The sequence below is a fragment of the Heptranchias perlo genome, chromosome 2, assembly GCF_035084215.1.
Source record: "Heptranchias perlo isolate sHepPer1 chromosome 2, sHepPer1.hap1, whole genome shotgun sequence".
In the NCBI taxonomy this organism is placed as follows: Eukaryota; Metazoa; Chordata; class Chondrichthyes; order Hexanchiformes; family Hexanchidae; genus Heptranchias; species Heptranchias perlo.
Genome location: NC_090326.1, coordinates 3,683,012 through 3,754,597, shown reverse-complemented (window position 1 = coordinate 3,754,597; position 71,586 = coordinate 3,683,012). Strand labels below are relative to the sequence as shown.

Sequence of the window (71,586 nt, the reverse complement as noted above, 5' to 3'; positions counted from 1 at the left end):
AGCTAAGGCAAGTCATGGCAGCAGACCTCGCACCCGTGATATGCTCCTCCTGCAAGATGTGGGAAGTCATGGACACTACCAGTGTCCCTGCCGACCATGTGTGCGGGAAGTGTGTCCACCTGCAGCTACTGACCGATCGTATCTCGGAGCTGGAGCTGCGGGTGGACTCACTGTGGAGCATCCGCGATGCAGAGAAACTCGTGGATAGCACGTTTAGCGAGTTGGTCACACCGCAGGTAAAGGGTATACAGGCAGGAAGTGAATGGGTGACCACCAGGAAGAGTAAGAGATGCAGGCAGGTAGTGCAGGGGTCCCCTGTGGCCATCCCCCTCTCAAACAGATATGCCACTTTGGATGCTGTTGGGGGGGATTACTTATCAGGGGAAGGCAGCAGCAGCCAACTTCCTGGCACCACGGGTAGCTCTGCTGCACAGGCTGGGAGGAAAAAGAGTGGCAGAGCTATAGTGATAGGGGACTCAATTGTAAGGGGAATAGACAGGCGTTTCTGCGGCCGCAACCGAGACTCCAGGATGGTGTGTTGCCTCCCTGGTGCACGGATCAAGGATGTCTCGGAGCGGCTACAGAACATTTTGGAGGGGGAGGGCGAACAGCCAGCTGTCGTGGTGCACATAGGCACCAACGATATAGGTAAAAAAGGGGATGAGGTCCTAAAAGCAGAATATAGGGAGTTAGGAGGTAAATTAAAAAATAGGACCTCAAAGGTAATAATCTCAGGATTGCTGCCAGTGCCACGTGCTAGTCAGAGTAGAAATAGGAGGATATTTCAAATGAATACGTGGCTAGAGGAATGGTGCAAGGGGGAGGGATTCAAATTCCTGGGACACTGGAAACGGTTCTGGGGGAGGTGGGACCAGTACAAACCGGATGGTCTGCACCTGGGCAGGGCCGGGACCGCTGTCCTAGGAGGAGTGTTTGCTAGTGCTGTTGGGGAGGGTTTAAACTAAAGTGGCAGGGGGTTGGGAACCTGAGCAGGGAGAGAGAGGAAAGCGTAACAGGAAGGGACAGAAGGTATGGAGTAATAGGTAAAGTGTTAAAAAAGGAAAAAGCAGGAACTAAGCGTCACAAAACAGATTTGAAAGTTCTTTATCTGAATGCACGTAGCATTCGTAATAAAATGGACGAGTTAACGGCACAAATAACTACGTATGGGTATGATCTTGTGACCATTACAGAAACATGGCTGCAGGGTGACAACGACTGGGAATTAAATATGCCAGGGTATTTAACAATCAGGAAGGACAGGCAGGAAGGAAGGGGAGGTGGGGTGGCTATGTTAATAAAGGAAGGAATCACTGTAATACAGAGAAATGATATTGGGACAAAGCATCAAGATAATGAAACAGTTTGGGTGGAGATAAGGAATAATAAGGGGAAAAAAACATTAGTGGGCGTAGTATATAGGCCTCCTAATCGTTGCAACTCTGCTGGAAGAAGTATAAATCAGGAGATAGTCGGGGCATGTAATAAGGGAACAGCCATAATTATGGGGGATTTTAATTATCATATTAACTGGACAAATCAAATTGGGCAGAGCAGCCTTGACGACGAGTTCATTGAGTGCATCAGGGATGGATTTCTTGAGCAGTATGTAACTGATCCTACAAGGGGGCAGGCAACCTTGGACCTGGTCCTGTGTAATGAGTCAGGATTAATTAATAATGTCCTAGTTAAGGATCCCCTTGGAACGAGCGACCACAACATGGTTGAATTCCATATCCAATTAGAGGGTGAGAAGGTTGATTCTCAAACAAGCGTACTGAGCTTGAATAAAGGAGACTATGATGGTATGAGAGCGGAATTGATTAAAGTGGACTGGGAAAATAGATTAAAGGGTAAGACGGTACATGAGCAGTGGTGTTCATTTAGGGAGTTATTTTACAACTTTCAAAATAAATATATTCCACTGAGGAAAAAAGGGTGTAAAAGAAATGACAGCCATCCGTGGCTAAGTAAAGAAATCAAGGATAGTATCCGACTAAAAACAAGGACATATAAGGTAGCCAAACTTAGTGGGAGGATAGAAGATTGGGAATTCTTCAAAAGACAGCAAAAGGTAACTAAAGGATTGATTAAGAAAGGGAAGTTAGATTATGAAAAGAAATTAGCAAAAAATATAAAAACAGATAGCAAGAGTTTCTATAGTTATATAAAAAGAAAAAGGGTGGCTAAGGCAAACATAGGTCCCTTAGAGGATGAGACCGGGAAATTAATGGTGGGAAACATGGAGATGGCAAAAATGCTGAACAAATATTTTGTTTCAGTCTTTACAGTAGAGGACACTAAGAATATCCCAACACTGGACAAACAGGGGACTCTCGGGGGGGAGGAGCTAAATACGATTAAAATCACTCAGGAGATGGTACTCAGTAAAATAATGGGACTCAAGGCGGATAAATCCCCTGGACCTGATGGCTTCCCTCCTAGGGTCTTGAGGGAAGTGGCAGTAGGGATTGTGGATGCTTTGGTGATAGTTTTCCAAAATTCCCTGGACTCAGGAGAGGTCCCGGCAGATTGGAAAACTGCTAATGTAACACCGTTATTTAAAAAGGGTCGTAGGCAGAAGGCTGGAAATTATAGGCCAGTTAGCTTAACATCTGTGGTGGGTAAAATTTTGGAGTCTATTATTAAGGAGACAGTAACGGAACATTTAGATAAGCATAATTTAATAGGACAAAGTCAGCATGGCTTTATGAAGGGGAAGTCATGTCTGACAAATTTGCTTGAGTTCTTCGAGGATATAACATATAGGGTGAATAAAGGGGAACCAGTGGACATAGTGTATTTAGACTTCCAGAAGGCATTCGACAAGGTGCCACATAAAAGATTATTACTTAAGATAAAAAATCACGGGATTGGGGTAATATTCTGGCATGGGTGGAGGATTGGTTATCGAACAGGAAGCAGAGAGTTGGGATAAATGGTTCATTTTCGGACTGGCAACCAGTAACCAGTGGTGTTCCACAGGGGTCGGTGCTGGGTCCCCAACTCTTTACAATCTATATTAACGATTTGGAGGAGGGGACCGAGTGCAACATATCAAAATTTGCAGATGATACAAAGATGGGAGGGAAAGTAGAGAGTGAGGAGGACATAAAAAACCTGCAAGGGGATATAGACAGGCTGGGTGAGTGGGCGGAGATTTGGCAGATGCAATATAATATTGGAAAATGTGAGGTTATGCACTTTGGCAGGAAAAATCAGAGAGCAAGTTATTTTCTTAATGGCGAGAGACTGGAAAGTACTGCAGTACAAAGGGATCTGGGGGTCCTAGTGCAAGAAAATCAAAAAGTTGGTATGCAGGTGCAGCAGGTGATCAAGAAAGCCAACGGAATGTTGGCTTTTATTGCTAGGGGGATAGAATATAAAAACAAGGAGGTATTGCTGCAGTTATATAAGGTATTGGTGAGACCGCACCTGGAATACTGCATACAGTTTTGGTCTCCATACTTAAGAAAAGACATACTTGCTCTCGAGGCAGTACAAAGAAGGTTCACTCGGTTAATCCCGGGGATGAGGGGGCGGACATATGAGGAGAGGTTGAGTAGATTGGGACTCTACTCATTGGAGTTCAGAAGAATGAGAGACGATCTTATTGAAACATATAAGATTGTGAAGGGGCTTGATCGGGTGGATGCAGTAAGGATGTTCCCAAAGATGGGTGAAACTAGAACTAGGGGACATAATCTTAGAATAAGGGGCTGCTCTTTCAAAACTGAGATGAGGAGAAACTTCTTCACTCAGAGGGTGGTAGGTCTGTGGAATTTGCTGCCCCAGGAAGCTGTGGAAGCTACATCATTAGATAAATTTAAAACAGAAATAGACAGTTTCCTAGAAGTAAAGGGAATTAGGGGTTATGGGGAGCGGGCAGGAAATTGGACATGAAGCTGAGTTCGGATCGGTCAATGCCCTGTGGGTGGCGGAGAGGGCCCAGGGGCTATGTGGCCGGGTCCTGCTCCGACTTCTTGTGTTCTTTAGATTTGTGGTTGGGATCAGATCAGCCATGATCTTATTGAATGGCGGAGCAGGCTCGAGGGGCCGATTGGCCTACTCCTGCTCCAATTTCTTATGTTCTTATGTTTATTAAATAACATACACACATCTTCAGACTCCACACATAGGTTAACTGTACTTTCTTTAGTTATCTTTTTACTCTTTATGTATTTTCAAACATTTTTGGGTATTCCTTAATTTTAGTTGCCAGTATTTCTTTATGCCCCCCCCCCAAATTTGCTTTCCTAATTTCCTTTTTAATATCACCCCTGCACGTTCTATACTTGTCTTGGCTTTCTGCAGTATTGAGATCTCGCTGTCTGACATAAGATTCACTTTTTGACTTATCTTATCCTGTATGCTTCTTGTCATTCACGGGGCTTTAGATTTGGCAGTCCCGCCCTTTTTCTTTGTGGGAACATGTTTCCTCTGAACCCCTTGAATCTCCCTCTTGAATGCCTCCCACTGCTCTGACACTGATTTACCTTCAAGTAGCTGTTTCTGTCCACTTTTGCTAAATCACTTCTCAGCTTAGTAAAATTGGCCTTTCCCCAATTTAGAACAGTAATCCTGTTCTATTTCTGTCCTTTTCCATAACTATACTAAATCTAACTGAATTATGATCACTACCAGCAAAATGCTCTCCCACTGATACTCCTTCCACGTGCCCAGCTTCATTCCCCAAAACTAAGTCCAGAACTGCCCCTACTTGTTGCGCTTGCTTCGTACTGGCTAAAAAAGTTTTCCTGAATGCACTTTAAGAATTCTGTGCTCTCTATACCTTTTGCACCGATTTGATCCCAGTTAATATTAGGGTAGTTGACATCCCCTACTCTTATTGCTCTATTGTTTTAGCACTTCTCAGAAATTTGCTTACATATTTGCTCTGCTATCTCCCTCTGAATGTTTGGTGGTCTATAGTACACTTCCAGCAGTGTGGCTGCCCCTTTTTTGTTCTCCAGCTCAACCCATGTGGCCTAATTTGATGATCCTTTTAACATATAATTCCTCCTCACAGCCATAATTGTTTTTTTGTAACCAATATTGCAACTCCCCCTATTTCTTTATCTCCCTCTCCATCTCGTCTGAAAACTCTGTAACCAGGAAGGTTGAGCTGCTATTCCTGCCCCTGTTTAAGCCATGCTTCTGTACTAGCTAAGATATCGTACTTCCACGTATCTATCTGTGCCTTTAGCTCATCTGCCTTATATTCACTATAATCCTTGCATTGAGGTATATACCATTAAGCATGGCCAAATACTTTTGTTGTCTAGTTTCTAACCTTTGTTTCCTCTGCCTTTAAAACTAATTTTCTGCCTTCCATTTCCAGCTCTGCTTCTCGCCCTTCTGAATCTATGCTCAGGTTCCCATCCCCCTGCCAAGCTCATTTGAACCCTCCCCAACATCACTAGCAAACCACACCACAAGGATATTGGTCCCGGCCCTGTTGAGGTGCAACCTGTCCGACTTGTACAGGTCTCACCTCCCCCTGAAGTGAACCCAATGCCCCAGGAATCTAAAGCCCCCCCTCCTTCCCCATCTCTCCAGCCACGCGTTCATCTGCTTTATCCTCCTATTTCTACAACCGATAGTGCATGGCACTGGGAGTAATCAAAAGATTACTTCCTTTGAGGTCCTGCTTATTAATCTCTTTCCTAACTCCTTAAAATCTGTCTACAGGACCTCATCCCCCTTTCTATCTATGTCATTGGTACCAATATGGGCCATGACCTCTGGCTGTTCACCCTCCCCCTTCAGAATGTACTGCATCTGCTCGATAACATCTTTGACCCTGGCACAAGGGAGGCAATATACCATCCCGGAATCATGTCTGCAGCCGCAGAAATGCCTATCTGTCCCCCTAACTATAGAATCCCCTATCACTATCGCTCTCCTGACCATGCTCTTCCTCCCCTTACAGCTGAGCCACCCACGGTGCTGTGGACTTGGATCTGGCTGCACTCCCCAGAGGAACCCTCTCCCCCACCAGTATTTATATTTTAATACTGGCTAGAGAGTGAGATGCCCTCAGTGGAGACCTGCTCTACCTGCCTCGTCCTCCTTCTCTGTCAGGCGGTCACCGAGACCCTCTCTGCCTGCACTCTCTTAAACTGTGGGGTAACCACCTTCTGAAACGTGCTATCCATGAAACTTTCAGCCTCGCGGCTGCACTGCAGTGACACCAGCCGCTGCTCAAGCTCCGAAAACCGGAGCTCAAGCTCCTGCAGTTGATGACACTTCCTGCACTCCAGGAGAGGGAAAGTTTCCTGGAGTTCCCACATGGCACAGGCCGTGCATTCAACTGGTCTGAGGTGCCCTGTATGACTCGATTTATTATATTATTAACTAAACTTAAAAAAACGAAAAAACTTTTTAAAAAACTCACCAGAAAAAATACTCACCAGCTACTCACCAATCAGCTCCTTCCCTTGTGCTGAATTCACTTCAGGTGTTTTTTTTTACCTCTCTTCCCGCCGGTGCTCCGCTCTCCGTCCCTTCTCTTGTATTATCCATGATCCGGCGCTCCGCTCTCTCGCTCCTCCTTTTATCGCTGATCCCGCGTTCCGCTCTCTCTCTCCTCTCTCGCTCCTCCTTTTATCGCTGAACACGCGCTCATCTCCCTCTCCTCTCTCGCTCCTCTTATCGCTGATCCCGCCTTCCGCTTTCTCTCTCCTCTCTCGCTCCTCCTTTTATCTCTGATCCCGTGCTCCGTTCTCTCTGCCTGCAGAGAAGGCAGAGAGAGAAGACAGGCAGCGACATAGAAACAGAGAGAGAGAAATGAGTAGAAAAGAAGCCAAGAGTAACAGATAGAAAAGGTTGAGACATAAACAGCGGCAGAGAGATGGAAATTAAATAGAAGTAGAAATAACAAGATAGAAAAACAAACAGAAAATAAAAAAAGGATCAACGATATTACACAGAGAACAAACACAATAAAAGATGGACAACCATATATATTGACAGAAGGGTAGAAACAGGAATGAGAATAGAACACAGAAAGCATGCAATAACCAAACAAACTGTGTAATCAGCCTGGAGTGTGTGAGAGTGCTGACTAGCAGAACAGCAGCAGATGAAGCAGGCCAGACAGTTCATGTTTGTTCCGGGGTAATGCTCTTGTTTATATAATGTTGAGAGTTCTAAAGGTGATGCCTCGAGGCTGCAAAATAAAGTCACCCAGTCTTGTTCAACTGACCCTGACCATTACTTATTGCAGGAGTTTCCCCAGAGCATTTTTGTAGTAAAAATTCACCTGATAAACGAAAGCCTGATATTAAATCGGCTCCAGTATGTCTGAACAAAAAGGATTCTTAAAAAGTGAAAGGACTGTTAAAAGGAGTGTTAAGGACACATTGTAAAAGATCACACAACAGAGGATGGATCGCCAGAGCATCAAGAACGATTCCAGAAGGGCTAGAGGTCGTTTGAACACCTGCCTGCTTAATGTGGTTACGTTGTGGCCGCTAAGACAAAACAAGTGAAGTGTCAATCAATCGTGGGTTGTATTTGTAGCAACCTGTTGTGGAAAAGCCACCGCCCCAGAGGTGTGGTTCTGTGTTAAAAAGGTCTTTGAAAGCTGGCAGAAGTTGAGTGGGAAGAGACACAGTTCCACCAGGACTGCTCCAATCTCGCCCTTCGCTTCCTGGCAGCGCCACCACACTTCAATCTTCAAGGCTGCTCCCTGCCTCCCAGTTTGATGCCTCCATGCAGGTTTAGAGACTGCCTGTGAATCAGATGAACTGGTTGCAAGAGAAAGCCATGCGACCCTACAACGGTATCCATCAAAATACCTGGAATCTTTCCGGCAATCTTGAGCCAACTATAAGGATATGACTTTCCTTATGGGGTTAGTCTAAGATAAACATTTGATTTCCAAACTGTTATGCATTTTGAGAATTCAGAATGTGTTGTTTTGCTGTTGTTAAAGCAATTCTAAATCGGGCACCAACCCAATATTTTGTTTAAAATCTAATGTCAATTTTCTAGTGTATTAATAATAAATGATTGTTTTTTTTTATAAAACCCTGGTTTGTGCCTGAAGTTTCTTTAGAAAAAAGACTCCATAAAATTAAATCTTGTGGAGATAAAAAGACATTGCCCCAAATTAAAAGGTAAAATCACTTTGCACCTTTTTGCTCCAACATCTGTACCATGTGTAACTTTCCCAGAGACCTGTTGGATTCTATAATAAATCACAATGTACTCTTACCCCTTCTGCAGTGTTACTAAAGTGGACAGGGTCCCGCAGCTCTCTTCTGCAATGCTACTGTTACAAATACTGTTATTGCATCAGATTAAATTGAAATATCAATAATGGAGAACGCAAACCTAGATCCGAACTACTTTAACGTTGAGTTCAATTTTACTTTGATTTATTTACTAGAAGCTGGAATTGCATTCTCTACACAAAATGGCTAATTTGACCTTCCCTCCGAATGTCTGGTCTCTCCATCTCTGTAAGCATTATGTCGAAATAACCAAATGTTAATCGATTTTATTTGCAGAAGTTCACGTTTTAGTGTTTAATTCACTCACTGCACCACTGTCTTTGTCTTAAACACCAGATAGTGCCATTCTCACTCAGTTTGTATCTTTAATTATAGTGCAACAGTGATTTGACAGGAACAGCAAATGACCCCTCTCCGTGGCTCTCACCATAACAAGTTTTGACTGGAATGTGTGTTTTGTTCATGACGAAGATGAAACAATTTTGCACGGTTATAATCACCACACTTTAATAGAATAGTAACGGTTGAAACATAAGATATGTTGTCTCCAAACCAGCTATGATTTTTACACAAAGCCTTTGATTCTTCATTAAATTTCATTAAACTGACACCTTCATCCTTACTTTGCCTACCCCGGCAGAATCCTAACGACCTAATCTAAAACAAGTGTAGCCTCTATTAAAATAATACATTCTCATAATACATTAATACTGACTTTTGTATTCTTATTCTTTTTTTTACTATATTATACACATAGATATAGAGATTTAAATATAAACTAAATCTGCTCAGGAAGGAGAGAGTGTAAACATGGAGAAACGGTCTGAAATTTGGGAACGACATAAAATTAAAGACATAAATCACCAAAGGAAGGAAAAAATTGAAATTACAAACAGAGAATGGCCTGTAACTGTTCACGAACCCTTCAGCAGTGAGACTGGGAATAAGCTGCGAAGAGGGCCTTAAACTGATCACAGGCACGTCAGGAGAGAGACTGGGAATAACCTGCAGAGAGGGAATGAAATTAGGAATGAACAGAGATTAAACATGGAAATCACCTCAGGAAGAATAAATTAGTGGAAGGATCTGATGCCAAGAATCAGCAAAGATTTCAATCTAAAAATGACTTCTGGCAGAGACACAAGGAAAAACACAGAGATAGGATCCGGAAGTAGGAATACAGATTTAGCAGCAAAATCACGATAGCAGGTAGAGAGGGAAAACATGAAGATAGGGGCAAATATTGGGAAGAAACAAGGACCTAAATATAAAAATCACCTCAGGGAGCAGATGTGGAATAAAAATGTGTAGGGGACTTGCGAAAAATAGAGAATTAACCGTAAATATCACCCCGGAAGGGGGGAATTAAACACATAATAATCGCTGGACAAAAGATGAGCAAGGTCCAGCTAGTCCGATACAAAGATAATGAAGTTGGTGATTAATCATAGCACTCGATCACCATCAATGGGCTAGATTGTGACACATTGTGATCGTGTAAAAGGGGTGAGAATGAATTGACAGTCCCTTTTACATCTCTCCAATTTTTATTTCATTCAGATGTAAAACCTGCTGCGGATTCCCTGTCACCCGTTTTACACGACCGCACAAAGTCCCAATCTACCCCAATGAGTCGACAACAGACCCAGATATGAGCTATGGAAAGCTTTGTGAACCATAGGGCATAAATTGATTTCCGGCCGTAGTGTAAAACGTTCGGTAACGAATCAGCAGCCCCTTCTACAATCCGCCCGATTTCCTTTAACATTGAAATCAATTGTTTGGAAAATCGGACCAACAATAAAACGGGCTGCTGGTGCTCTATCGCTCATTTTACACTGTCGCTCATTTTGCGCTTTCGCTCATTTTGCACTACTGCCGGAGACCAATTTCAACCCCAGTTTTTTTTCAGAGAGCATTGAATTTTGTAAGTCATCTGGGGAAGTAGTGTGCGATGGGATACTCTGCGATTGTGTGTACAGTCTGCCAGAGAACAGTTTGTGATGGAAAGATTTCATTCTGCAAGTGCTGTTGATGTCAGGGCTGATTCCACGAATGGGCGCTCCCAGCGATGAGCGCCACTCTCGGGGAGAGCCGAGCTCTCAAACACAAGGCCGCAGCGCTTTATTTTCTACCCACTAATTTAAACCGACTGGAGTCAGACGCAACCCGTCTGTGGGCCCGAGATTTCCCCATCCCGCCACTCCACCAGTTGTGTCAGACCTTTAGTTTCTAAAGAAGCAGATTCTAAACGTGCAAAGACAGAAAACCCTGGTGAAAGCAACTCAGAAACAAGGAGGGTAAAATTCAACTTCGACCAGGGCACAACACAGACGGTAATGGATGGGCCGCCCATTATACATCCCACTCAATTCTCCTTTCCATTGAAGTCATGGGGTGCAAAACGAGCGGCCGATGCACTGCGGCCTATAATTCCGCCCCGCCGAAGTTACATTTCATCCCTGATAATCCACAGGGTGCAGCCACCAGCCTCCGACCTGATCCGGGGCACTCAGCCGATTGACTCCAGACTGAAATCATTGAACACCTGTCAAGCAGCCCATATCTTTCCACATCTCGGATAGTCGAACACTTAATTCCTGCACCAAAACATTGTTTAAGCCTGGTCAACTTGAGTATAAGGAATATAACATTTTAATTTATGACTGTTATCAATCTAACGCAAACTATCTTCCCGTCAGCCATTCTGTGTCAGGTTCAATACCGTAACAGCAATGAGACTTGGACATGAGATAAAGAATCAGCCAACGAGGGTAAAATTCAACTTCGACCAGGGCACAACACAGACGGTAATGGATGGGCCGCCCATTATACACCCATTATTGAATGGCGGAGCAGGCTCGAAGGGACGAATGTCCTACTCCTGCTCCTATTTTCTATGTTTTCTATGTTTATGTTTTCTAAGGAATTCAGGAGAAACTTCTTTATCGAGAGAGTGGTTAGAATGTGCAATGTGCTCCCACAAGGAGTAGTTGAGGCGACTAGCATAGATGCATTCAAGAGGAAGTTAGATAAGCACACGAGGGAGAAAGGAATAGGAGGATATTCTGATACGGTGAGGTGAAGTAGGGAGGGAGGAGCGTAAAAACTGGCTGGACCTGTTGGGCCGAATGGCCTGCTTCTGTGCCGCAGCTTCTACGAGATAGAATGTTGATGTGCTCGCAGGGCCTGCTTCTGCTCTCATCTCACTTGTACTTGCCATGCCTACTGGGTTCAGTCCATAACCACAAACTGGAATGAAACAACCTCATTAACCACGTCATCAGAAACACTGAAATCAGCAACCATTTCTTGCATGTCATTGGTACTGGGAATGGGCTCGGTTGCGCTGAAGGTCAGCGTGAGACAGACCAAATTGTTACAATGAAGTTGTGAAAGCCCTGAGATATGATGTTGTTAAAGGCATCACACAATTAATCTATGGAAGCCGTAATAGCTGCCATTCAGAAGTAACGAACTCCCTTAGAATCTCCACCAGATTCCTTGCTGCTGCTGGAATCACCTGGACTGTCACATTGTCCAGAGTGATCTGCCTGGCCTCACATACCTCATGCGTTGTCTTACAAATGCGGCTCTTGAACTTCTCCAACTAATCGGCCATCTCCAGAATGTGGGAGATGAATGTCTCCACGGCCTGCACATTAGGTCTGTGCGACCAAGTCTTAATTCTCTTGAAGACTGGGACCCTCAGCCAAGGACAGTTGTTTCTCGGCCTCCCCAGGGGAGAAATATAGAACTATTTCCAGCTCCTCCTGCTCGCTGGTGCTTGGTGCTTCACCCCGTGATATATCCTTAGCCGCACTTTATACATCCTCTCGAAAGGGTTCATCTGGGTTGGTGATGGACACGGTGCAGCAATAGATGCTTTGCAGTTATCAAGCTCACTACCATATCCTTACTTCTTTAAATGGTGGGAGACCTTACAATTAACAACAACTTGCATACATAGCGCCTTTAACTAAAGAAAACACCCCAAGGTGCTTCACAGGAGCGTTATCAGATAAAATTTGGTACCGATCCACAAAATGAGATATTAGGGCAGGTGACCTAAAACTTGGTCAAAAAAAGTTACGTTTTAAGGGGCGTCTTAACGGATGAGTGAGAGGTAGAGAGGCTGAGAGATTTAGAGAGTGAATTCCAGAGCTTCGGGCCTAGGTATTTGAAGGAACTGCCGCGATTGGTGGAGCGATTAAAATCGGGGATGCGCAAAAGGCAGTAATTGAAGGTATGCAGAGAGGGTTATCGGGCTGGAGGAGGTTACAGAGATAGAGGGGGATTTGAACGAAAGAATGTTAATTTTAAATCGAGCCGTTGTCGGAACGGGAGCTAATGTATGTCAACAAGCATAGGGGTGAAGGGTGAACGGGCCTTGGTGTGAGTTTGGATATGGACAGCAGGGTTTTGGATGAGCTCAAGTTTATGGAGGGTGGGATACCGGAGGTCGGCCAGGAGAGCATTGGAATAGTCAAGTCTAGAGGTAACAAAAGCATCGATGAGGGTTTCAACGGGAGATGGGCAGGGTGTAGACGGGCGATGTTACAGAGGTGGAAATAGACCGACTTGGTGAGGAGAGACTATATGGTCAAAAGCTCAGCACAGAGTCAAATAGGACTCCGACGTTGTGAAAAGTTTGGTTCAGCTTGAGACAGTGGCTCAGCAGGTGGATCGAGTCGGTGGCTATGGAATGGAGTTTGTGGTGGGGCCAAAGACAATGGTTTCGGTCTTCCCAATATTTAATTGGAGGAAAATTCATTACTGAATTTCGGACAAGCAGCGTGACAAATCGAAGGCAGTGGAAGGATCGAGAGAGGTAGGTAGGTGAGGTAGAGCTGGGTATGGTTAGAGTACATGTGTGTATCTGATGCTGCATGTAGCGGAGAAATCGGAGGGTGTCAAGGATAGATCCTTGCGGGCTGTTGACCTTCTTCCTCCTAAGTTTCACCACCACATGCTTCGAGTAAGTACAAGACACTTGATGGTGGAATATACAGAACAGACTGTAATCCTTTACAGTGCAGGTGGTCAATTTATACCGTATACAGGAATAGCTCCGGATCCCTCTCTCTTTCGAGCTCTCCCAACTAACTCTGGAACTATCCACCCTTCTTATACACTTCAGTTTTCTGACTTCAAAGGTATACCTCACAGATAAGACTTCATGACTGATCTGTTCTTGGATTCTTTCAAGAACAACTTATTAAATAAACAGTCTTAGTTGAGTACATTCCATAAACAAGACTTCCTGACAATCTGTCCTCGGAACCTTTCAAGAACAGTTTATTGACAGCTTATTTACCTAAACCACCACTCTATACCATGGTTAATTGATCCCTCTACCTATGTTTATTACACTAATCACTAAGTTGTACAATAATCACTCATGGTCGATGCAATCCCAAACACTATCTCTTTGCAACACCCCTTTGTAGATTGTTATCAGACACTTGAAGAAGTCCATCGCCTCTTCTCCCAATTCCCTTCTAGTTTCCTGTTTATCTTATAAAGCCTGTTGCTTTCATAACCATTTGTAGTTATACAGGTTATTTCGATTATTAACCATTAACTCTCCAACATTTCCAACATATTCACCACTTTTTATTTCTTCTTATGCATCATATAGTGATGATGTGGAGATGCCGGTGATGGACTGGGGTTGACAATTGTAAACAATTTTACAACACCAAGTTATAGTCCAGCAATTTTATTTTAAATTCACAAGCTTTCGGAGACTTCCTCCTTCCTCAGGTAAATGTTACAGGAGCTCCTTGAAGCCTACGCATTTATACATATAGAACAATACATGGTGTTTACAGACTGCCCCTGCAACTGCCCGTTGCCAAGGCAATCACCGTGTTCAGACAGAGAGGTGTCACCTGCAGAACCCCCGAATACACATTCAACAAAAAAACAAACAGGGAAAAAAAACAGAGAGAGGCAGAAACATCCGGAAGGCAGAGAGAGCCAGCAAATGACCCATTATATTAAAAACAGATAACATTTGTTCGCTGGTGGGGTAACGTGTAGCGTGACATGAACCCAAGATCCCGGTTGAGGCCGTCCTCATGGGTGCGGAACTTGGCTATCAATTTCTGCTCGACGATTTTGCGTTGTCGTGTGTCTCAAAGACCGCCTTGGAGTACGCTTACCCGAAGGTCGGTGGATGAATGTCCATGACTGCTGAAGTGTTCCCCGACTGGGAGGGAACCCTCCTGTTTGGCGATTGTTGCGCGGTGTCCGTTCATCCGTTGTCGCAGCGTCTGCATGGTCTCGCCAATGTACCATGCTCTGGGGCATCCTTTCCTGCAACGTATGAGGTAGACAACGTTGGCCGAGTCACAGGAGTATGAACCATGCACCTGGTGGGTGGTGTCCTCTCGTGTGATGGTGGTATCTGTGTCGATGATCTGGCATGTCTTGCAGAGGTTACCGTGGCAGGGTTGTGTGGCGTCGTGGACGCTGTTCTCTTGAAAGCTAGGTAATTTGCTGCGAACGATGGTCTGTTTGAGGTTGGGTGGCTGTTTAAAGGCGAGTAGTGGAGGTGTGGGGATGGCCACAGCGAGGTGTTTGTCCTCATTGATGACATGTTGAAGGCTGCGGAGAACATGGCGTAGTTTCTCCTATAGTGAGGTGGACTGTGTATGATGAGATGGACTGTGTATGGTGAGGTGGACTGTGTGTACATTACAGGCTTCAGTTGCTCTTCTGACAGTTGGGTCAATGACATTATCTTCTTCGCCCAACTGCAAAGTGTTAACATGATGATCAGTAACAGAATCTGAGAGGTCACAATGCAAACTATGGGGTGCAATGCAATATTCGAAATTTCCAGTGGCTGATGGTGACCACGCTAGTTACTGCTCCCACTTAGAAACGACTCCCACCCTTGTAATATCTCCCACCCTAGTAACAGCTCCCACCCTAGCAAAGACTCCCAGCCTAGTAACAATGCGACCCAGTAAAGGCTCCCACCCTCTTAACGGCTCCCACCCTAGTAACGACTCCCACCATGAGTGCTTAAACTCACGCTCTGTTCTCGTTTGGATCACCTTTATCTGATCCATATCGTCTTCAGTTCCCAAATCTAACCTCCAATCACTATATTTCAACTTGTTCAGTTCCATCTTCACATGCTCATTACCTATTAATTGTCTACTTTTCTTGATATTTAGTCCCACCTCCATATTACTAATCGAATAGTTAAACTGTCCCACAGTCTTACAATATACCATTGTGGAGCATTCAACAAGGAACCGTCACACATTGATATCGATCGAGTACCGTGTACACAATACAATACATATATATAGTCTGACAATCGATCATATCAATAGTCACAATATTACATTTAGTTCTAAAACATAACAGTCCACGTCTAGCACTATATAACATAGGCTCACAAGTTTCCACACATGGGTTACAATCACCCGAGTTACGTTCTCTCTAATCGGCTGAGTGGGTGGAAAGCTTATCCATCCAAACTTATTATCCAGGCAACTTGTTACATGATAGTGCAGATAGCTGCCTGTTGCGGTATCAAAGGTGGATCCCCAGTCTTCTCGGTCTTTACAAACGTATCGGAGCCCCCCTATAATTAGTCTCACGTCAACATAAGAGTATAGCATTAACATCCTGTGGGATTCACCAGAACTATTGGCAAACCATTTCAGTACACAGTCCGGACAGTAGGGCCCAGGAGCGCAGGTTACCATTAGCAAACTGGCTAAGATGACTAGAAAGTTGACTCCAGCCCAGTAGGGTAATTAAGTGCCTATGGTCTGTTGTAGTGACATTTTCTAGCCATCCATGACAGCTTGAATATCGAGACAGACCACAGCCCAAGATATCTTTAAAGGATCCGAAGTAATTGCTCTTAATTTTATCCCATAAATCTTATGATTCAGTAATTACCATATTTACAAGCTCCTGAGCCATGGCTGATTCAGCCCCGAGCTCACCTTTCATGGGGTGGACCACTGCTTGTACATCTTACAACGCTTTGTAATTTGTTCACGAGGACCTCATTACTCAGCATTAAGGGACGCCGCTCCCAGTGTTACTCAGGCCGCTTGGGTATCTAGACGGTCATGTTTTACTCTAATTTGGACACTGGACAAGGACCGTGAACATTTATTATACTTCTGCGACAAATCACATTAGGATAGGATAAATGTTTCACCCTTATAGGAAACAATATCATATTGCCTGCTCTCCCACACAAAAATGTCAGGAGAGTGGAAGTGTTACGTGCAACCTCCCAATATTGCCTGTGTACGTATGTGAAGTATTTACACAGATGTTCATGGCAATATTCCATTGTTGGTTGAAAAGTTTTACGTGTAAGAGGTTTCATTACCATGCCACCATGCAGTGAGAAAGTGACTGAGGATGGTTCCATCATTACCCCAGACCATTGATATCACTCCACACGGAGGCCGAGCCCCTTTTGTGAACAATCTGATAACGGACTTTTTATTGTAAACAATCATAGTGTCCCATACATTCGTCACTGCATCACATAAAAGGATTGCAGCTGCGACGCGCAATCCTCTTTCTTAATACACGTACAAAGTTGTTATTTAATTTACACCGTAAGCACCCTGGCGCAAACATAACAGAAATATAATATTGTCCCCGCATTCCATTGTTGTAAGGACCTTAACTCTGCCGTCCAAAACTGATTCATTGATTCTCAAAGCATTTCACCGAGCAATTATACCAACACAAAGACTCATCTCGGGTCACATCGGTAAAAGCAGTCCCAGAGATACGACAGTGATCATTTACTTCTTCCACCCATTCAGCCCGATGGATAACAAGGCTCGGTTGGACAAAGGCAAACGTTTCATAGGTGAGAGTTTTATTCAGTACCATTGTAAACCAACCATGAGCAAAAACATACCACAGACAAGAGAGTATAACCACAATGCCATTTCTCTCAATCGCATTGGATCGTGGCTCGATTCACGACCAGGGATTCTTTATTAGCGCTCATCTGTAAGAGTAACAACGTTTTCATCGTTCACTTCAACATTTTCTCCTTCTTCTGATTGTTGACAAGGTTCAAGCAGAGTCAAGCACATACTAGAAACCAAAAACAAAAGATACACAATTTTTTGTGGAAGCCGTCAACTTCTTAGCAGGAAGAAGACGGACACAGGCATCACCAACCTGTGCCACACAGCCGTTCACAGCTTTCAAGTTAACTTTTAAAAAAAACTTTGCCGAATGAAGAAGAGCAACATTCCATTCTTCTCTTATAAAGATTTCGTGTCTGCTAAACATGCTCAAAGTTCCGAATACAACTAAACCCAGATTTTTTTTTCGAAGTCGTCTACTCTGACTTTAACACTGTGCAACAATGCTATAGTCCATTCCACTAGATTTCATCAGATTGTTATCACAGAGACAGCAGTAGATCCTTTAAACTTGAGGGAAGGAAACGGAGCCACAGCCAACAGCATCGAAATATTGACAAAGGCTTTTAAAGAGACAATACCATTCAGACAGTCTTTTTACAGAGGCAGTGAAAACAAAATAATTTGTACGATGGAATAATGTGTCTCACTCCTGATTTTTTCTCATTTCCCCCTTTTGTGTTCCAAGTGGTTTAATTTGCGTTACACGCGACCATGAGACTCCCAATTACCCAATGTTGACAGCATCTTCAGACAGAAAATCTTCCCACAAACTTTGATCAGCGTCAACACTTTTTAAAGAAATGTAGACATTTTACAGAAGGCATGAAAGTGCATTGTATGTCGCTCTGATGGCTTGTTAGATTAAAGAATGATCGGCTGCCCGCTGCTCGATTAGCATTTATGTTGGCGAAAAAGCTAATGTTGATCAGGAGCAAGCATTGGGCTCAGTGATGGGACATTCGTTGGCACCAGAACGACGAGCACCAAGAAAGCAATCTTCCCTGACCGGGAATTGAACCCGGGCCGCGGCGGTGAGAGCGCCGAATCCTAACCACTAGACCACCAGGGAAGCTACGGCTGATGCATGCGAGAGAGGAGTCCAACCTTTTCTTTCCTAATTGTCCCTTTGAAATTCAGGTCTCTTTCGATCCAAAAAAAGCTGCTCGCCCAAAATGGCATTTTCTTTTAGCACATTGGAACATAGAACATTCACGGCACAGTGGGAGGCCATTCGGCCCATCGTGTTTGTGACGGTCATCGAACAACATAAAACACTGGTTCAGACAATGACAGCACCAAGTTCGGGTAGGCATGCACACAAAATGGATGAAAGATGATGGACTTTGAGAGACGATGGGTTTTGCAGATGCCAGGATAAATAAACTGAAAGAGCTCATCAGCCTGCTTCTTTCAGATACTGAATGTCTTTATGCTCAAGAGATGTTCTCACTGCCTCAGGCCCATTATATCCAGTCGCACACTCCTTCCAATCTTGCACACCTCCCTTCGCTTTGAAACCGTGCATTTTTTTTTACACTGGGCCTCATTTTGAAGAAAGCGGTGCTGTGATCAGCTGGTGTTGTTAAGGAGATGTAGTGGCAGAAGAGACATAAAAGTCTAAAAAAACAGTGACTGTTCTGACACTGTGAGCTATAGTTAAAGGTTGGCGACAATTAGAGTGTCAGGCAGCAGATCTTTTCCAAATCTGCTGGAAATGGCAACAAAAACCTTCCCACAAACTTTGATCAGCGTCACGACTCTTTAAAAATAAATACTGGCATTTTACAGAAGGCAAGAAAGTACATTGTGTGTCACTCTAATGGGTTGTGAGATAAAGGAATGATGGGCAGCCCCTTGTTGCAACCACAGCAGTGTAAAACTGATAGCGATCAGGAGCAATCACTGGCATCAGAACGAACAGCACTTTGCAAATAACGTTCCCTGACCGGGAATCGAACCCGGGCCGCGGCGGTGAAAGCGCCGAATCCTAACCAGTAGACCACCAGGGAAGCACATGGCACGATCTTGCAGGCCATCAGTCCAAGCCTCTTTTTCCTATTTGTCTCTGCATTTCACGTCCCTTTCTCCCCAAACAAGCTGCTCGGCCAAAATGGCATTTTCTTTTCGTACATAGAAACACAGAACATTCAGGGCACAGAAGGAGGCCATTCGGCCCATCGTGTCTGCGATGGTCATCGAAGAACATGAAACACTTGTTCAGACAATGACAGCACCAAGTTCGGGTCGGCATGCACTCGAAATGGATGAAAGATGTTGGGCATTGAGGGACGATGGGTTTTGCTGATGCCAGGAGAAATAAACTCAAAGATCTCATCTCCCTCCTTTCAGGTACTGATAATGTTCAAGAGATGTTCTCACTGCCTCAGGCCCATTATCTCCAGTCGCACACTCCTTCCAATCTTGCACATCTTCCTTAGCTTTGAAAACGCTCATTTTTTACACTGGAATTCAATTTGAAGAAAGAGGTGCTGTGATTAGTTGGTCTTGTTAAGGAGATGTCGTGCCAGGAGAGACATAAATGGCTAATGAGAACAGTTACTGTTCTGACACTGTGAGCTACAGTTAAAGGTTGGCGACAATTAAAGTGACAAGCAACAGGTCTTTTCCGAATCTTGGGAGAAATGGCAACAAAAATCTTCCCACAAACTTTGATCAGCGTCAACACATTTTAAAGAAATGTAGGCATTTTACAGAAGGCATGAAAGTGCATTGTATGTCGCTCTAATGGCTTGTTAGATTAAAGAATGATCGGCTGCCCGCTGCTCGATTAGCATTTATGTTGGCGAAAAAGCTAATGTTGATCAGGAGCAAGCATTGGGCTCAGTGATGGGACATTCGTTGGCACCAGAACGACGAGCACCAAGAAAGCAATCTTCCCTGACCGGGAATCAAATCAGGGCCGCGGCGGTGAGATCGCCGAATCCTAACCACTAGACCACCAGGGAAGCTACGGCTGATGCATGCGAGAGAGGAGTCCAACCTTTTCTTTCCTAATTGTCCCTTTGAAATTCAGGTCTCTTTCGATCCAAAAAAAAGCTGCTCGCCCAAAATGGCATTTTCTTTAAGCACATTGGAACATAGAACATTCACGGCACAGTGGGAGGCCATTCGGCCCATCGTGTTTGTGACGGTCATCGAACAACATAAAACACTGGTTCAGACAATGACAGCACCAAGTTCGGGTAGGCATGCACACAAAATGGATGAAAGATGATGGACTTTGAGAGACGATGGGTTTTGCAGATGCCAGGATAAATAAACTGAAAGAGCTCATCAGCCTGCTTCTTTCAGATACTGAATGTCTTTATGCTCAAGAGATGTTCTCACTGCCTCAGGCCCATTATATCCAGTCGCACACTCCTTCCAATCTTGCACACCTCACTTCGCTTTGAAACCGTGCATTTTTTTTTACACTGGGCCTCATTTTGAAGAAAGCGGTGCTGTGATCAGCTGGTGTTGTTAAGGAGATGTAGTGGCAGAAGAGACATAAAAGTCGAAAAAAACAGTGACTGTGCTGACACTGTGAGCTATAGTTAAAGGTTGGCGACAATTAGAGTGTCAGGCAGCAGATCTTTTCCAAATCTGTTAGAAATGGCAACAAAAACCTTCCCACAAACTTTGATCAGCGTCACGACTCTTTAAAAATAAATACTGGCATTTTACAGAAGGCAAGAAAGTACATTGTGTGTCACTCTAATGGGTTGTGAGATAAAGGAATGATTGGCAGCCCCTTGTTGCAACCACAGCAGTGTAAAACTGATAGCGATCAGGAGCAATCACTGGCATCAGAACAAACAGCACTTTGCAAATAACGTTCCCTGACCGGGAATCGAACCCAGGCCGCGGAGGTGAAAGCGCCGAATCCTAACCACTAGACCACCAGGGAAGCACATGGCATGATCGTGCAGGCCATCAGTCCAAGCCTCTTTTTCCTATTTGTCTCTGCATTTCACGTCCCTTTCTCCCCAAACAAGCTGCTCGGCCAAAATGGCATTTTCTTTTCGTACATAGAAACACAGAACATTCAGGGCACAGAAGGAGGCCATTCGGCCCATCGTGTCTGCGACGGTCATCGAAGAACATGAAACACTTGTTCAGACAATGACAGCACCAAGTTCAGGTCGGCATGCACTCGAAATGGATGAAAGATGTTGGGCATTGAGGGACGATGGGTTTTGCTGATGCCAGGAGAAATAAACTCAAAGATCTCATCTCCCTCCTTTCAGGTACTGATAATGTTCAAGAGATGTTCTCACTGCCTCAGGCCCATTATCTCCAGTCGCACACTCCTTCCAATCTTGCACATCTTCCTTAGCTTTGAAAACGCTCATTTTTTACACTGGAATTCAATTTGAAGAAAGAGGTGCTGTGATTAGTTGGTCTTGTTAAGGAGATGTCGTGCCAGGAGAGACATAAATGGCTAATGAGAACAGTTACTGTTCTGACACTGTGAGCTACAGTTAAAGGTTGGCGACAATTAAAGTGACAAGCAACAGGTCTTTTCCGAATCTTGGGAGAAATGGCAAAAAAAATCTTCCCACAAACTTTGATCAGCGTCAACACATTTTAAAGAAATGTAGGCATTTTACAGAAGGCATGAAAGTGCATTGTATGTCGCTCCAATGGCTTGTTAGATTAAAGAATGATCGGCTGCCCGCTGCTCGATTAGCATTTATGTTGGCGAAAAAGCTAATGTTGATCAGGAGCAAGCATTGGGCTCAGTGATGGGACATTCGTTGGCACCAGAACGACGAGCACCAAGAAAGCAATCTTCCCTGACCGGGAATCGAACACGGGCCGCGGCGGTGAGAGCGCCGAATCCAAACCACTATACCACCAGGGAAGCTACAGCTGATGCATGCGAGAGAGGAGTCCAACCTTTTCTTTCCTAATTGTCCCTTTGAAATTCAGGTCTCTTTCGATCCAAAAAAAAGCTGCTCGCCCAAAATGGCATTTTCTTTTAGCACATTGGAACAGAGAACATTCACGGCACAGTGGGAGGCCATTCGGCCCATCGTGTTTGTGACGGTCATCGAAGAACATGAAACACTTGTTCAGACAATGACAGCACCAAGTTCGGGTCGGCATGCACTCGAAATGGATGAAAGATGTTGGGCATTGAGGGACGATGGGTTTTGCTGATGCCAGGAGAAATAAACTCAAAGATCTCATCTCCCTCCTTTCAGGTACTGATAATGTTCAAGAGATGTTCTCACTGCCTCAGGCCCATTATCTCCAGTCGCACACTCCTTCCAATCTTGCACATCTTCCTTAGCTTTGAAAACGCTCATTTTTTACACTGGAATTCAATTTGAAGAAAGAGGTGCTGTGATTAGTTGGTCTTGTTAAGGAGATGTCGTGCCAGGAGAGACATAAATGGCTAATGAGAACAGTTACTGTTCTGACACTGTGAGCTACAGTTAAAGGTTGGCGACAATTAAAGTGACAAGCAACAGGTCTTTTCCGAATCTTGGGAGAAATGGCAACAAAAATCTTCCCACAAACTTTGATCAGCGTCAACACATTTTAAAGAAATGTAGGCATTTTACAGAAGGCATGAAAGTGCATTGTATGTCGCTCCAATGGCTTGTTAGATTAAAGAATGATCGGCTGCCCGCTGCTCGATTCGCATTTATGTTGGCGAAAAAGCTAATGTTGATCAGGAGCAAGCATTGGGCTCAGTGATGGGACATTCGTTGGCACCAGAACGACGAGCACCAAGAAAGCAATCTTCCCTGACCGGGAATCGAACCCGGGCCGCGGCGGTGAGAGCGCCGAATCCTAACCACTAGACCACCAGGGAAGCTACGGCTGATGCATGCGAGAGAGGAGTCCAACCTTTTCTTTCCTAATTGTCCCTTTGAAATTCAGGTCTCTTTCGATCCAAAAAAAAGCTGCTCGCCCAAAATGGCATTTTCTTTTAGCACATTGGAACATAGAACATTCACGGCACAGTGGGAGGCCATTCGGCCCATCGTGTTTGTGACGGTCATCGAACAACATAAAACACTGGTTCAGACAATGACAGCACCAAGTTCGGGTAGGCATGCACACAAAATGGATGAAAGATGATGGACTTTGAGAGACGATGGGTTTTGCAGATGCCAGGATAAATAAACTGAAAGAGCTCATCAGCCTGCTTCTTTCAGATACTGAATGTCTTTATGCTCAAGAGATGTTCTCACTGCCTCAGGCCCATTATATCCAGTCGCACACTCCTTCCAATCTTGCACACCTCACTTCGCTTTGAAACCGTGCATTTTTTTTTACACTGGGCCTCATTTTGAAGAAAGCGGTGCTGTGATCAGCTGGTGTTGTTAAGGAGATGTAGTGGCAGAAGAGACATAAAAGTCTAAAAAACAGTGACTGTTCTGACACTGTGAGCTATAGTTAAAGGTTGGCGACAATTAGAGTGTCAGGCAGCAGATCTTTTCCAAATCTGCTGGAAATGGCAACAAAAACCTTCCCACAAACTTTGATCAGCGTCACGACTCTTTAAAAATAAATACTGGCATTTTACAGAAGGCAAGAAAGTACATTGTGTGTCACTCTAATGGGTTGTGAGATAAAGGAATGATGGGCAGCCCCTTGTTGCAACCACAGCAGTGTAAAACTGATAGCGATCAGGAGCAATCACTGGCATCAGAACAAACAGCACTTTGCAAATAACATTCCCTGACCGGGAATCGAACCCGGGCCGCGGCGGTGAAAGCGCCGAATCCTAACCACTAGACCACCAGGGAAGCACATGGCACGATCTTGCAGGCCATCAGTCCAAGCCTCTTTTTCCTATTTGTCTCTGCATTTCACGTCCCTTTCTCCCCAAACAAGCTGCTCGGCCAAAATGGCATTTTCTTTTCGTACATAGAAACACAGAACATTCAGGGCACAGAAGGAGGCCATTCGGCCCATCGTGTCTGCGACGGTCATCGAAGAACATGAAACACTTGTTCAGACAATGACAGCACCAAGTTCGGGTCGGCATGCACTCGAAATGGATGAAAGATGTTGGGCATTGAGGGACGATGGGTTTTGCTGATGCCAGGAGAAATAAACTCAAAGATCTCATCTCCCTCCTTTCAGGTACTGATAATGTTCAAGAGATGTTCTCACTGCCTCAGGCCCATTATCTCCAGTCGCACACTCCTTCCAATCTTGCACATCTTCCTTAGCTTTGAAAACGCTCATTTTTTACACTGGAATTCAATTTGAAGAAAGAGGTGCTGTGATTAGTTGGTCTTGTTAAGGAGATGTCGTGCCAGGAGAGACATAAATGGCTAATGAGAACAGTTACTGTTCTGACACTGTGAGCTACAGTTAAAGGTTGGCGACAATTAAAGTGACAAGCAACAGGTCTTTTCCGAATCTTGGGAGAAATGGCAACAAAAATCTTCCCACAAACTTTGATCAGCGTCAACACATTTTAAAGAAATGTAGGCATTTTACAGAAGGCATGAAAGTGCATTGTATGTCGCTCTAATGGCTTGTTAGATTAAAGAATGATCGGCTGCCCGCTGCTCGATTAGCATTTATGTTGGCGAAAAAGCTAATGTTGATCAGGAGCAAGCATTGGGCTCAGTGATGGGACATTCGTTGGCACCAGAACGACGAGCACCAAGAAAGCAATCTTCCCTGACCGGGAATCAAATCAGGGCCGCGGCGGTGAGAGCGCCGAATCCTAACCACTAGACCACCAGGGAAGCTACGGCTGATGCATGCGAGAGAGGAGTCCAACCTTTTCTTTCCTAATTGTCCCTTTGAAATTCAGGTCTCTTTCGATCCAAAAAAAAGCTGCTCGCCCAAAATGGCATTTTCTTTTAGCACATTGGAACATAGAACATTCACGGCACAGTGGGAGGCCATTCGGCCCATCGTGTTTGTGACGGTCATCGAACAACATAAAACACTGGTTCAGACAATGACAGCACCAAGTTCGGGTAGGCATGCACACAAAATGGATGAAAAATGATGGACTTTGAGAGACGATGGGTTTTGCAGATGCCAGGATAAATAAACTGAAAGAGCTCATCAGCCTGCTTCTTTCAGATACTGAATGTCTTTATGCTCAAGAGATGTTCTCACTGCCTCAGGCCCATTATATCCAGTCGCACACTCATTCCAATCTTGCACACCTCCCTTCGCTTTGAAACCGTGCATTTTTTTTTACACTGGGCCTCATTTTGAAGAAAGCGGTGCTGTGATCAGCTGGTGTTGTTAAGGAGATGTAGTGGCAGAAGAGACATAAAAGTCTAAAAAACAGTGACTGTTCTGACACTGTGAGCTATAGTTAAAGGTTGGCGACAATTAGAGTGTCAGGCAGCAGATCTTTTCCAAATCTGTTAGAAATGGCAACAAAAACCTTCCCACAAACTTTGATCAGCGTCACGACTCTTTAAAAATAAATACTGGCATTTTACAGAAGGCAAGAAAGTACATTGTGTGTCACTCTAATGGGTTGTGAGATAAAGGAATGATGGGCAGCCCCTTGTTGCAACCACAGCAGTGTAAAACTGATAGCGATCAGGAGCAATCACTGGCATCAGAACGAACAGCACTTTGCAAATAACGTTCCCTGACCGGGAATCGAACCCGGGCCGCGGCGGTGAAAGCGCCGAATCCTAACCACTAGACCACCAGGGAAGCACATGGCACGATCTTGCAGGCCATCAGTCCAAGCCTCTTTTTCCTATTTGTCTCTGCATTTCACGTCCCTTTCTCCCCAAACAAGCTGCTCGGCCAAAATGGCATTTTCTTTTCGTACATAGAAACACAGAACATTCAGGGCACAGAAGGAGGCCATTCGGCCCATCGTGTCTGCGACGGTCATCGAAGAACATGAAACACTTGTTCAGACAATGACAGCACCAAGTTCGGGTCGGCATGCACTCGAAATGGATGAAAGATGTTGGGCATTGAGGGACGATGGGTTTTGCTGATGCCAGGAGAAATAAACTCAAAGATCTCATCTCCCTCCTTTCAGGTACTGATAATGTTCAAGAGATGTTCTCACTGCCTCAGGCCCATTATCTCCAGTCGCACACTCCTTCCAATCTTGCACATCTTCCTTAGCTTTGAAAACGCTCATTTTTTACACTGGAATTCAATTTGAAGAAAGAGGTGCTGTGATTAGTTGGTGTTGTTAAGGAGATGTCGTGCCAGGAGAGACATAAATGGCTAATGAGAACAGTTACTGTTCTGACACTGTGAGCTACAGTTAAAGGTTGGCGACAATTAAAGTGACAAGCAACAGGTCTTTTCCGAATCTTGGGAGAAATGGCAACAAAAATCTTCCCACAAACTTTGATCAGCGTCAACACATTTTAAAGAAATGTAGGCATTTTACAGAAGGCATGAAAGTGCATTGTATGTCGCTCCAATGGCTTGTTAGATTAAAGAATGATCGGCTGCCCGCTGCTCGATTCGCATTTATGTTGGCGAAAAAGCTAATGTTGATCAGGAGCAAGCATTGGGCTCAGTGATGGGACATTCGTTGGCACCAGAACGACGAGCACCAAGAAAGCAATCTTCCCTGACCGGGAATCGAACCCGGGCCGCGGCGGTGAGAGCGCCGAATCCTAACCACTAGACCACCAGGGAAGCTACGGCTGATGCATGCGAGAGAGGAGTCCAACCTTTTCTTTCCTAATTGTCCCTTTGAAATTCAGGTCTCTTTCGATCCAAAAAAAAGCTGCTCGCCCAAAATGGCATTTTCTTTTAGCACATTGGAACATAGAACATTCACGGCACAGTGGGAGGCCATTCGGCCCATCGTGTTTGTGACGGTCATCGAACAACATAAAACACTGGTTCAGACAATGACAGCACCAAGTTCGGGTAGGCATGCACACAAAATGGATGAAAGATGATGGACTTTGAGAGACGATGGGTTTTGCAGATGCCAGGATAAATAAACTGAAAGAGCTCATCAGCCTGCTTCTTTCAGATACTGAATGTCTTTATGCTCAAGAGATGTTCTCACTGCCTCAGGCCCATTATATCCAGTCGCACACTCATTCCAATCTTGCACACCTCCCTTCGCTTTGAAACCGTGCATTTTTTTTTACACTGGGCCTCATTTTGAAGAAAGCGGTGCTGTGATCAGCTGGTGTTGTTAAGGAGATGTAGTGGCAGAAGAGACATAATAGTCGAAAAAACAGTGACTGTTCTGACACTGTGAGCTATAGTTAAAGGTTGGCGACAATTAGAGTGTCAGGCAGCAGATCTTTTCCAAATCTGTTAGAAATGGCAACAAAAACCTTCCCACAAACTTTGATCAGCGTCACGACTCTTTAAAAATAAATACTGGCATTTTACAGAAGGCAAGAAAGTACATTGTGTGTCACTCTAATGGGTTGTGAGATAAAGGAATGATGGGCAGCCCCTTGTTGCAACCACAGCAGTGTAAAACTGATCGCGCTCAGGAGCAATCACTGGCATCAGAACAAACAGCACTTTGCAAATAACGTTCCCTAACCGGGAATCGAACCCAGGCCGCGGCGGTGAAAGCGCCGAATCCTAACCACTAGACCACCAGGGAAGCACATGGCACGATCTTGCAGGCCATCAGTCCAAGCCACTTTTTCCTATTTGTCTCTGCATTTCACGTCCCTTTCTCCCCAAACAAGCTGCTCGGCCAAAATGGCATTTTCTTTTCGTACATAGAAACACAGAACATTCAGGGCACAGAAGGAGGCCATTCGGCCCATCGTGTCTGCGACGGTCATCGAAGAACATGAAACACTTGTTCAGACAATGACAGCACCAAGTTCGGGTCGGCATGCACTCGAAATGGATGAAAGATGTTGGGCATTGAGGGACGATGGGTTTTGCTGATGCCAGGAGAAATAAACTCAAAGATCTCATCTCCCTCCTTTCAGGTACTGATAATGTTCAAGAGATGTTCTCACTGCCTCAGGCCCATTATCTCCAGTCGCACACTCCTTCCAATCTTGCACATCTTCCTTAGCTTTGAAAACGCTCATTTTTTACACTGGAATTCAATTTGAAGAAAGAGGTGCTGTGATTAGTTGGTGTTGTTAAGGAGATGTCGTGCCAGGAGAGACATAAATGGCTAATGAGAACAGTTACTGTTCTGACACTGTGAGCTACAGTTAAAGGTTGGCGACAATTAAAGTGACAAGCAACAGGTCTTTTCCGAATCTTGGGAGAAATGGCAACAAAAATCTTCCCACAAACTTTGATCAGCGTCAACACATTTTAAAGAAATGTAGGCATTTTACAGAAGGCATGAAAGTGCATTGTATGTCGCTCCAATGGCTTGTTAGATTAAAGAATGATCGGCTGCCCGCTGCTCGATTCGCATTTATGTTGGCGAAAAAGCTAATGTTGATCAGGAGCAAGCATTGGGCTCAGTGATGGGACATTCGTTGGCACCAGAACGACGAGCACCAAGAAAGCAATCTTCCCTGACCGGGAATCGAACCCGGGCCGCGGCGGTGAGAGCGCCGAATCCTAACCACTAGACCACCAGGGAAGCTACGGCTGATGCATGCGAGAGAGGAGTCCAACCTTTTCTTTCCTAATTGTCCCTTTGAAATTCAGGTCTCTTTCGATCCAAAAAAAAGCTGCTCGCCCAAAATGGCATTTTCTTTTAGCACATTGGAACATAGAACATTCACGGCACAGTGGGAGGCCATTCGGCCCATCGTGTTTGTGACGGTCATCGAACAACATAAAACACTGGTTCAGACAATGACAGCACCAAGTTCGGGTAGGCATGCACACAAAATGGATGAAAGATGATGGACTTTGAGAGACGATGGGTTTTGCAGATGCCAGGATAAATAAACTGAAAGAGCTCATCAGCCTGCTTCTTTCAGATACTGAATGTCTTTATGCTCAAGAGATGTTCTCACTGCCTCAGGCCCATTATATCCAGTCGCACACTCCTTCCAATCTTGCACACCTCACTTCGCTTTGAAACCGTGCATTTTTTTTTACACTGGGCCTCATTTTGAAGAAAGCGGTGCTGTGATCAGCTGGTGTTGTTAAGGAGATGTAGTGGCAGAAGAGACATAAAAGTCTAAAAAACAGTGACTGTTCTGACACTGTGAGCTATAGTTAAAGGTTGGCGACAATTAAAGTGACAAGCAACAGGTCTTTTCCGAATCTTGGGAGAAATGGCAACAAAAATCTTCCCACAAACTTTGATCAGCGTCAACACATTTTAAAGAAATGTAGGCATTTTACAGAAGGCATGAAAGTGCATTGTATGTCGCTCCAATGGCTTGTTAGATTAAAGAATGATCGGCTGCCCGCTGCTCGATTCGCATTTATGTTGGCGAAAAAGCTAATGTTGATCAGGAGCAAGCATTGGGCTCAGTGATGGGACATTCGTTGGCACCAGAACGACGAGCACCAAGAAAGCAATCTTCCCTGACCGGGAATCGAACCCGGGCCGCGGCGGTGAGAGCGCCGAATCCTAACCACTAGACCACCAGGGAAGCTACGGCTGATGCATGCGAGAGAGGAGTCCAACCTTTTCTTTCCTAATTGTCCCTTTGAAATTCAGGTCTCTTTCGATCCAAAAAAAAGCTGCTCGCCCAAAATGGCATTTTCTTTTAGCACATTGGAACATAGAACATTCACGGCACAGTGGGAGGCCATTCGGCCCATCGTGTTTGTGACGGTCATCGAACAACATAAAACACTGGTTCAGACAATGACAGCACCAAGTTCGGGTAGGCATGCACACAAAATGGATGAAAGATGATGGACTTTGAGAGACGATGGGTTTTGCAGATGCCAGGATAAATAAACTGAAAGAGCTCATCAGCCTGCTTCTTTCAGATACTGAATGTCTTTATGCTCAAGAGATGTTCTCACTGCCTCAGGCCCATTATATCCAGTCGCACACTCATTCCAATCTTGCACACCTCCCTTCGCTTTGAAACCGTGCATTTTTTTTTACACTGGGCCTCATTTTGAAGAAAGCGGTGCTGTGATCAGCTGGTGTTGTTAAGGAGATGTAGTGGCAGAAGAGACATAATAGTCGAAAAAACAGTGACTGTTCTGACACTGTGAGCTATAGTTAAAGGTTGGCGACAATTAGAGTGTCAGGCAGCAGATCTTTTCCAAATCTGTTAGAAATGGCAACAAAAACCTTCCCACAAACTTTGATCAGCGTCACGACTCTTTAAAAATAAATACTGGCATTTTACAGAAGGCAAGAAAGTACATTGTGTGTCACTCTAATGGGTTGTGAGATAAAGGAATGATGGGCAGCCCCTTGTTGCAACCACAGCAGTGTAAAACTGATCGCGCTCAGGAGCAATCACTGGCATCAGAACAAACAGCACTTTGCAAATAACGTTCCCTAACCGGGAATCGAACCCAGGCCGCGGCGGTGAAAGCGCCGAATCCTAACCACTAGACCACCAGGGAAGCACATGGCACGATCTTGCAGGCCATCAGTCCAAGCCACTTTTTCCTATTTGTCTCTGCATTTCACGTCCCTTTCTCCCCAAACAAGCTGCTCGGCCAAAATGGCATTTTCTTTTCGTACATAGAAACACAGAACATTCAGGGCACAGAAGGAGGCCATTCGGCCCATCGTGTCTGCGACGGTCATCGAAGAACATGAAACACTTGTTCAGACAATGACAGCACCAAGTTCGGGTCGGCATGCACTCGAAATGGATGAAAGATGTTGGGCATTGAGGGACGATGGGTTTTGCTGATGCCAGGAGAAATAAACTCAAAGATCTCATCTCCCTCCTTTCAGGTACTGATAATGTTCAAGAGATGTTCTCACTGCCTCAGGCCCATTATCTCCAGTCGCACACTCCTTCCAATCTTGCACATCTTCCTTAGCTTTGAAAACGCTCATTTTTTACACTGGAATTCAATTTGAAGAAAGAGGTGCTGTGATTAGTTGGTGTTGTTAAGGAGATGTCGTGCCAGGAGAGACATAAATGGCTAATGAGAACAGTTACTGTTCTGACACTGTGAGCTACAGTTAAAGGTTGGCGACAATTAAAGTGACAAGCAACAGGTCTTTTCCGAATCTTGGGAGAAATGGCAACAAAAATCTTCCCACAAACTTTGATCAGCGTCAACACATTTTAAAGAAATGTAGGCATTTTACAGAAGGCATGAAAGTGCATTGTATGTCGCTCCAATGGCTTGTTAGATTAAAGAATGATCGGCTGCCCGCTGCTCGATTCGCATTTATGTTGGCGAAAAAGCTAATGTTGATCAGGAGCAAGCATTGGGCTCAGTGATGGGACATTCGTTGGCACCAGAACGACGAGCACCAAGAAAGCAATCTTCCCTGACCGGGAATCGAACCCGGGCCGCGGCGGTGAGAGCGCCGAATCCTAACCACTAGACCACCAGGGAAGCTACGGCTGATGCATGCGAGAGAGGAGTCCAACCTTTTCTTTCCTAATTGTCCCTTTGAAATTCAGGTCTCTTTCGATCCAAAAAAAAGCTGCTCGCCCAAAATGGCATTTTCTTTTAGCACATTGGAACATAGAACATTCACGGCACAGTGGGAGGCCATTCGGCCCATCGTGTTTGTGACGGTCATCGAACAACATAAAACACTGGTTCAGACAATGACAGCACCAAGTTCGGGTAGGCATGCACACAAAATGGATGAAAGATGATGGACTTTGAGAGACGATGGGTTTTGCAGATGCCAGGATAAATAAACTGAAAGAGCTCATCAGCCTGCTTCTTTCAGATACTGAATGTCTTTATGCTCAAGAGATGTTCTCACTGCCTCAGGCCCATTATATCCAGTCGCACACTCATTCCAATCTTGCACACCTCCCTTCGCTTTGAAACCGTGCATTTTTTTTTACACTGGGCCTCATTTTGAAGAAAGCGGTGCTGTGATCAGCTGGTGTTGTTAAGGAGATGTAGTGGCAGAAGAGACATAATAGTCGAAAAAACAGTGACTGTTCTGACACTGTGAGCTATAGTTAAAGGTTGGCGACAATTAGAGTGTCAGGCAGCAGATCTTTTCCAAATCTGTTAGAAATGGCAACAAAAACCTTCCCACAAACTTTGATCAGCGTCACGACTCTTTAAAAATAAATACTGGCATTTTACAGAAGGCAAGAAAGTACATTGTGTGTCACTCTAATGGGTTGTGAGATAAAGGAATGATGGGCAGCCCCTTGTTGCAACCACAGCAGTGTAAAACTGATCGCGCTCAGGAGCAATCACTGGCATCAGAACAAACAGCACTTTGCAAATAACGTTCCCTAACCGGGAATCGAACCCAGGCCGCGGCGGTGAAAGCGCCGAATCCTAACCACTAGACCACCAGGGAAGCACATGGCACGATCTTGCAGGCCATCAGTCCAAGCCACTTTTTCCTATTTGTCTCTGCATTTCACGTCCCTTTCTCCCCAAACAAGCTGCTCGGCCAAAATGGCATTTTCTTTTCGTACATAGAAACACAGAACATTCAGGGCACAGAAGGAGGCCATTCGGCCCATCGTGTCTGCGACGGTCATCGAAGAACATGAAACACTTGTTCAGACAATGACAGCACCAAGTTCGGGTCGGCATGCACTCGAAATGGATGAAAGATGTTGGACATTGAGGGACGATGGGTTTTGCTGATGCCAGGAGAAATAAACTCAAAGATCTCATCTCCCTCCTTTCAGGTACTGATAATGTTCAAGAGATGTTCTCACTGCCTCAGGCCCATTATCTCAAGTCGCACACTCCTTCCAATCTTGCACATCTTCCTTAGCTTTGAAAACGCTCATTTTTTACACTGGAATTCAATTTGAAGAAAGAGGTGCTGTGATTAGTTGGTGTTGTTAAGGAGATGTCGTGCCAGGAGAGACATAAATGGCTAATGAGAACAGTTACTGTTCTGACACTGTGAGCTACAGTTAAAGGTTGGCGACAATTAAAGTGACAAGCAACAGGTCTTTTCCGAATCTTGGGAGAAATGGCAACAAAAATCTTCCCACAAACTTTGATCAGCGTCAACACATTTTAAAGAAATGTAGGCATTTTACAGAAGGCATGAAAGTGCATTGTATGTCGCTCTGATGGCTTGTTAGATTAAAGAATGATCGGCTGCCCGCTGCTCGATTAGCATTTATGTTGGCGAAAAAGCTAATGTTGATCAGGAGCAAGCATTGGGCTCAGTGATGGGACATTCGTTGGCACCAGAACGACAAGCACCAAGAAAGCAATCTTCCCTGACCGGGAATCGAACCCGGGCCGCGGCGGTGAGAGCGCCGAATCCTAACCACTAGACCACCAGGGAAGCTACGGCTGATGCATGCGAGAGAGGAGTCCAACCTTTTCTTTCCTAATTGTCCCTTTGAAATTCAGGTCTCTTTCGATCCAAAAAAAAGCTGCTCGCCCAAAATGGCATTTTCTTTTAGCACATTGGAACATAGAACATTCACGGCACAGTGGGAGGCCATTCGGCCCATCGTGTTTGTGACGGTCATCGAACAACATAAAACACTGGTTCAGACAATGACAGCACCAAGTTCGGGTAGGCATGCACACAAAATGGATGAAAAATGATGGACTTTGAGAGACGATGGGTTTTGCAGATGCCAGGATAAATAAACTGAAAGAGCTCATCAGCCTGCTTCTTTCAGATACTGAATGTCTTTATGCTCAAGAGATGTTCTCACTGCCTCAGGCCCATTATATCCAGTCGCACACTCCTTCCAATCTTGCACACCTCCCTTCGCTTTGAAACCGTGCATTTTTTTTTACACTGGGCCTCATTTTGAAGAAAGCGGTGCTGTGATCAGCTGGTGTTGTTAAGGAGATGTAGTGGCAGAAGAGACATAAAAGTTTAAAAAACAGTGACTGTTCTGACACTGTGAGCTATAGTTAAAGGTTGGCGACAATTAGAGTGTCAGGCAGCAGATCTTTTCCAAATCTGTTGGAAATGGCAACAAAAACCTTCCCACAAACTTTGATCAGCGTCACGACTCTTTAAAAATAAATACTGGCATTTTACAGAAGGCAAGAAAGTACATTGTGTGTCACTCTAATGGGTTGTGAGATAAAGGAATGATGGGCAGCCCCTTGTTGCAACCACAGCAGTGTAAAACTGATAGCGATCAGGAGCAATCACTGGCATCAGAACGAACAGCACTTTGCAAATAACGTTCCCTGACCGGGAATCGAACCCGGGCCGCGGCGGTGAAAGCGCCGAATCCTAACCACTAGACCACCAGGGAAGCACATGGCACGATCTTGCAGGCCATCAGTCCAAGCCTCTTTTTCCTATTTGTCTCTGCATTTCACGTCCCTTTCTCCCCAAACAAGCTGCTCGGCCAAAATGGCATTTTCTTTTCGTACATAGAAACACAGAACATTCAGGGCACAGAAGGAGGCCATTCGGCCCATCGTGTCTGCGACGGTCATCGAAGAACATGAAACACTTGTTCAGACAATGACAGCACCAAGTTCGGGTCGGCATGCACTCGAAATGGATGAAAGATGTTGGGCATTGAGGGACGATGGGTTTTGCTGATGCCAGGAGAAATAAACTCAAAGATCTCATCTCCCTCCTTTCAGGTACTGATAATGTTCAAGAGATGTTCTCACTGCCTCAGGCCCATTATCTCCAGTCGCACACTCCTTCCAATCTTGCACATCTTCCTCAGCTTTGAAAACGCTCATTTTTTACACTGGAATTCAATTTGAAGAAAGAGGTGCTGTGATTAGTTGGTGTTGTTAAGGAGATGTCGTGCCAGGAGAGACATAAATGGCTAATGAGAACAGTTACTGTTCTGACACTGTGAGCTACAGTTAAAGGTTGGCGACAATTAAAGTGACAAGCAACAGGTCTTTTCTGAATCTTGGGAGAAATGGCAACAAAAATCTTCCCACAAACTTTGATCAGTGTCAACACATTTTAAAGAAATGTAAACAATTTTACAACACCAAGTTATAGTCCAACAATTTTATTTTAAATTCGCAAGCTTTCGGAGGCTTCCTCCTTCCTCAGGTGAACGAAATGAAATCCTCGAAATGAAATCGCATTTATAATTCACAGAACATTGCTTGATGATTACAGACAGTTTTTTCAACTGCCCGTTGCCAAGGCAATCAGTGTGCAGACAGACAGTTGTTACCTGCAAGGTCTCAGAATATACAAATCACCAAAAAAAAAACAAACAAAAATAAACAGAGATAGAGAGGTAGAAACATAGAAAAGACAGCAACTGACCCGTTATATTAAAAACAGATAACATTTGTTCGCTGGTGGGGTAACGTGTCGCGTGACATGAACCCAAGATCCCGGTTGAGGCCGTCCTCATGGGTGCGGAACTTGGCTATCAATTTCTGCTCGACGATTTTGCGTTGTCGTGTGTCTCGAAGGCCGCCTTGGAGTACGCTTGCCCGAAGGTCGGTGGATGAATGTCCATGACTGCTGAAGTGTTCCCCGACTGGGAGGGAACCCTCCTGTTTGGCGATTGTTGCGCGGTGTCCGTTCATCCGTTGTCGCAGCGTCTGCATGGTCTCGCCAATGTACCATGCTCTGGGTCATCCTTTCCTGAAACGTATGAGGTAGACAACGTTGGCCGAGTCACAGGAGTATGAACCATGCACCTGGTGGGTGGTGTCCTCTCGTGTGATGGTGGTATCTGTGTCGATGATCTGGCATGTCTTGCAGAGGTTACCGTGGCAGGGTTGTGTGGTGTCGTGGACGCTGTTCTCTTGAAAGCTAGGTAATTTGCTGCGAACGATGGTCTGTTTGAGGTTGGGTGGCTGTTTGAAGGCGAGTAGTGGAGGTGTGGGGATGGCCATAGCGAGGTGTTCGTCGTCATTGATGACATGTTGAAGGCTGCGGAGAACATGGCGTAGTTTCTCCGCTCCGGGGAAGTACTGGACGACAAAGAGTACTCTGTTGGTTGCATCCCGTTATGAACCTTCTCTGTCGGTTCAGCCCACAGAAGCTGCTTGGCGGCTTCCCACCTTCGGAAGTCCAGTTGGGAGCCTGAGTCCGACCACAACCTCCAGTCACTGAGGCTTATTCATGTATTCAACACATGTGTGACGCAGAGTCTGAAACTGGAGGTTCTGGAAGTCCCTGCACCTGGAGAATTGAGTCTTTATTGGGGTCTTGCAAAGGTCTCAGCCATCGACCTTTGCTGGATGCGATCTACCAAACTCCAGGGCCGTTTGGTCTGTCTTGATCAGCACCCTCCGGTTGTGGCCAATGTAGACAGCGTCTATAGTGCCTCCGCCAACCTGCTTCACACTTTTCAGTTCACTGATCCAACTGCTGAACTTCAGTCGTGAAAGCATCAGAGGGAAAGTCATCGCTCAGGAAACTAGTCCTGTTCCACCCACCACAATCCAAATAGTGGGACATGTGGGTTTGGCGGAGCTTCCTTCAGTGTTTGACGCATATTCGTGTTCTCCACCACCAAATCCATAGTGGCCAGCTTTACTTATTGCAGGATAATGCCTCACAGGTGAATTGAGGGAGCAATCCCTGCCACAGAGTGAGGACCACTTTCAGAGAGCATCACTGCAGCAGCAGGTTGTGTGGCTGCCATTAATAAAGGAGCAGGGTCTATCGTCCAGTGGATCTTGTATCACCACTTAGCTTGGCTGCGCATCTTGGAGTTCCTTCAGTAACTGCAGCAACAACCACTGCAGATGTCCTTAGATGCTGAGGGCTTCTGTGGCGAGCGAGTGGAGGAGCTGCTTCAGGGTACAAGCATCTCCAGCAGAACTTTCAGGCATTCCCGGATTGGCATGCAAGGAGACACTGTCTCACTTTGCAGCTGAGCCCACCCCATCTACAGGCCCTTTCAGGGACAGCAGTCTTTTCAAAGCTTTCGCCGGACTGCAATGTCTTTGTGTCATGTTAGCCCGTCTTTCCAGATTAGGACCTGGAAAGCAGGGAGCACGCAACAAGTAACCTTCAAGGCCCTCTCCAGCTCTCCCTCTCCAAGCAGTGATTCCTGCCTTTGATAGCCCACCACAGATGTGGATGGATGAGCCATTTCTACTACTTCCATGTGGAAATGGATCACTCGGGACACTTGGGCCTCGGAGACCAGAATTAGTGAGCATCCAATGCATTAGCTCCTTGAGCCTTCATGTTTTCATAATGTAGTTTGGTTTGACCATCAAAGCAACCAGCTACTAATGGGCAAACTGGCAGTTGAGATCAGTATCTTCGACCATCCACACTGAGAGCGAGTGAGTGATAGTCATAGTCATCTTCTTCCTCCAGAAGGACGAACTGTTGGGGATATTTCACCAGTTAAGCCTTGCTCCATCAATTAAGTTTCCACAGGCCTCCTTTGTCACAGCATCTGAACTAGAGCTGCTGGTCCTGAGATCACAGTGTTCTCCAGGTATTGGTGCTGCAGCCATCAGGCTGTTCAGCTTCGATATGGGTGGGAGGCTACATTCAGGATCAATGGACTTCTAGGCCAATCGATATGGATGAGTTCACTTGGCATTTCAACAGGCTCAAGGTTTGAATGCTACAATAAGACATTATATACCTTCAGACTTGATGCGGCGTAAGTCACTGCGCCTCCAGACACACAATTTGACAGTAGTCCGGAGCGCCTACAAACAGGGAGGGGCCCAGACCCGGTACCTCTGTCAACATGACACGTTACTTCCCATTGGTGCTTGAAGCATGGGTTGATATTCTTGGTGCCAATTTTGGTCGGGATGGACAATAAAACAGTCGGCACACTCAGCTAACTTGTAATCCACCCTGACGAGTGGATGATCCACACGTAGGTAGTCCAGAATATCATCAGGAGTTGGGGAGTTAACAAATCAATCAACTTGCTCACATTACTGGACAATCACCAATCTGCTAAAGGACCTCAGGCAGTCAGGGTGGAGACTGGGATAGTCTCTCATTCTTTTGTTTCTAGATTATGTTGTTCAGGATTGCCTGATCTCCAGAATGCTGTAGAAAATTACAGCAGAACGTGATTCTCGTTAAACCTTTCCTGGCCTCACAAACCGTGCTTCTCAGGCACTCCGGTTTTGAATGCTGCCAGTCTGACTTGAGGAGTCCACGGGAGAACACCAAGTCTTTTGAAGACCCTATAAGGTCTATTAGAGATCGAAAAGTTAACATATGTGTGGAGATGGAAGATATGGGTATGGTTCTCAATTAATACTTTGCATGTTTCTTCACAAAAACAGGGAATGATGCAGAGATTGAAATTAAGAATGAGTGTGAAATAATGGATGGGATTAACATAGTGAGAGAGGAAGTATTAAGGGGTTTAGCATTTATGAAAGTAGATAAACCGCCAGGCCCGGATGGAATGCATTTCAGGCTGTTAAGAGAAGCAAGGGAGGAAATAACGGAGGCTTTGACTATCACTTTCCAATCCTCACTGGCTCGGCCAGAGGATTGCAGGAATGCTAATGTTGTACGGTTGTTTAAAAAGCGAGAAACAGAAAGACCGAGTAATTAAAAACCAGTGAGTGTAACCTCGATGGTGGGCAAATGATTGGAATCGATTCTGAGGGACAGCATAATCGTCATTTAGAAAGGCACAGGTTAATCAAGGACATTCAGCATGGATTTGTTAAGGGAAGTTTGTGTCTAAATAATTTGATTCAATTTTTTGTGCACTTAACAAGGAGGGTTGATCAGGGTAACATATACGATGTAGTGTACATGGATTTTTGCAAGGCTTTTGACAAGGTCCCACATGGCAGACTGGTTAACAAAGTAAAAGCCCATGGAATCCAAGGGAAAGGGGCTAGTTGCTCCAGAATTGGCTCAGTGGTAAGAACAAAGGGTAATGGTTGATGGTTTTTTTCGTGATTGGAAGGCTGTTTCCAGTGGGTTACCACAAGGCTCAGTACTAGGTCCCTTGCTTTTTGTGGTATATATTAATGATTTGGACTTGAATGTGGGGGGCTTGATCAAGAAGTTTGCAGACGATATAAAAATTGGCTGTGAGTTTGGTAGTGAGGAGGAAAGCTATAGTCTGCAAGACGATATCGATGGACTGGTCAGGTGGGCAGAAAAGTGGCAAATAGAATTCAATCCAGGGAAGTGTGAGGTAATGCATTTGGGGAGGTCAAACAAGGTAAGGGAGTACACAATAAATGGTAGGATATTGAGAAACAAAAGGGACCTTGGAGTGCATGTCCACAGATCCTGAAAGTAGCAGGACAAGTCGATAAGCTGGTTAAAAAGGCATACGGAATACTTCCCTTTATTAGCCGTGGCATAGAATATTAGAGCAGGGAGGTTATGCTGGAAATGTATAAAACATTGGTTAGTCCACAGCTTGAGTACTGCGTACAGTTCTCGTCACTACATTACAGGAAATATGTGATTGCACTAGAGAGGCTACAGAGAAGATTTACGAGGATGTTGCCAGGGCTTGAGAATTTTAGCTATGAGAAAAGATTGGATAGGCTGGGGCTGTTTTCTTTGGAACAAAGGAGGCTAATTGGGAGATTTAATTTAGGTATGTAAAATTATGATGGGACTAGATAGAGTGGATAGGGAGGACCTTTTTCCCTTAGTAGAGGGGTCAGTGATCAGGGGGCATAGCTTTAAAGTAATTGGTCTGCGGATTAGTCGGCAGCTGAGGAGAATTTTTTTTTTACCCAGAGGGTGGTGGAGGTCTGGAACTCACTGCCTGAAAGAGTGGTGGAGGCAGAAACCCTCAAATCATTGGCAAAGTAATTGGATGCACACTTGAAATGCCGTAACCTACAGGGCTACGGACCATGTGCTGGAAAGTGGGATCAAGCTGGAGAGCTCTTTTTCTGCCGGCACGGACGCAATGGGCCGAATGACGTCCTTCTATGCCGTAACTTTCTGTGGTTCTATGACTCTACCTTTCTTATGGAATCTTCATTCTTCATTCGGACGTACTCCACACACTGCTGGACACAGTCCGAGTGGTACTCAGGGCGAGAAGGGTGGGCACTGCAAGGGAACACACTCTGGCTTCCAGCACAAACAGATCTAATTGATTGTTATTCACGGCTGCTAGATCCAAACAGTAAGGTGAACCTTCAGGATCAGGATCCTGCTAGCTTTTGATTGATGGCCTGGCTTTTGAGATGGAATGTCTATCAGATTAGGGTAGATTAGCAGTATGGTACTGACCGTGGTGGACACAGTACTTGTTTCCCAAACACACCTCTAACATGGAGCCACCCTCCTATCTTTACCAGGTATCACTGCTCAGGTTGGCATTCATGGGTAATGCTCACTTTATCATAAGTGTCCTGGTCACTTATGATAACGTCCCTTTTAAACTCAACCCTTGTAAACTGCTCCCTTTTAAACTGCCCTCTTGGCAGCTGCTCCCTTGTAAACTGTCCCCTTGTAAAATGATCCCTTGCAAACCGCCCCTTTGTAAATGGATCCGTTGTAAACTGCTCCCTTATAAACTGGTCCCTTGTAAACTGATCCCTTGTAAATTGGTCCCTTGTAAACTGCCCACTTGTAACTTGATCCCTTGTATAATGCTCCCTTGTAAACTGCTCCCTTGTAAATTACCCCCTTGTAAACTGATCCCTTGTAAACTTTCCCCTTATAAATTGTTCCCTTGTAAACTGATCCCTTGTAAACTGTCCCCTTATAAACCGTTCCCTTGTCAACTGATCCCTTGTAAACTTTCCCCTTATAAATTGTTCCCTTGTAAACTGATCCCTTGTAAACTGATCCCTTATAAACTGTTCCCTTGTAAACTGATCCCTTGTAAACTGTTCCCTTGTAAACTCTTCCCTTATAAACTGGTGCCTTAAAAACTGCCTCCTTGTAAAATGATGCCTTGTAAGCTGATCTCTTGTAAACAGATCCCTTGTAAACTGCGTCTTGTAAACTGTTCCCTTGTAAACTGTCCCCTTTTAAACTGCCCCGTTGTAAACTGCCTCCTTGTAAATTGCCCCCTTGTAAACTGATCACTCGTAAACTGCCCCATTGTAAACTGACCCTTTGTAAACTGATCCATTGTAAACTGATCCCTGTAAACTGATCCCTTTTAAACTGCTCTCTTTTAAACAGCCCCTTGTAAACTGATCCCTTGCAAGCTGCTCTCGTGTAAACTGCCCCTTGTAAACTGATCCCTTGTCACCTGCTCTTGTGTAAACTGCCCCCTTGTAAACTGATCCCTTGTAACCTGCTCTCGTGTAAACAGCCCCTTGTAAACTGATCCCTTGTAACCTGCTCTCGTGTAAACAGCCCCTTGTAAACTGATCCCTTGTAACCTGCTCTCGTGTAAACTGCCCCCTTGTAAACTGATCCCTTGTAACCTGCTCTCGTGTAAACTGCCCCCTTGTAAACTACCACCTTGTAAGTTGATCTCTTTTAAGCGCCTCTTCATTCTTCAAATAACTCGTCACTTTCCACCCGCCAGCTTGTCTCTTGGGCCTTGTGGGAAGTGTTTGGTCCGTTTCTTTTCCTTGTCCTGATTTGCCTTTGGGTGCAGATTATTGAATATTTTCACGGCTGAGATGAATAGATTTTGGACTCTAGTGGAATCAAGCGATATGAGAATCGGGCGGGAAAGTGGAGTTGAGGTCGAAGCTGAGCCATGATCTGATTGAATGGTGAAGCAGGTTCGAGGGGCCATATGGCCTACTCCTGCTCCTATTTCTGATGTTCTTATGTTCTTATATCAACAAACTGAGTTTTGTGGTGTGCTAAAAGTTAACGTTGCTCGGGAGCCGGTGAGGGAGGGGAAAACCTGTGTCATGCCCTGCAAAGTCAGGATGCTTATAAAATGTCTTGAAGAGGAGGTCACGTTATCAGTGATTTTCCCTTACATCGTGATAATTAGATTTACATTCTAGCCCATTCGTCCCGTCAATGTTTTGGAACTGGTGTTTCATCCAGTTACTGCTGGCTCAGTAACTGTATTCCAATCCACTGAGCACAGGACGGCCGAAAGGAATGGGATCAGATCCCAGTGAATTAAAGGAATGGGATCAGCTCCCAGTGAATTAAAGGAATGGGATCAGATCCCAGTGAATTAAAGGAATGGGATCAGATCCAATGGATTAAATGCATGGGATCAGATCCCAGTGAATTAAAGGAATGGGATCAGCTCCCAGTGAATTAAAGGAATGGGATCAGATCCAATGGATTCAATGCATGGGATCAGATCCCAGTGAATTAAAGGAATGGGATCAGATCCAGTGGATTAAAGGCATGGGATCGGATCCCATGGAATTAAAGAAATGTGATCGGATCCCATGGAATTAAAGAAATGTGATTAGATCCCAATGAATTAAAGCAATGTGATCAGATCGCAGAGAATTATGGAATGTGATCAGATCGCAGAGAATTATGGAATGGGATCAGATCCCAGTGAATTAAAGGAATGTGATCAGATTCCAGAGAATTAAAGGAATGTGATCAGATCGCAGAAAATTATGGAATGGGATCAAAACCCAGTGAGTTAAAAACATGGGATCAGATCCCAGCGAATTAAAAGCATGGGATGAGATCGCAGCCAATTAGATGGTTGGAATCAGATCTCAGCAAATTAAATGAATGGGATCAGATTCCAGTTAATTAAAGGCATGGGATCATATCCCAGAGAATTAATTGAATGGGATCAAATCACATCGAATTAAAGGCATGGGATCAGATCCCAGCGAATTAAACGCATATTATCAGATCCCACCGAATTGAATGAATAGGATCAGACACAGTCCCCTCCTCCCACAATCAGACACAGTCCCCTCCCCCAAAAATCAGACACAGTCCCCTCCCCCCACAATCTGAGACAGTCCCCTCCCCCAAAAATCAGACACAGTCCCCTCCCCCAAAAATCAGACACAGTCCCCTCCCCCAAAAATCAGACACAGTCCCCTCCCCCCACAATCTGACACAGTCCCCTCCTCCAAAAATCAGACACAGTCCCCTCCCCCAAAAATCAGACACAGTCCCCTCCCTCCACAATCTGACACAGTCCCCTCCCCCAAAAATCTGACACAGTCCCCTCCTCCAAAAATCAGACACAGTCCCCTCCCCCAAAAATCAGACACAGTCCCCTCCCTCCACAATCTGACACAGTCCCCTCCCCCAAAAATCTGACACAGTCCCCTCCTCCAAAAATCAGACACAGTCCCCTCCCCCAAAAATCAGACACAGTCCCCTCCCCCCACAATCTGACACAGTCCCCTCCTCCAAAAATCAGACACAGTCCCCTCCCCCAAAAATCAGACACAGTCCCCTCCCTCCACAATCTGACACAGTCCCCTCCCCCAAAAATCAGACACAGTCCCCTCCCCCAAAAATCAGACACAGTCCCCTCCCCCAAAAATCTGACACAGTCCCCTCCCCCCACAATCTGACACAGTCCCCTCCCCCCACAATCTGACACAGTCCCCTCCCCCAAAAATCTGACACAGTCCCCTCCCCCAAAAATCAGACACAGTCCCCTCCCCCAAAAATCAGACACAGTCCCCTCCCCCAAAAATCAGACACAGTCCCCTCCCCCAAAATCAGACACAGTCCCCTCCCCCCAAAATCAGACACAGTCCCCTCCTCCAAAAATCAGACACAGTCCCCTCCCCCAAAATCAGACACAGTCCCCTCCCCCAAAAATCAGACACAGTCCCCTCCCCCAAAAATCAGACACAGTCCCCTCCCCCCAAAAATCAGACACAGTCCCCTCCCCCAAAAATCAGACACAGTCCCCTCCCCCAAAAATCAGACACAGTCCCCTCCCCCAAAAATCAGACACAGTCCCCTCCCCCAAAAATCAGACACAGTCCCCTCCCCCCACAATCTGACACAGTCCCCTCCCCCCAAAAATCAGACACAGTCCCCTCCCCCACAATCTGACACAGTCCCCTCCTCCAAAAATCAGACACAGTCCCCTCCCCCAAAAATCAGACACAGTCCCCTCCCCCAAAAATCAGACACAGTCCCCTCCCCCAAAAATCTGACACAGTCCCCTCCCACAAAAATCAGACACAGTCCCCTCCCCCAAAAATCAGACACAGTCCCCTCCTCCAAAAATCAGACACAGTCCCCTCCCACAAAAATCAGACACAGTCCCCTCCCCCAAAAATCAGACACAGTCCCCTCCCCCAAAAATCAGACACAGTCCCCTCCCCCAAAAATCAGACACAGTCCCCTCCCCCAAAAATCAGACACAGTCCCCTCCCCCAAAAATCAGACACAGTCCCCTCCCCCCACAATCAGACACAGTCCCCTCCCACAAAAATCAGACACAGTCCCCTCCTCCAAAAATCAGACACAGTCCCCTCCCCCAAAAATCTGACACAGTCCCCTCCCCCAAAAATCAGACACAGTCCCCTCCTCCAAAAATCAGACACAGTCCCCTCCCCCAAAAATCAGACACAGTCCCCTCCCCCAAAAATCAGACACAGTCCCCTCCCCCAAAAATCAGACACAGTCCCCTCCCCCAAAAATCAGACACAGTCCCCTCCCCCAAAAATCAGACACAGTCCCCTCCCCCCACAATCAGACACAGTCCCCTCCCACAAAAATCAGACACAGTCCCCTCCTCCAAAAATCAGACACAGTCCCCTCCCCCAAAAATCTGACACAGTCCCCTCCCCCAAAAATCAGACACAGTCCCCTCCTCCAAAAATCAGACACAGTCCCCTCCCCCAAAAATCAGACACAGTCCCCTCCCCCAAAAATCAGACACAGTCCCCTCCCCCAAAAATCAGACACAGTCCCCTCCTCCAAAAATCAGACACAGTCCCCTCCCCCAAAAATCAGACACAGTCCCCTCCCCCCACAATCAGACACAGTCCCCTCCTCCAAAAATCAGACACAGTCCCCTCCCCCAAAAATTAGATACAGTCCCATCCTCCAAAAATCAGACACAGTCCCCTCCCCCAAAAATCAGACACAGTCCCCTCCTCCAAAAATCAGACACAGTCCCCTCCCCAAAAATCAGACACAGTCCCCTCCCCCCACAATCAGACACAGTCCCCTCCTCCAAAAATCAGACACAGTCCCCTCCTCCAAAAATCAGACACAGTCCCCTCCTCCAAAAATCTGACACAGTCCCCTCCTCCAAAAATCAGACACAGTCCCCTCCCCCCACAATCAGACACAGTCCCCTCCCCCCACAATCTGACACAGTCCCCTCCCCCAAAAATCAGACACAGTCCCCTCCTCCAAAAATCTGACACAGTCCCCTCCCCCCAAAAATCAGACACAGTCCCCTCCTCCAAAAATCAGACACAGTCCCCTCCCCCAAAAATCAGACACAGTCCCCTCCCCCAAAAATCAGACACAGTCCCCTCCTCCAAAAATCAGACACAGTCCCCTCCCCCCACAATCAGACACAGTCCCCTCCTCCAAAAATCAGACACAGTCCCCTCCCCCAAAAATCAGACACAGTCCCCTCCCCCAAAATCAGACACAGTCCCCTCCTCCAAAAATCAGACACAGTCCCCTCCCCCAAAATCAGACACAGTCCCCTCCCCCCACAATCAGACACAGTACCCTCCTCCAAAAATCAGACACAGTCCCCTCCTCCAAAAATCTGACACAGTCCCCTCCTCCAAAATCAGACACAGTCCCCTCCCCCAAAAATCAGACAGAGTCCCCTCCTCCAAAATCAGACACAGTCCCCTCCCCCAAAAATCAGACACAGTCCCCTCCCCCAAAATCAGACACAGTCCCCTCCCCCCACAATCAGACACAGTCCCCTCCTCCAAAAATCAGACACAGTCGCCTCCTCCAAAAATCTGACACAGTCCCCTCCCCCAAAATCTGACACAGTCCCCTCCCCCCAAAAATCAGACACAGTCCCCTCCCCCAAAAATCAGACACAGTCCCCTCCCCCAAAAATCAGACACAGTCCCCTCCTCCAAAAATCAGACACAGTCCCCTCCTCCAAAAATCTGACACAGTCCCCTCCACCAAAAATCAGACACAGTCCCCTCCCCCAAAAATCAGACACAGTCCCCTCCCCCAAAAATCAGACACAGTCCCCTCCCCCAAAAATCAGACACAGTCCCCTCCCCCAAAAATCAGACACAGTCCCCTCCTCCAAAAATCAGACACAGTCCCCTCCTCCAAAAATCAGACACAGTCCCCTCCTCCAAAAATCTGACACAGTCCCCTCCCCCAAAAATCAGACACAGTCCCCTCCCCCAAAAATCAGACACAGTCCCCTCCTCCAAAATCTGACACAGTCCCCTCCCCCCAAAAATCAGACACAGTCCCCTCCCCCCACAATCTGACACAGTCCCCTCCTCCAAAAATCTGACACAGTCCCCTCCTCCAAAAATCAGACACAGTCCCCTCCCCCAAAAATCAGACACAGTCCCCTCCCCCCAAAAATCAGACACAGTCCCCTCCCCCAAAAATCAGACACAGTCCCCTCCCCCAAAAATCAGACACAGTCCCCTCCCCCAAAAATCAGACACAGTCCCCTCCCCCAAAAATCAGACACAGTCCCCTCCTCCAAAAATCAGACACAGTCCCCTCCTCCAAAAATCAGACACAGTCCCCTCCTCCAAAAATCAGACACAGTCCCCTCCTCCAAAAATCAGACACAGTCCCCTCCCCCAAAAATCAGACACAGTCCCCTCCTCCAAAAATCAGACACAGTCCCCTCCTCCAAAAATCAGACACAGTCCCCTCCCCCCACAATCTGACACAGTCTCCTCCCCCAAAAATCAGACACAGTCCCCTCCCCCAAAAATCTGACACAGTCCCCTCCCCCAAAAATCAGACACAGTCCCCTCCTCCAAAAATCAGACACAGTCCCCTCCCCCAAAAATCAGACACAGTCCCCTCCCCCAAAAATCAGACACAGTCCCCTCCTCCAAAAATCAGACACAGTCCCCTCCCCCAAAAATCAGACACAGTCCCCTCCCCCAAAAATCAGACACAGTCTCCTCCTCCAAAAATCAGACACAGTCCCCTCCCCCAAAAATCAGACACAGTCCCCTCCCCCAAAAATCAGACACAGTCACCTCCCCCAAAAATCAGACACAGTCCCCTCCCCCAAAAATCAGACACAGTCCCCTCCCCCAAAAATCAGACACAGTCCCCTCCCCCCACAATCTGACACAGTCCCCTCCTCCAAAAATCAGACACAGTCCCCTCCTCCAAAAATCAGACACAGTCCCCTCCCCCAAAAATCAGACACAGTCCCCTCCCCCAAAATCTGACACAGTCCCCTCCCCCCACAATCAGGCACAGTCCCCTCCTCCAAAAATCAGACACAGTCCCCTCCCCCCACAATCAGACACAGTCCCCTCCCCCAAAAATCAGACACAGTCCCCTCCCCCAAAATCAGACACAGTCCCCTCCCCCAAAAATCAGACACAGTCCCCTCCTCCAAAAATCAGACACAGTCCCCTCCCCCAAAAATCAGACAAAGTCCCCTCCTCCAAAAATCAGACACAGTCCCCTCCCCCAAAAATCAGACACAGTCCCCTCCCCCAAAAATCAGACACAGTCCCCTCCCCCAAAAATCAGACACAGTCATCTCCCCCAAAAATCAGACACAGTCCCCTCCCGCAAAATCAGACACAGTCCCCTCCCCCAAAATCAGACACAGTCCCCTCCCCCCACAATCTGACACAGTCCCCTCCCCCAAAAATCAGACACAGTCCCCTCCCCCAAAAATCAGACACAGTCCCCTCCCCCAAAAATCAGACACAGTCCCCTCCCCCCACAATCAGACACAGTCCCCTCCTCCAAAAATCAGGCACAGTCCCCTCCCCCAAAATCTGACACAGTCCCCTCCTCCAAAAATCTGACACAGTCCCCTCCTCCAAAAATCAGACACAGTCCCCTCCTCCAAAAATCTGACACAGTCCCCTCCTCCAAAAATCTGACACAGTCCCCTCCCCCAAAAATCAGACACAGTCCCCTCCCCCAAAAATCAGACACAGTCCCCTCCCCCAAAAATCAGACACAGTCCCCTCCCACAAAAATCAGACACAGTCCCCTCCCCCAAAAATCAGACACAGTCCCCTCCTCCAAAAATCAGACACAGTCCCCTCCTCCAAAAATCAGACACAGTCCCCTCCCCCAAAAATCAGACACAGTCCCCTCCCCCCACAATCAGACACAGTCCCCTCCCCCAAAAATCAGACACAGTCCCCTCCCCCAAAAATCAGACACAGTCCCCTCCCCCAAAAATCAGACACAGTCCCCTCCCCCAAAAATCAGACACAGTCCCCTCCCCCAAAAATCAGACACAGTCCCCTCCCCCAAAATCTGACACAGTCCCCTCCCCCCACAATCTGACACAGTCCCCTCCCCCAAAATCTGACACAGTCCCCTCCCCCAAAAATCTGACACAGTCCCCTCCCCCAAAATCTGACACAGTCCCCTCCCCCAAAATCTGACACAGTCCCCTCCCCCAAAAATCAGACACAGTCCCCTCCTCCAAAAATCAGACACAGTCCCCTCCCCCAAAAATCAGACACAGTCCCCTCCCCCAAAAATCAGACACAGTCCCCTCCCCCAAAAATCAGACACAGTCCCCTCCCCCAAAAATCAGACACAGTCCCCTCCCCCAAAAATCAGACACAGTCCCCTCCCCCCAAAAATCAGACACAGTCCCCTCCCCCCAAAAATCTGACACAGTCCCCTCCCCCAAAAATCAGACACAGTCCCCTCCTCCAAAAATCTGACACATTCCCCTCCCCCAAAAATCTGACACAGCCCCCTCGCCCCAAAATCTGACACATTCCCCTCCCCCAAAAATCAGACACAGTCCCCTCCCCCAAAAATCAGACACAGTCCCCTCCCCCAAAATCTGACACAGTCCCCTCCCCCCACAATCAGACACAGTCCCCTCCTCCAAAAATCTGACACAGTCCCCTCCCCCCACAATCAGACACAGTCCCCTCCCCCAAAAATCAGACACAGTCCCCTCCCCCAAAATCAGACACAGTCCCCTCCCCCAAAAATCAGACACAGTCCCCTCCTCCAAAAATCAGACACAGTCCCCTCCTCCAAAAATCAGACACAGTCCCCTCCTCCAAAAATCTGACACAGTCCCCTCCTCCAAAAATCAGACACAGTCCCCTCCCCCAAAAATCAGACACAGTCCCCTCCTCCAAAAATCTGACACAGTCCCCTCCCCCAAAAATCAGACACAGTCCCCTCCTCCAAAAATCAGACACAGTCCCCTCCCCCCAAAAATCAGACACAGTCCCCTCCCCCCAAAAATCAGACACAGTCCCCTCCTCCAAAAATCTGACACAGTCCCCTCCCCCAAAAATCAGACACAGTCCCCTCCTCCAAAAATCTGACACAGTCCCCTCCCCCAAAAATCAGACACAGTCCCCTCCTCCAAAAATCAGACACAGTCCCCTCCCCCAAAAATCAGACACAGTCCCCTCCCCCAAAAATCAGACACAGTCCCCTCCCCCAAAAATCAGACACAGTCCCCTCCCCCAAAAATCAGACACAGTCCCCTCCCCCAAAAATCAGACACAGTCCCCTCCCCCCAAAAATCAGACACAGTCCCCTCCCCCCAAAAATCTGACACAGTCCCCTCCCCCAAAAATCAGACACAGTCCCCTCCTCCAAAAATCTGACACATTCCCCTCCCCCAAAAATCTGACACAGCCCCCTCGCCCCAAAATCTGACACATTCCCCTCCCCCAAAAATCAGACACAGTCCCCTCCCCCAAAAATCAGACACAGTCCCCTCCCCCAAAATCTGACACAGTCCCCTCCCCCCACAATCAGACACAGTCCCCTCCTCCAAAAATCTGACACAGTCCCCTCCCCCCACAATCAGACACAGTCCCCTCCCCCAAAAATCAGACACAGTCCCCTCCCCCAAAATCAGACACAGTCCCCTCCCCCAAAAATCAGACACAGTCCCCTCCTCCAAAAATCAGACACAGTCCCCTCCTCCAAAAATCAGACACAGTCCCCTCCTCCAAAAATCTGACACAGTCCCCTCCTCCAAAAATCAGACACAGTCCCCTCCCCCAAAAATCAGACACAGTCCCCTCCTCCAAAAATCTGACACAGTCCCCTCCCCCAAAAATCAGACACAGTCCCCTCCTCCAAAAATCAGACACAGTCCCCTCCCCCCAAAAATCAGACACAGTCCCCTCCCCCCAAAAATCAGACACAGTCCCCTCCTCCAAAAATCTGACACAGTCCCCTCCCCCAAAAATCAGACACAGTCCCCTCCTCCAAAAATCTGACACAGTCCCCTCCCCCAAAAATCAGACACAGTCCCCTCCTCCAAAAATCAGACACAGTCCCCTCCCCCAAAAATCAGACACAGTCCCCTCCCCCAAAAATCAGACACAGTCCCCTCCCCCAAAAATCAGACACAGTCCCCTCCCCCAAAAATCAGACACAGTCCCCTCCCCCAAAAATCAGACACAGTCCCCTCCCCCCAAAAATCAGACACAGTCCCCTCCCCCCAAAAATCTGACACAGTCCCCTCCCCCAAAAATCAGACACAGTCCCCTCCTCCAAAAATCTGACACATTCCCCTCCCCCAAAAATCTGACACAGCCCCCTCGCCCCAAAATCTGACACATTCCCCTCCCCCAAAAATCTGAAACAGTCCCCTCCCCCAAAAATCTGAAACAGTCCCCTCCTCCAACGTCTAACACAGCCCCCTCCCTCCAAAATCTGACACAGTCCCCTCCCCCTAAAATATGACACATTCCCATCCCACAAAATTTGACATAGTTCCCTCCCCCAAAAATCTGACACATTCCCCTCCCCCAAGATTAACTATTTAGATATCTGACATTTTAACAGCATTAGCTCGCCTGTCTCCTGAACAGATCACAGAATAATTTCGCCTCGGACGTTGGAGCAAAACGGGCGATAGCGATTAGGCAGCCCTGTTTTGTGCTCGGTCCGATTTCCTTTTCCATTGACTGTTGCTTTTCCCGATGAGATGTTGAACCAGGGCCCCCTCTATCTGTTTCAGTGGACGGAACAGATCCGACAGCACTAAGGCGTGAAGAGTAGGAGAGTCCCCCGATGTTCCAATGAACATTTATCCCCCAACTTTCTGCTCGGGTGTGAAACTGGCGGTAGAAATCAGCGGATTCACAGAAGTTGTTCGATTTTCATTTCAATCATCAGAAACACCAGTTCTACGCCCGAGTGTTAAGTTTTTGTTTGTTCATTCTTGAGCTGTGGGCGTCGCTGGTAAGGCCACATTAATTGCTCACTTCAATTACCCTGAGAAGTTGCTGGTGGGCCTTCTTCAACGGTTGACGTCGCTGTTTCAGACAACTGAATGGCTCACTCGGGCACTTCTGAGAGCAGGTAACCTAACAGTCGAACACATTGCTGAGGGATTGGAGGCATATATAGGTCAGACCGGGTAAAGACGGCTGGTTTCCTTCCCAAAAATCATTGATAAACCTGTTTTTAAATGAAACTGGGACAGTTTAATGGTCTGTAATATCACTTTTTAAAAGATCCAATTTCTTTTCAACTGAATTAGAATTCTCAAACTGCCATTTGAACTCAAGTTCGCTGGGTTATTAACACCGTTTCTGGATTATCAGTCCAGTAATATAATCACTACACTACCGTATCGTGATAGTTGGAATCTAGTCCATTAAATGGCCTGATATCTCATTGCAATTTGTTGGGATATGAGAGCGAATTGGTTGCCTGGTGTGCCTACATTACCACAGTTACTCAGCTCAAAAGTACATGAAAGGTGTTAGAAAATGCAAGTATTTTCTTTTCTTCTTCCGATTACTTGTTCAACCCACTATATATATATTGTTGCTTCGTGTATAGTGATTATTATGACATGTCTGTGTTGTGATATTTGGCATTAAACCATAGTCGAGTCTCCCGCCCCCTCGATCGGTCAGTCTGTATGTGTTTGTTGTTCTAATCTGACCATTGCTCAGTACAATGGATTATTGGGTCCCATCTCTTGATTTTTGACGTATGATGAAGACAGTGAGAAGTTTTGGTATTTTGTTATCCCAGAGTGGAGAGGGGAGAAAAACTGCTTATGATGGTGAACTTAAAATAAAACAGAAAATAATATAAATATACAGCAGATCTGTCAGGACCTGAAAAATAGTCTCATCACAAAAAGTTACATCATAAGCAACATGACCAGAAACATCAAACTATCTTCTTTCCGCTCAAATGCTGACGAACCAGCTGTGTATTTAGACCATCTTCTGCTTATTTTTTAGGCCCAGAGTAGTTCAGACTGGAGGGCCTGACATGGGTCCTGCCCACTTGCTGCAGTATAATTTCCACTGGTTGAATAAACTTGCACAACGTTTTACTTTATGAGCGGGTGGGTGAATTTATCATTACAAGTTCTTCAATTTCACTCTCTCCAGTCCCCTTGTGCAGTTCCAGCTGTTTAAAAATTCACCCTTCAGTGTGTGAATGACAGGAATCTGTACCAAAGAAATTGTTTCAGCAACGATTGTTTTCTCATTTTGGGAAGGCAGGAAAGTATTGATAATTTACCCAGTTTCCATTGCAGGCCAGACTGAGCCCCACCCTGGGACCTTACTGTCTGTGATTTTACCCAGATTCCCACTGCAGCCCAGACTGAGCCCCACCCTGGGACCTTACTGTCTGTGATTTTACCCAGATTCCCACTGCAGCCCAGACTGAGCCCCACCCTGGGACCTCACTGTCTGTGCGTTTACCCAGATTCCCACTGCAGCCCAGACTGAGCCCCACCCTGGGACCTCACTGTCTGTGCGTTTACCCAGATTCCCACTGCAGCCCAGACTGAGCCCCACCCTGGGACCTTCCTGTCTGTGCGTTTACCCAGATTCCCACTGCAGCCCAGACTGAGCCCCACCCTGGGACCTCACTGTCTGTGCGTTTACCCAGATTCCCACTGCAGCCCAGACTGAGCCCCACCCTGGGACCTTACTGTCTGTGATTTTACCCAGATTCCCACTGCAGCCCAGACTGAGCCCCACCCTGGGACCTTACTGTCTGTGCGTTTACCCAGATTCCCACTGCAGCCCAGACTGAGCCCCACCCTGGGACCTTACTGTCTGTGATTTTACCCAGAGTCCCAATGCAGCCCAGACTGAGCCCCACCCTGGGACCTTACTGTCTGTGCGTTTACCCAGATTCCCACTGCAGCCCAGACTGAGCCCCACCCTGGGACCTTACTGTCTGTGATTTTACCCAGAGTCCCACTGCAGCCCAGACTGAGCCCCACCCTGGGACCTTACTGTCTGTGATTTTACCCAGAGTCCCACTGCAGCCCAGACTGAGCCCCACCCTGGGACCTCACTGTCTGTGCGTTTACCCAGATTCCCACTGCAGCCCAGACTGAGCCCCACCCTGGGACCTTACTGTCTGTGATTTTACCCAGATTCCCACTGCAGCCCAGACTGAGCCCCACCCTGGGACCTTACTGTCTGTGATTTTACCCAGATTCCCACTGCAGCCCAGACTGAGCCCCACCCTGGGACCTGACTGTCTGTGCGTTTACCCAGATTCCCACTGCAGCCCAGACTGAGCCCCACCCTGGGACCTTACTGTCTGTGCGTTTACCCAGATTCCCACTGCAGCCCAGACTGAGCCCCACCCTGGGACCTCACTGTCTGTGATTTTACCCAGATTCCCACTGCAGCCCAGACTGAGCCCCACCCTGGGACCTCACTGTCTGTGATTTTACCCAGATTCCCACTGCAGCCCAGACTGAGCCCCACCCTGGGACCTCACTGTCTGTGCGTTTACCCAGATTCCCACTGCAGCCCAGACTGAGCCCCACCCTGGGACCTCACTGTCTGTGCGTTTACCCAGTTCCCACTGCAGCCCAGACTGAGCCCCACCCTGGGACCTCACTGTCTGTGCGTTTACCCAGATTCCCACTGCAGCCCAGACTGAGCCCCACCCTGGGACCTCACTGTCTGTGCGTTTACCCAGATTCCCACTGCAGCCCAGACTGAGCCCCACCCTGGGACCTTCCTGTCTGTGATTTTACCCAGATTCCCACTGCAGCCCAGACTGAGCCCCACCCTGGGACCTTACTGTCTGTGATTTTACCCAGAGTCCCACTGCAGCCCAGACTGAGCCCCACCCTGGGACCTTACTGTCTGTGATTTTACCCAGATTCCCACTGCAGCCCAGACTGAGCCCCACCCTGGGACCTTACTGTCTGTGATTTTACCCAGAGTCCCACTGCAGCCCAGACTGAGCCCCACCCTGGGACCTCACTGTCTGTGATTTTACCCAGATTCCCACTGCAGCCCAGACTGAGCCCCACCCTGGGACCTCACTGTCTGTGCGTTTACCCAGTTCCCCATTGGGGACCATCCAGTCCCGGGTCACCGGCGGAATCAGCGCTGGGGGACCGGGTGACTGAGCCTCGTGACACTGTCGCTGGGCGTCTGACGTCACAATGGGAGACGGCGCTCGCTCAGCTCGAGCCGGAAACCGTTAAAGGGCCGTTAGGATTTAAACCTGGAGCGGGGCCGGTTAAAGGGGAGGGACAGAGAATCGGCCAAAAATGTCCAGACAATGAGACCAATAATGTTTATAAACTGAAATGATCAAATTCCGCTCTCAATCCGGGTCTGGATTGCCACAGCGATTCCAGGTGTCTCCTGCCGTTTGATCCCTCGACAGCCTGAAACAGATTAAAGATTAAACAGGAAATAATCCGAATGCACATCAGTATAAGTAACAGGGAGACTCGAGCTAATATTTCAATCATAATTACAGACAAGTATCACCATAAAAGGGACTGAATCCCATTGATATTTTATTCATTACATTATGCATTAACACAAATACTCACCCGATCCACTCCAGACTCTCGCGGGTCAGTATGAGGGAGCGGAGAGCGGGGACAGGTCGGTCTGTGAAGGAGTTTAATCTCAGGGACAGAAACGTCAGTGACCGGTTTGTCCTGAGGCCAGAGACGAGATCAATTAGTACAAGAATCTGTGAAACCCACACGATCCAGTCTGGGGACCATGGAGAGAGAAATAACAGGAATCAGGGTAAATCCCCAGTGTTCATTAATAACAGTATTACTGATATTAATAAACACTACTTTACTTTTAGTAACATTGACACTAATAATGTACTGTGTTTGTTAATAACAATATTACTGATACTAATAATAATGTAGTGTTAGGCATCCAGTTATTAAAAACACAATCTCACACAGTCTGGTACTTACTGCAGTTTCTGTATTTTACACTCCGGGTTCCTCAGAGCTGCAGACAGCAGTTTCACTCCTGAATCTCCCTGATTATTTTTATCCAAGAACAGAACCGTCAATGACCGGTTGGTATTCAGAGCGGAGGTGAGATCCTCTGCAAAAGATTCTGTGCGACCGTAATAATTCAGCCTGGGGATCACTGAGAGTGAAAGCGAGAGCGAGACATATAACGAGACAGAGAGAGAAATAACAGGAATCAGGATAAACCACCTGTGTTTATTAATAACACTGTCACTGATACCAATAATAATGTGCAGTGTTAATTAATAACACATTAATAGCATTATTACTGATAATAATAATGTGCAGTGTTTATTAACACTATTAATCATACTAATAATGTACAGTGTTTATTAATAACAGTATTACTGATACTAAAGGTGACATGAGGAAGATGAACCAAAGGTGACATGAGGAAACACTTTTTTACACAGCGAGTGTTTAGGATCTGGAATGCACTGCCCGAGGGGATGGTGGAGGCAGATTAAATCATGGCCTTCAAAGGGGAACTGGATAAGTACTTGGAGGTAAAAACAATTGCAGAGCTTCGGGGAAAGGGCGGGGGAGTGGGACTGGCTGGATTGCTCTTGCATAGAAACCGACGTGGACTCGCAAGCTGTATTTTGCTCTTTGTTACTGAATGTTTGGTGTTTCTGCTTCCCTCTCCTACACACGTTGACAGTCCGGTGGCTGAGGCTTGCCCCTAAACCTCAGCAAGAGGGTGGGATGCTCTGACATACAGACTGCTGTAGTTGGTGTCGGCCGACGTGCAAGAAACAGTGAGAAGGAGCCTCTTCAGTGGACGTATCTTGGGCAGTGAGAAAAACAGCAATAAATGTCATTTATTGCAATTAAATTATCAGACTCTTTCAGTGACCTGTATTTACTGATCCGATAATGATTGTCAAATCCCTACTTGTTCAGAGGATCTATTTTAGATACTCCGATCCTGTTATCCTTTGTCACAGTTGTGTAAAATCTGCTTCTTTCTGGTTTAACTGAAATGTTTGTTTTCTTTCATTACTGAGCAACAACACAATCCAAGTCTGTTCTATAATTTGCCTAACAGTTATAGATAAATAAACAGTTACCTCACACCCGGCATTTGTATAGTGCGGGTGCCAGTCACTGGAGCCTTTCACACAGAATGTCGCAGCTCTGTAGATCGAGCTGTTATATTATATCGCAGAATTCGATGACATGAGCCAGCACTGCACAGCCAATTGGGGTCAGTCTTAATGCTTTGTGTGGGTTCCAGTCTCCAAATACATTTTTTTCCACAGCTCCTACTGTGGCCCGTGTTAGTGCTTTATTCTGAGACTCAAACAGGTAGTGAAATGTGTTCAGGAGGTCCCTTTTACCAGTAAAACTCCCTGTATTTCCAATCTGCCTTCAACCATCTCCTTCAACAAGTCAGTAACTCGTCAGGTGGTTTGATGAAGAAATGGACCCAGAATCTCCTTCAGGTGCCGAGCTGACTGTGTGGAGAGGAGAGACCAGCAACAAAATGGAGAAATATCTCAAACCGCCTATCTTCCTTGCTGTGGGCTTCACTGAGGCGTTTCCGGTTGTCACCTGGATCTGGAGTCAGGAATTGTGGGAGGCCAGCTGCAAACTCTTGGATGGTGACATGCGGGAATCTGTACACCACGGTCTGGGCAGAATGATCTCTCTCCAAAAGTTCCATCATGAACCTAGACAGGAACTGGGAAGGTTGCAGATTGTACTTGTACTCAAATCTTTATTTCTAAACACAATATTCTACTCGGAGACTCATGTGAAGGCCATCTCACCGATCTTCAGTAACACATTATGGGGGCTTTCAATCTCTCGGCCATGGTTTTACAGAATACTATAAATATAATAGGAATATAGTTGGGTGATGGTCTTTCTCTCCACTTTTCATGGCCACGGCCTCTTGCCAACATTTCATGTTCCACAAGTGTCCAACGTCGAACAATAGAAATGACCGTTAGCTCAACGAATCGATCAACCAGCTGGGAAATCAATGTTTCAGTTTGTTCCCGGAATGTTTCCTTGTGTTTCTGTTGAACATCTTCAATTAGAGTAGAAAAAAGTGGTTTTCAATGTCAGCTGTATTGAGATAAAACAACTTCTCAATATCATTGTACTATTTGGTAAAATGTTGCAAGACTTCATTAACAGGTTCATTGGAGGAGAGTGTAGGAAATGAAAACAACGTTAATGGAAACCTCGCTTGAAGGTAACCAATGGCTGTGAAAAGTTTCAAATCCTCACTTGATTCCAACATTTATTGAACATGGAGACATCTATGGAGGTGATATTTTCCCTCTGATGGTTATAGCTATCAGCCCTGCCTTGTATTATAGACCTTTCTTTACAAATCCACCCATGATTCTGGTTATACAGCAGTAGAGGTTCTAGTGGATCGATCTTTGAAACCGTCAGTGGTGCTTACCTGCTGCAGAAATGGCAAATAGAGTGTTGGGTATCAGTGGGAGCGGGACAGACTGTGAATGGACAGAAGTTCGACTGTTACTCTATCAGGCCTAGGGCAGGTTATCTGGGGTAATGTGTGCAATGGGAGAGAGACAGACTGTGAATGGACAGAAGTTCCACTATTACTCTATCAGGCCTAGGGCAGGTTATCTGGGGTATTGTGTGCAACGGGAGAGGGACAGACTGAATGTTATTGTATCAGGCCCAGGGCAGGTTATCTGGGGTGTTGTGCGCACTGGGAGGGGGACAGACTCTGAATGGACAGAATTTCCACTGTTATTGTAACAGGCATTGAACAGGTTACCTGGGGTATTGTGTCTAGTCGACTGAACAGGATGAATAATTTGACACAGAGGGAGATGAGAACAGTGATTACATGTCAGGAATTAAGGCTGAGGAAAGCGCATAGGAGTTGGATTTGTTTTATTTGGGGAAGAGTCTCAATTATTGAAATATCTGAACGGAGTTCACAAAATTAATGCAGGAAAGACACTTGAGTGACCCCAATTAATTAATAACGGAGAAAACTGAAATGGGGATGTCGGGATCAAGAAGGGAATTCAGAATAATAGAGCGGAAGTGTTAATTATTGACATGCGATTTGTGCCAAATTATGTTATTGGGTTCAGGAGCACGTATCAATCAGGAAATTTCTTAGAATTATTTATAAGGGAGCAAGCTTAGGAAGGGGAGAGCTTTTTGTAAAGCATGGTGTGCGATGTGCATCTCAGTAAATAAAAGCTTGTGAACAACAGACGACTTGGTTTCAGTATCCAATCCTTTACCGCCTGAATATTCTGATGTAGCAGGGGGTACCAGGGAAGGACACTAAAGGGGCAGTGTAAGTGGGGTGAAAAGATAATTTGAATGTGTTTCTGTAGATACACTGAGAGGAGTAGTCGGTGGCGTCCTCTGGAACAGGGACAGGCTTATTTGGGATAGATGGGCTTTTCCTGTCCCTAAACATTCTCCTGTTGTATTGTGTTTTATAAAATGCGAAGAGTTTTTAAGTGGTTATACACATACGGAAACTGGATGTATACTTTTATTTAACAACCCTGGCATATCACCGATCAGTGTAATATTGGAACTGAAAACATTCGGAGTTCTTTTCAATTGTTTTGCCAATAATTACACCCCATTGTTACATTTTAATATATGAGATTCAGATACTGCAGCTTTGGAAATTACAAAAATGTTTCTGCTAGGGAGCAAATTGGCAAGTAAGGGGCTCCATATTTAAGAAATATATAATATATATATATATTTTTCTCAGGGTGTGGAAGCGTCAATGGCAAGGTAGCCACTTATTTCTCAGTGTATTAGGATCCTGCTTGGTGTGTATGGCCGTTCAGACTGTATCAGGATCCTGCCAGTTCTGTTTGCGGTTTCACAGTGTACCAGGATCGTGCCAGGTGTGTATGGCGTTTCAGCCCCATGCTGCCAATGAATCTGTGTAAAAAAAATGGCAATCGAGAAAATAAGGAGACTAAAGACAGACAAATCTCCAGGACCTGATGGTCCCCACCCCAAGGTAATAAAAGTAATAGATGAGGTAATTGTAGATGTTTTAGCCATGATCTTCCACATCTCGCTTGATTCGGAAAATGTCCTCTTGGATTGGAAAATTGCAAGCCATTATTTAAGAAGGGCGGGAGAGATACACGAGGAAATTATAGGTCTAATTGTGTTGCGTCTGTTGTGGGGAAGTTCAAAGAACCTGTTATTAGGGAAAGGGTGACTGAGCCCTTCGACGAACATGAACTGATCAGATATAGCAAGCATGGCTTTTTAAAGTGTAAGTCACGTCTAACGAACCTAATTAAATCTTTTGACGATGTGAGCAACGTGGTGGATAAGGGATCGTCTGTTGATGTTATTTATATGGAATTCTAGAGGGCATTCGGCAAGGTTCCACACAACAGAATGTTAATAAAAAATGAGAGCACATGGAATTGGAGGCAACCTATTGACACGGATAGGGATTTGGTTAAGAAGTAGGAGATAGAGATTAGGTATTATGATTATGTATTCAAATTGGCAAGATGTGACTAGGGGTGTCTACCAGAAATTTCTATGGGGGCTGCAGCTTTTCACTTTATTTATAAATGACTTCGATGAAGGAATGGAGAGATATACATCCAAGTTTGCTGACGACGCCAAATTAGGTGGGAACGTAAATAATGTAGATAGGAGCTGAAATGTGCAAAAGGATATTGATAAATAATTGCGTGGACAAACTGTGGCAGATGGCGTTCAACGTGGAGAAATGTGAGGACATTCACTTTGGACCTAATATACATATATATATATATATATCAGAATATTTTCTAACTGGTGAGTAGCTTGGAACTGTGTAGCAGCAGAGAGATGTAGGGATCAAAGTACATAAATCATTAAAATCTAGTACACAGGTACACAAGATAATTGAAAAGGCGAATGGAATCTCAAGGGGGTTGAAATACAAAGGGGTGTTATATAAAACTCAGGTTAGACTGCAACTGGAGCACTGCATTCAGTTCTGGACAACGCAAATCAGGAAGGACATACTGGCCTTGCGGGGCGGGGGTGCAGTGCAGATTCACTGGAATGATACCGGGGCTATAAGGGTTACATTTTGAGGACAAGCTCCTTATACAAGTCTTGTATTCCCTTAAATATAGAACATTAAAGGGTGATCTGATGGACGTGTTCAAGATGATTAAAGGAGTTGATAGGGTAGATGGAGAGAAACTATTTATTCTCGTGGGATTTTCTGGAACAAGGAGGCATAACCTTTAAATTAGAGCCAGGCCTTTCAGAGCTGTTGCCAGGAAACACTTCTTTATACAAAGGCTATTGGAAATTTGGAACTTTTTCCGCAAAAAAAGCTGTAGAGGCGAAGTTAATTGAAAATGTTAAAACTGAGATTGATAGATTTTTGTTCGGCGAGTTTATTAAGGGTTAGGGAACCAAGACGGGTGGAATGAGTGAAGACACAGATTAGCCACGGTCCAATAAAATGGCGAAACAGACTCGAGGGGCTGAATCACCTACTTCTGTTCCTATGTTCCTATAAACATCACATACACACCCAGTCTTCAATATAAACTTCACACTGATTCATACACACCCACACTTCATATGGAAACCTCGCACTCATATATATATATATATATATACTCCCATATTTTATAAAGCAAAAGCGCAGTCATGTACACGGGCCGAGTTTATAAATTCCATGGATCCTGTTTACAGTTCTCACCAAAATCTGCTCACTGAACGGTGAACTGTTTCCAGACACTGTTCGTATTGCTTTGTATATTAAGCATTGGGTTTGCTGCCGTCCGCTGAGAGCAGGCCATGAATCCGAGCGCGATATCGGCCCGAGCGTTGAATGCTGCTTCTGACCGATGTCTCCGTCTCCAGGAGCTGGTAGTGATTAGAAAGGTCTTGTGTCACACGAAGTGTCTGAACAGCCCATAGATTAATGAAGGTCATCAGTGCAGTGCCTAAACCTCGAGGTTCAATAATAGCATGCCTGACATCAACTTAAAAGGCGTTGTTTTCGAAATATGTTGTGGTCAGAGTTTCTTTTTGGACGTCACTGAGGCTACATCATTCAAGATGGCATCTTTTCTTTGCTGCATCACAATAAAATTTGGCTGATTAGTTCCTCAGTGTCAAAGGGTGAATTGCATGATCCCCTCATTTATTTCATGTAAGAACCAAACACAAACACACGTTTACATTCAGATGGCCACAGAGATAAACACAGCAAGATACACAGGCAGTCTCTGGAAACCATAGGGAAATAGGCAAGAGAAATTGATGAGTAAAAAGTGGCCTCACATTCATCAAACTAACCTGATCTGCTCTAAGGCAACCGATAGATATCAACGAGAGAGCTGGCGAGATTTGGCACCGTGGCTTAGTTAAAGAAATAACTTGTTTAATAAATCGGATTTAGATCCCGGGTTCGACTCCCAGCGAGACTTTAGTTTGTCTTACTTTCCGTAGTGATACTTACTAATTTGTGAATTGAAGTAAAAAAAAATCCCACGGCGTTATTTGTCTGAGTTCAGGAGCCAACAAGGAACGGATTCCAGAATTGCAGCGCAGAAGTGCTCCTCCATACTGCTGTACACGCAGAATGTATCCGGAACACATTTTGTGGATTCTGGTCTTGGGGGCTGATTGTAAGAACTTCTTTATTTATAACCAGCAACCCACCTCCCACTCAAGGGTGCGAAGCGAAGCTGGTTTCAGAGCAGTTTTCGATGTTCAGCTTTTGACCGCAATGTGCAAATAGTAGAAACTCTTTTAAAGCACATCTTAGTGTCAATAAGAATATTAGACATGGGTAGTTGGGATGGAACCATCTCTTACAATAAGTACAAATGGTAATGAATTATAAAATGAAACAGCCGTTCTAACCTTTCAGTCTCTCCGTCATTTTCTCGGTGAGTGGGTGAAAACCAACAGAACAAGGCAGAACAAAGGGCGAATCAGTTTATGTTGTTTCCTTTTCCTTCGGGCGAGAACAGTTGAAGAGAATGATTTCTGTTTGCTGCTGGACAAATAAATGGAATGAGCGATGCATCTGATCCCCATGATACCCAATGAAGCATCCAATTATATATCTGATGTAGGTGGTGGAAAGACTTTGGGGAGTCAGGAGGTGAGTCGCTTGCCACAGAATACCCAGCTTCAGACCTGCTCTTGTAGCCACAGTATTTATTTGGCTGGTCGAGTTAAGTTTCTGGTCAATGGTGATCCCCAGATGTTGATGATGCGGGAGTAGGCAATGATAATGCCGTTGAATGTCAAAGGGATGTGGTTAGACTGTGTATTGTTGGAGATGGTCATTGCCTGGCACTTGCCTGGCGCAAATGTTAATTGCCACTTATCAGCCCAAGCCTGGATGTTGTCCAGGTCTTGCTGCATTCGGGCACGGACTACGTCATTATCTGAGGGGCTGTGAATGGAACTGTAAACTGTGCAATCGTCCGCGAACTTCCCGATTTCTGACCTTATGATGGAGGGTAGGTCATTGATGAAGCAGCTGAAGATGGTTGGGCCTCAGACACTGTCCTGAGGAAATCCTGCAGCAATGTCCTGCGGCTGAGATGATTGGCTTCCAACAACCACTACCATCTTCCTTTGTGCTTGGTATAACTCCAGCCACTGGAAAGTTTCCCCCCTGATTCCCATTGACTTCAATTTACGAGGGCTCCTTGGTGCCACACTCCACTCGGTCAAATGCTGCCTTGATGTTAAGGGCATTCACTCTCACCTCACTTCTGGAATTCAGCTCTTTAGTCCATGTTTCGACCAAGGCTGTAATGCGGTCTGCAGCCGAGTGGTCTTGGCAGAACCCAAACTGAACATAGGTGAGCAGGTTATTGGTGAGTAAATGCCGCCTGATAGCACTGTCGATGACACCTTCCATTACTTTGCTGATGATTGAGAGCAGACTGCTGGGGCGGTAATTGGCCAAATTGGATTTGTCCTGCTTTTTGTGGACAGGACATACCTGGGCAGTTTTCCACATTGTTTGCTAAATATCAGTGTTGTTACTGTACTGGAATAATTTGGCTAAAAGAGCGGCTAGTTCTGGAGCGCAAGTGTTCAGAACTAAAGCCTGGATGTTGTCGGGGCCCGTAGCCTTTGTTGTATCCACTGCACTCAGCCGCTTCATGATATCACGTGGAATTAATGGAATTGGCTGCAGACTGGCTTCTGTGATGGTGGGGATATCGGGAGGAGGCCGAGTTGAATCATCTACTCGGCACTTCAGAAGTCCAGAAGCATAAAGAATAACAGATATATCCTGATGATGTCAAATAGAGATGAGAGAATTTTGTCGATGTGTAGAATCATAGAACCATATGTGCTGTCTCTATGAAGGATCTGTCCAAATTAGCCCCACTCCCCAGCTTGTTCTCCGTAGCCCTGCAGGTTATTTCTTTTTAAGTACATGTTCAATTGCCTTTGGAAAGTTTCTATCGAGTCTGATACCAACACAATTTCATGAAGTGCGTTCCAGATCTTAACAACCCTTAGTGTGAAAAAACTCCTAATTTCCCCTCTCGTTCGTTTGTCAATTATTTTAATTTTATGACCTCTGGTTCTGACCCACTTACCAGAGGAAACAGTTTCTCCTTACTTGCTCCATCAAAACCCCTCACAGATGTGAATACTTCTATTAGGTCCCTTGTTAACCTTCTCTGCACGAAGGAGAGCAATCGCAGCTTCTCCAATCTCTCCACATAACTGAAGTCCCTCATCCCTGATATCATCCTGGTAAACCTCCTCTGATCCATCTCCAAGGCCTTGACACCCTTCCTAAAGTGTGGTGTCCAGAATTATTCACAATATTCCAGCTGAGGCCTAACCAGTGATTTCTAAAGTATTAGCATGACTTCCTTGTTTTTGTATTCAACGCCCCTATTTAAGAAACATAAGAAATAGGAGCATGAGTAGGGCATACGGCCCCTCGAGCCTGCTCCACCATTCAATAAGATAATGGCTGATCTTCTACCTCAACTCCACTTTCACGCCCGATCCCCTTATCCCTTGATTCACTTAGTGTCCAAAAATCTATCGATCTCAGTCTTGAATATTCTCAACGACTCAGCATCCGCAGCACAATGGGGTAGAGAATTCCAAATATTCACGACCCTCTGAGTGAAGAAATTCCTCCTCATTTCAGCCTTAAATGCCCGACCCCATATCCTGAGACTATGTCGCCTAGTTCTTGGCTCTCCAGCCATGGGTAACATCCTCTCAGAAACGACCCTTTCAAGACCAAAGCTGAGTGTCCCATATACTTAATGAACCATATTATCAAATTGTCCTGCCACCTTCAAAGATTTGTGAATATGCATCCCCAGGTCCCTCTGCTCTTGCTCCCCCTCAAAACAGTACCATTTAATTCAAACTGCCTCTCCATGTTGTTCCTCCCAAATTGAGTTATTTCACACTTATCGGCATTAAGTTGCACTTGCTATGTGTCTGCCCGTTTCACCCGTCTGTCTATGTTTTCCTGAAGTCTGCTGCTATCTTGCTCACCAATTAGGATATGGGCAGCAGAGACTTAGATGAGCTCAAGTTTATGGAGGGTGGAAGATGGGAGGAAGGCCAGGAAAGCATTGGAATATTCGAGTCTGGAGGTAAAAAAGGCATGGATGAGGGTTTCAGCAGCAGATAAGCTGAGGCAGGGGCATGGACAGGCGATGTTATGAAGGTGGATGTAGACTGCCTTGGTTATGGAGCGGGTATGTTGTCACAAGCTCATCTCAGGGTTAAATAAGGCACCAAGGTTACGAACGGTCTGGATCAACTTCAGACAGTGGCCGGGGAGAGGGATGAAGTCACTGGCTCTGGAACGGAGTTTGTCGTAGGGTTGAAAACCATTAGCTTCAGTCTTCCCAATATATAGTTGGAGGAGATCTATTGCACGACCTCATTCCACCCTGACTATTACTTCGTCAAATAACTCAATCAGGTTAGTCAGATACGATTTACCTTAAACAAATCCGTGCTGGCTTCCCTTATTAACCCATGCTTCTCAAAGTTAGAATTAATTTTGTCCTTGAAAATGGTCTCTCGCAGTTTTCCCAGCATCGAAGTTAGATTGATCGATCATAACATAAGAACATAAAAAATAGGAGCAGGAGTAGGCCATACGACCCCTCGAGCCAGCTCCGTCATTCAATCATATCATGGCTGATCTTCAACCTTAACTCCACTTTCTTGACCGATCGCCTTATTCCTTGGTTCCTCTAGAGTCCAAAAATCTATCCAACGCAGCCTTCAATAGACTCAACGACTCAACATCCACTGCCCTCTTGAGTAGAGAATTCCAAAGATTCACAAACCTTTGATTGGTGAAATTCCTTCTCATCGCAGTCTTAAATGGCCGACCCCTTTTCTTGCGACTATGCCGGCTAGTTCTAGACTCTCCAGCCAGGGGAAACAACCTTTCAGCATCTACCCTGTCAAGCCCCCTCAGAACCTTATAAGTTTCAATGAGATCATCTCTCATTCTTCTAAATTCCAGAGAATATAGACCCATTCTCTGAGTGCAGCAGGCACAGAGCGAACAGCTTGAGAGTTTGGTAAGTGTGGGAGTTTAAGAGTGAATCGCTTTTAAAATCTAATGTAAATGAACTGTTAAAGTTCAATTTTAAACGTTAATTTTTTAAGTATCTGTCAGGCTAAAGCAGAGACAAACAAGCAAGCTCTCCGACTGCAGAGCTGCTGTAGTTAGTTAATTGGTTAGCTAGATTAAACTGGTTCCTGAATCAGTAGCAGAGCAGGGCTGACTCATCTGAGTCAAAAACAGTAGAAACACAGGGGCTTGTGAGTGCAACCAGCACAGGGTGAACAGCTTCAGAGGTTGGTAAGTGTGGGAGTTCGGTGAAGTGGTGGATGGAGATGCTGATTTGCCTTGATTTTCCTAACTTGTTCTGCAGAGCGGCGGCGGACCTGAGCAGCAGAAGATCGAGAGCGGGGATAAAAGCAGCAGACCTGCAACAAGAGAACACTGCAGTGTGACTCACAGGTGAGACAGGTAAGTGATTGCTCGTGACTGTGGGCTAAGATTTAAGTTAACATGGAGCATATAACTAAATTTTAACAATTAAACTTAATTTAATTAATCTAAAATTAAACAAGGTAAATAATTTGATTAACACTAAATTAATTAAATACAATAATGGGAGAACAGGAAATGTGTTGCTGCTGCAATATGTCAGAGCTTGTGGACATTTTGTCCAGGGCGACGACAGCCCTGTCTGCAGCTCGAGGAACTTCGGCTCCGAGTTGAGGAGCTGGAGTTCGAGCTGTGGACATTGCGAGATATCAGGGAGGGAGAAAGCTACCTGGACATTTTGCTTCAGGACACAACCATACCCCTTAGATTAAATACTTCAAAATTGACACGTGGTCAGGGACAGGAAGGTTTGACTGCAAGTGAGGCAGGTACGGGGATCCAGCAGTTAGTATTGAAGGAGCCTCAGTCCCTGCGCTAGTCCAATAGATTTGAGGTTCTTGCAACCCTTGTGGACAAGTGCGGGGACTGCGGGGAGGACAAGCAAACTGACCACGGCACCGTGGAACACGAAGCCGTTCAATTCGGGGGAGTGAAAAGGAAGGTGGTTGTAGTTGGCGACAGTATAGTTAGGGGGATAGACACTGTTCACTGCAGCCAGAGTCCCGAAGGTTATGTTGCCCACCCGGTGCCAAGGTTAAGGACATCTCCTCCGGGCTGGAGAAGAAATTGAAGTGAAAGGGGAAGGATCCAGTTGTCGTGGTCCACGTATGTACCAACGACATAGGTAGGACTAAGAATAAGGTTTTGCTAAGAGAGCTTGAGCAGCTCAGGACTAAATTAAAAAGCAGAAACACAAAGGTGATGATCTCTGGATTATTACCTGAGCCACGAGCAAATTGGCACAGGGTCAATAGGATCAGGAAGATGAATGCGTGGCTTAAAGATTGTTTTGGAGAACTGGGTTTCGATTCGTGGGGCAATGGCACCAGTACTAACAACAGTTGGGACGGACTACACCTGAACCATGCTGGGATCAGAGTTCTAGCGAATCGAATAACTGGGGAGGTCGGTAGTGCTTTAAACTAAATAAGCGGGGTAGGGGAGGGTCCCGATGGAGGGAAGTCTAGAATGCTAAAGAGAAAAGACAAAGAAGCAGCGCTGGAAAGTAATTGGGGTAAGGAAAACCCGATTGTGTCAGGAAGGGACAGAGGGTACCAACAAAAGACAAAAAATAGGGTCCGAGTCAGAAAAAATGGTCATAAGACAAATAGGATCATAGTACACAAAATATCAAGATGTCTAAAAATGTTAAAAAGATAAATCTAAAGGCATTGTATCTGAAAGCACAAAGCGTTTGTAATAAGTTAGACGAATTAACAGCTCAAATAGATGTAAATGGATATGATATAATAGCAATAACAGAGACATCGCTACAGGGTGACCAAGGCTGGGAACTGAGTATCCAAGGTTAATTGATATTTAGGAAGGACAGGCAAAAAGGAAAAAGTGGTGGGGTGGCGTTGTTAATAAAGGATGAACTCAAAGCATTAGTGAGAAAGGATAATGGCTCAGAAAATCAAGATGTAGAATCAGTCTGGGTGGAGTTAAGAAGCACCAAGGGGCAGAAAACACTGGTAGGAGTTGTGTATAGGACTCCAAACAGTAGTGATAATGTAGGGGATGGGATCAAACAGGAAATTAGAGATCCATGTAACAAGGGTACTACAGTAATCATCGGTGACTTTGATCTGCATGTAGACTGGCCAAACCAAATTAGCAAAAATACTGTGGAGGATGAATTCCTCGAATACTTACGAGATGTTTTTTTAGACCAGTACGTTGAGGAACCAACCAGGGAACAGGCTATCCTAGATTGGGTATTGTGCAATGAGAAGGGGTGAATTAATAATCTTGTTTTTCTTGGTCCTTTAGGGAAGAGTAACGATGACATGCTAGAATTCTTCATTAAGATGGAATGTGAAGCAGTCCACTCCGAAACTAGGGTCATAAATCTAAACAAAGGAAACTACAAAGTTATGAGGAGTGAGTTGGCTATGATAGATTTGGAAGCTTCATTAAAAGACATGACGGTGGATCGGCAATGGCTAACATTTAAGGAACAAATACGTGAATTGCAACAATTATACATTCCTTTCTGGCGCAAAAAAACACAAACGAAAATGCGGCCCAAACATGGCAAACAAAAGAAATTAAAGATAGTGTTATATCCAAAGATGAGTCATGTCATGTTATCAAAATAAGTAGCAAGCCTGAGGATTGGGAGCAGTTTAGAAATCAGCAAATAGGACCAAGAGATTGATTAAGACGGGACAAATAGAGTATGAGAGTAAACTTGCAAGGAACATAAAAGTGGACTGTAAAAGCTCCTACAAGTATGTAAAAAGAAAAGGATTAGTGAAGACAAATGTAGGTCCCTTACAGTCAGAAACGGGGGAATTTATAGTGGGGAACAGGGAAATGGCAGAACAATTAAACAAATACTTTGTTTCTGTCTTCACGGAAGAGGACACAAATAACTTCTCAGAAATGCTAAGGAATCAAGGGACTAGTGAGAAGAAGGAATTGAAGGAAATTAATATTACTAAAAAAATAGTGCTGGAGTAATTAATGGGACTGAAATCCAATAAATCCCCAGGACCTGATAATCTGCATCCCAGAGTACTAAAAGAGGTAGCCATGGAAATAATGGATGCATTGGTTGTCATGTTCCAAAATTCTATAGATTATGGAACAGTTCCTGAAGAATGGAGGGTGGCAAATGTAACCCCACTATTTGAAAATGGAGGGAGAGACAAAACAGGGAACTACAGACCGGTTAGACTAACATCAGTAGAAGAGAAAATGCTAGCTTCCATTATAAAGGATGTGATAACAGGACACTTGGAAAATATCAACGGGATTAGTCAAAGCCACCATGGATTTATGAAAGAGAAATTATGTTTGACAAACCTATTGGGGATTTTTGAGGATGTAAATGGTAGAATAGATAAGGGAGAACCAGTGGATGTGGTGCATTTGGATTTTCAGATGGCCTTTGATAAAGTCCCACATATGAGGTTAGTGTGTAAAATTAAAGCACATGGGATTGGTGGTAATATACTGGCATAGATTGAAAACTGGCTGGCAGACAGGAAACAGAGAGTAGGAAGAAATGGGTCCTTCTCGGGGTGGCAGGCAGTGACTATCGGGTACAGGAGGGATCAATGCTTGGGCCCTAGCAATTCACAATATATATCAATGATTTGGATAAGGGAACCAAATGTAATATTTCCAAGTTTCCTGACGACACATAACTAGATGGAATCTTGAGTTGTGTGGAGGATGCAAAGAGGCTTTAAGGCGATTTAGACAAGTTGAGTGAGTGGGTAAATACATGAAAATGCAGTATAATATGGATAAATGTGCAATTATCCCCTTCGGAGGGAAAAACAGAAAGGCAGAGTATTATTTAAATGGTGATAGATTGGGAAATGTTGATGTACAAAGGGACCTGGGTGTCCTTGTACACCAGTTACTGAAAGCAAACATGCAGGTGCAGCAAGCAGTTAGGAAGGCAAATGATATGTTGGCCTTCATTGCAAGAGGATTTGTGTACAGGAGCAAGGATGTCTTACTGCAGTTATACAGGGCATTGGTGAGGCCACAGCTGGAGTATTGTGTGCAGTTTTGGTCTCCTTACCTAAGAAAGGATAAACTTGCCATAGAGGGAGTGCAGCGAGGGTTCACCAGACTGATCCCTGGGATGGCAGGACTGTCATATGAGGAGAGATTGGTTCGACTCGGCCTGTTTCACTCGAGTTTTGAAGAATGAGAGGTGATCTCATTGAAACATATAAAGTTCTGACAGGGCTCGACAGACTGGATGCAAGGAGGATGTTTCCCCTGGCTGGAGGGTCCAGAACGAGTGGTCACAGTCTCAGGATACGGGGTAGGACACTTAGGACTGAGATGAGGAGAAATTTATTCACTCAAAGGGTGGTGAACCTGTGGAATTCCCTACCACAGAACATATTTAAGAAGGAGCTAGTTAGATTTCCAGACACAAAAGGCATCAATGGGTATTGGGAGAGTGCGGGAATATGATATTGAGATGGAGGATCAACCATGATCATATTAAATGGTGTAGCATGCTCGGAGTGCCGAATGGCCTACTCCTGCGTCTACTTTCTATGTTTCTGTGTTTCTGGTCAACCTTTCCTCATAAGAAAACCCTCTTGTCCCAGGAATTAATCGAGTGGACCTTCATTGCATCGCCTCTAACGCAAGTGTGTCCTTCCTTAGGTAAGGAGACCAAAACTCTATGCAGTACTCCAGTTAAGGTCTCACCAACGCCCTATACAATTGCAGTAAGACTTCCTTACTCTTGTCCTCCAAACAACTTGCAGTAAAGGACAACATGCCATTTGCTTTCCTAATTGCCTGCTGTACATGCATGCTAACGTTTTGTGTTTCTTTCACCAGGACATTTTAGTCTTTCTTGACACCAACATATAATAGCTTCTCACCATTTAAAACAAAATTCTGTTTTTCTATTCTTCCTACCAAAATGAATAACCTCCCATTTCCCAACATTTTAATCCATCTGACACCTTCTTGCCAATTCACTTAACCTGTCTATATCCCTTTGCAGACTCTTTGTGTCCTCCTTAATGCTTACTTTCCCACCTAGCTTTGTATCACCAGCATATTTGGATACATTACATTCGGTCCCTTCATACAAGTCATTATAGATTGTAAATAGCTGAGGCCCAAGCACTGATCCTTGTGGCACCACACTAGTTATATCCTGACAACCTGAAAATGACCCGTTTATCCCTACTCTCTATTTTCTGTCCTTTAACCAATCCTATATCCTTGCTAATAGGTTATCCCCCAACCCCATGAGCCCTTATCTTGTGTTACAACCTTTTATGTAGCACCTTATCAAATGCCTTTTGGAAATCCTTATATACTACAACCACTGGTTCCCCTGTATCTACCCTGCTAGTTACCTCATTAAAAGTCTAATACATTTGTTAAACACGGTTTCCCCTTCTTAAAGCCACGTTGACTCTGTCTAGTCATATTATGTTTTTCTAAGTGTCCTGTTACCGCTTCCTTAATAATGGATTCCAGCATCTTCCCACGACTGATATCAGGTTAACTGGCCTGTAGTTCCCTATTTTCTCTCTCCGTCCTTTCTTAAATCGCGGGGTCACATTTGTTACCTTCCAATC

At 45.6% G+C, this 71,586-nt stretch overlaps 15 non-coding genes across 15 annotated transcripts; all 15 read right to left on the bottom strand.

The window, feature by feature from the left end:
• Positions 1-18,176: 18,176 nt before the first annotated feature.
• trnae-cuc (transfer RNA glutamic acid (anticodon CUC)) lies at positions 18,177-18,248 on the bottom strand. Its single transcript has one exon. It is a non-coding gene; the product is annotated as a tRNA-Glu (tRNA).
• An 868-nt stretch (positions 18,249-19,116) lies between these two features.
• Positions 19,117-19,188, bottom strand: trnae-uuc (transfer RNA glutamic acid (anticodon UUC)). The gene has a single exon. It is a non-coding gene; the product is annotated as a tRNA-Glu (tRNA).
• A 1,826-nt stretch (positions 19,189-21,014) lies between these two features.
• On the bottom strand, positions 21,015-21,086 carry trnae-uuc (transfer RNA glutamic acid (anticodon UUC)). Its single transcript has one exon. It is a non-coding gene; the product is annotated as a tRNA-Glu (tRNA).
• A 1,845-nt stretch (positions 21,087-22,931) lies between these two features.
• Positions 22,932-23,003, bottom strand: trnae-cuc (transfer RNA glutamic acid (anticodon CUC)). The gene has a single exon. It is a non-coding gene; the product is annotated as a tRNA-Glu (tRNA).
• Positions 23,004-23,871: 868 nt separating this feature from the next.
• trnae-uuc (transfer RNA glutamic acid (anticodon UUC)) lies at positions 23,872-23,943 on the bottom strand. The gene has a single exon. It is a non-coding gene; the product is annotated as a tRNA-Glu (tRNA).
• Positions 23,944-25,768: 1,825 nt separating this feature from the next.
• trnae-uuc (transfer RNA glutamic acid (anticodon UUC)) lies at positions 25,769-25,840 on the bottom strand. The gene has a single exon. It is a non-coding gene; the product is annotated as a tRNA-Glu (tRNA).
• Positions 25,841-26,725: 885 nt separating this feature from the next.
• trnae-cuc (transfer RNA glutamic acid (anticodon CUC)) lies at positions 26,726-26,797 on the bottom strand. Its single transcript has one exon. It is a non-coding gene; the product is annotated as a tRNA-Glu (tRNA).
• Positions 26,798-27,665: 868 nt separating this feature from the next.
• trnae-uuc (transfer RNA glutamic acid (anticodon UUC)) lies at positions 27,666-27,737 on the bottom strand. The gene has a single exon. It is a non-coding gene; the product is annotated as a tRNA-Glu (tRNA).
• An 885-nt stretch (positions 27,738-28,622) lies between these two features.
• Positions 28,623-28,694, bottom strand: trnae-cuc (transfer RNA glutamic acid (anticodon CUC)). Its single transcript has one exon. It is a non-coding gene; the product is annotated as a tRNA-Glu (tRNA).
• An 898-nt stretch (positions 28,695-29,592) lies between these two features.
• Positions 29,593-29,664, bottom strand: trnae-cuc (transfer RNA glutamic acid (anticodon CUC)). Its single transcript has one exon. It is a non-coding gene; the product is annotated as a tRNA-Glu (tRNA).
• An 868-nt stretch (positions 29,665-30,532) lies between these two features.
• trnae-uuc (transfer RNA glutamic acid (anticodon UUC)) lies at positions 30,533-30,604 on the bottom strand. The gene has a single exon. It is a non-coding gene; the product is annotated as a tRNA-Glu (tRNA).
• An 885-nt stretch (positions 30,605-31,489) lies between these two features.
• On the bottom strand, positions 31,490-31,561 carry trnae-cuc (transfer RNA glutamic acid (anticodon CUC)). Its single transcript has one exon. It is a non-coding gene; the product is annotated as a tRNA-Glu (tRNA).
• An 868-nt stretch (positions 31,562-32,429) lies between these two features.
• On the bottom strand, positions 32,430-32,501 carry trnae-uuc (transfer RNA glutamic acid (anticodon UUC)). The gene has a single exon. It is a non-coding gene; the product is annotated as a tRNA-Glu (tRNA).
• Positions 32,502-33,386: 885 nt separating this feature from the next.
• Positions 33,387-33,458, bottom strand: trnae-cuc (transfer RNA glutamic acid (anticodon CUC)). Its single transcript has one exon. It is a non-coding gene; the product is annotated as a tRNA-Glu (tRNA).
• An 868-nt stretch (positions 33,459-34,326) lies between these two features.
• Positions 34,327-34,398, bottom strand: trnae-uuc (transfer RNA glutamic acid (anticodon UUC)). The gene has a single exon. It is a non-coding gene; the product is annotated as a tRNA-Glu (tRNA).
• Between the last annotated feature and the right edge of the window lie 37,188 nt (positions 34,399-71,586).